Consider the following 72089-nt stretch of genomic DNA (forward strand, 5'->3'; position numbering starts at 1 on the left):
ATTGGCTCATCTCGTTTTATATCTTATAACCCAATTGCTGTATAAAATTACTTAAGAACACAAAAGCATCCTCTCAGCATTTTATATATCTAAAACCTTAGAAACTTTACATGTCAATCACTGTAGCTCAGCTGAGTCACACCGCAAAATCCATTCCTGACGGAGCTCAGATTCGTAGTATTGGATGGATGTAATTTCCACATTAACATTTAACAGTTCAGGTCAATATATTTATTGAATTGAAGAGCAACAATTGTACAGGATTTCCAATTCTCCTGTGTGAAATAAATGAGTCTTAGAACTGAGGTTGGTGAATTGAGTGACGAGTATGGATTCAAATCCCAGCAGGGAATACGGGTTTAATGCTTTTCACCCTGAGCTCTCATACTAGCTACTGCAGTGAAATACAACGGCGCATAGCTCCGAAGCCTGTAAAATATTGGCTTAATCAGTCGTTTATTTTACAATCTAAATTAATTTCTTAAGGCCCTTAATATTAGAGAGAGACATTTGCAAAGGATTTAATTAACAAAAAACTGTGGATTTTTGATTTGGATACGATGGTGAAAATAAAGAACATATCCTAATTCAGCTACAAGTTCTTACATTTGTAGATGTATACTTATGCGGTGTCATGAAACTATACTATTACTTTAATAATAATAATAATAAAAAACAGCGACATACATGGTACCTTGTAGTGGCATTCTGGGGTCCTTTCTCTGCAATTGCTACACCAAATTGCAGAGAAAGGATAACATTTTTAAATATCAATCTGTTTGCTTTTTTGTGTTAACATTGATTTTTTTTCAAAATTCGCTTGGCAGGCCTTTCAAAATAGCCTTTTTTTTTGTTTTTCTATTAAACAGCCACCAAAAGAGCCATAGCTGTTATTGCAACCAAAATTTCATAACCGTGAAATAACAGACAATGGATGTAGGTCAAGTGACTCTTACCTGCTGTCAGTTTGTATAAGTCGTGTATCCATAAAAACATAGCCCACCGCTCATTCAACCCACACATGAGGCAGGAAACAATAAGAAGATTTCTGTCAAAATGTTTGTGTTCCGCTAATGATGTCAGAAGAAAGCCAGTTACCGCATAGGATTTGACAGTTTTCAGCGGACCAATTTATTTATGACATTTTGCTAACGATGTTGGGGCCACGTATTTTTTTTCCATATTGTAAATTGTTCTTGAGAAAAGGGGGTTATAGGTATTTGTTACAGAAATGGGGTGATTTCTAGTTATGGCTACGCCCCAAAACAAAATGTGCAAGGCAGTCGCTGTCTAATGTAAATAGTCGAGGTAAAGGGACAGTTTCACGGGGCCAAAAGATGACTTATTGTGCCTTTCTTGTAAGTATGCCTGGTTTGTCATCCATGTCTACATATGGGTCATATTCACTAAAAAATAGTTTGTTTGTAAATGTTATTCTTTAAATAATTTGCTTTTAAAGTAACAGTAGGTGCTGCAGCCCCACAGCTGGCCTCCTCCTCCAACAATCAGTGTCGGGAAAGTGCGCCCGTCGAATGGGATCGATTTCCATGCATGCACACGCAAGTCTGAAAAGACCCCTGCCTGCTGAACCAATGTAGGTATATCATGTAAATGGAGATGTGTTCGGCTGAACAGGACACAGAACATAGCGGGGGGGGGGGTCATAAGGAAGATTCTTTAAAATCCACACCACAAAAATGTAATGGGACCACACAGCTGTCATATACATTAAAATGCATAGGATGGCTGGAATGTCCCTTTAATGCCAAATGCAGTTGTTTAAGTGGAGCTGAACGCTGAATTACATTAAACCTGCCCTTGCTCTCCTTTCCCCTTTGCAATGGAGTGTTGGTCCCCATGGCAACATGCGAGCAGAGACAAAGCAACAATCACACTACCAAGATTGCTGGCTACATGTTACAGTCTTTAGGAATAATTACCTTCCGCTGTTCCGTTTGCCTATGACAGACGCACAGCGATTGGAAAAGGCGTAACAGTAGGTCAGAGGTCAATCTCTGAGCGAGGTCTAATTTTGGTTAGTCAATTATGTTGCATTCTTGGTAATAGATTCTTGAAACCCATTCAATAAAGGTTGTCAGAGCAACACGTTTGCCTACGGATGATTAAAAGTGTCACATATCATTTGATTCCTTGAGAGACAATCTATTTTCTGCTTTAACGATCTTTAAGAGCAACAAGGCGAGGGTAAGAATATCTGGGTGGGCTGTACATATTCTTCACTGCGTATGTTTTATAACGTAGATAGGATTGGATTACGCTGGTCTTGAACTGTGATATTTGTTTGAGGTTTAGTTAAAAATAGGAGGATCTTTTGCGTATGGGAGAATAATGCAAAGCAAATATCAGACGAGTCTCTATAAATATGCACAGTGAATCTTTGCATCCTGCAATGTTTTTATGAAACGCCGAACTGAAATCAAAATAAATTGGGAGAAATGCTAACCCGTACTTCACATTTTTGGGAACTTTTCCGGGAAGCTGCCTTGCTTTAGCGGGCAGTGGGGGGATTGTGGCTTTATTGGGGAAAATCGTCTGTAATGGTGGCTGTTTAAATAAGCTGTCCAAGTGGCCACAGACCGATAAATCATTTGCATGCCTTCTGGTTAAGCACTAGGGAATATATGTGGGAAATGTAGTTGGGCACACAATGCGACATTGGGGGATTCTGCTCAACCCCTGCGTGTGGGGACCTCTTTATCCCTACTCATGGACCAAGCCTCAGTCTATCTGGGGGGGGGGGGGGCGGTGCAATCCTGATCGATCTAAAGAAATATATAAGTAAATTTGGAACACAAATGCTTGTTTGCATTAAAAATTAAGAAAAAAATGAAAAATATGAAAAAACGCAAAGCAATTGACTAGCCTTTTCGGGCAGACACAACCTGCAAGCGCTTTTGCCGGACAGTTATGTATTTAAGGAATTCGACAAACGCACCAGCATGAGTGATAATTCTAAAGAGTGCTTTTTATGTGAATCATAGTTTTGGATTTGCATCTTCAGGTTTTTTAAACCATCATCACATGAACACGCATGCTGTTAGATTCTGAACGGTCGTCAAGGGTTGCTAAGCAACTGATAACCGGGGTATGGCGTATATTGTGAATGAGAGCTAATAATAATATCTTTAAGGTCACAATCTTATTTTATATTTTTGTAAGGATTTTCTATCCATCATAAATATTTTCAGAACAGCATTTACCTTTTCACTATTGCAGAACAGCGTAGCCGGTATTCACACAAATAATGAGATGTCTGCAATATATTTAACTCATTCATTTACAGCAAATAGCAAAGGTTTTAATTTTTGGAGTAGCGTTAGGTCAAACAGCACACAGACCACTCGGACTGGGATTAAAATGTTACATTTAGATACAGATCTTGGAAATGTTTACTTATGGACAAGGTGGGTTTTGGCACATAGTCTATTGATGAGAAATCTCATTAATTTAATTGGGTGAAATGTTCACCACAAAGCCTGCTGTTGCCTACCCCTGGGACAAGTTTCATATACTGCGCTCTAGAGTACCCTGTCCTGTTTCTAATATCTAGTAATCAAAAGGTGAGCTTTCTGTTACGCACCACGTTTCTTGTCAATGGATTGTAAAGTTATGAAAAGATAAGCCGTGTAAAGTATTGTTGAGTTCTATTGGTATTACTTATTGTCGAGCAACAGCCTTGGTGACACAAACAGAAATAATATCGTAATATGGATCTGTCGCCATTTTTTTCCCCACAGCCAGTTCAAAGGTTTTTAGGTTTCTTCTTTTGTAAAACGTTTTGGCGTCTCCTCAGATTTAAAGACACTCTGGGCACACCTCTAGATAATACTTTACAGATATTACAACCAAAGCTCATACCACAAAATATTTGGAAACGAGTCTATCCTTTAAAACGATTATCCCTGGTAACTTTTTGTGATAAGATACACTTTGACAAACTGAAAACCGCGGGAAAACATATTGTCTAATGTAAACATTAACCCAAGGAACAACATTGTTTTCTAATTTCAGAATGATTTATATTAACATGATTTTATATTGAATTCATGGAGGTAAAATAATATTACATGGAAGAAAAAAAAAACACAGTAATCAACTAAACTAAAAAAATGTCTTTATTTTTTGCATCTAATAAGAACAGTTTACCTCAAGATTAACAATTAGTTTTTTATTCAATCGTTACACGGCTTCTGAATTGATTCTACGGACAGTAAAATAGCACATCATGTATTGTATAACTTCTCCATGTATACAAATGCAGTATTTAGCTAGAAGCCCCGAATACTGCAAGCCAAACATTACATTAAACATATTACAATTTGATATGCACGGTACGATCTACTTTGTAGGCCAAACCAAGAGCTACATGCACCTGACAATATTAAGTGGTGGTACTAAAAATCATATTTCTCACTGTCACTTTTCTGAACAAAATTGTAAATCATCCATGCTTTTTAACGTTAGTAACAGCTGGTCATTGGGCTACATGTATATTGTACTTTTTTTTTTTCTTTCTTCGATTTTCATTGTTAAAAATCTTAAATCAAACATAACGGAACAGATTAAGGCTACTGGAAATATTTAAAACACAATATTTGGTAGAAAAAAAAAAGAAAAGCTCTATGCATAAAGCGATAAAATACAATTATTTATCTTTGGATCAATGGCTTAAAAAAAAAAAATAACAAAGCAAAATGTATGTTTTTAAAATGGTTTCCGATACGTAATGTGGCTGTTTTCAAGTTTGATTTAACATTTAACCCCTGAGAGGTGGAATTTGGTAATGAACATTATTAAAGAAACAATTTCTGTAGTAAAAAGAATGGTACGTTTGTTAGAAATCTGGTCCGTTTCAGTGATTTAAAATGAAGAGTACTGGTTTTTAGTCAAATAATACATGATATATTCCTTAATTTGAAACACATGGATTGGATTTTACATAACATACATAATTACAAACTTTATTTGTTCCATAGAATATATACAATACAGTTACTATCCATTCCACACAATCTCACTGTGATGAGTATACAGAGGTGGAATACACCGCGGTAGACAAGACCGTTTAATAAGGCAGTTAAATAATAACATAATTAGAAGGTACCCAGAGACGCACAAATCACAACAGATGCCGTTGGCACAAAAGATGTCAAAAATTCAACTTAAAGCAGTTCAAGGTCTTCTCATGAAAATATTCAGGTACATCGGGGGGTTACGTGAAAAGATAATTCTGTGCAAAGTTTTAAAACTCAGCTTCATAGCAACCAATAAATTGTTCTAGTCAAGCAACATTCCATAGGTTTCTATTGCTTTTATATAAAACCTCATCGCTTTTCATACATAACTCCCACCGATTTTCATTTAATTGTAACATGTTGCTCACTCTTTCCAGCAAAGTAAAGGATAGATGCTAGGTTTTTCCATGAACACAGTTCAAACGTTTCATCGCTGTGTCCTGCTATTTCTGCAAAAGTACCAAACAAACCCCGTAGAAAATAAAGGCAGTTTATAATCGCCTATAATCATAGTGTGGTTTTTGTTTCTATATATGCTACTTCTTCAAAGATCACCATAAGTGGGCCTTTATTTAGCACAGGTCTGAAAGGGACACACAAAATGATCCAACGATTACTCAGTAAAAATGACAATGCCTTTAGTGTGTTATGGTCGTGATATGGTCAGTGTGATACAAGCGTCCCATTTAAAAACCAAAATGGATTCCTAGCGCTTGAAACCCTTGCCCATAGAATAGTTGGGTGACTTGCTGTATTCTAGATGTCTTACACCTAAACATAACACATTTATCATGGTTTTCTCCAGTTTATTTAAATAGTAATATAAAAAATAATCGGTGATTTCTGTTGGGCTGGATGTAAGAGCAGACATTTCTTAGAGTGATACAATGTGACCACAGTATACTGTACTGAATAAAAACATTACTTCTACAGAGCAGTTTTCCTGGGGATTTATAGTCTGCTTTTCTTGTAATAGTTTAAATTAAGACTACATAAAAACAAAAATATAATAAAATTACCTTTTAGGATTGTTTTTTTAACAAACATACAATTCATTCACATCCAAGGATTCTGTGTGATGTAAACGATATATGACACAATGGGTTTATAAATGTGATCACTAATTAATAGACAGTAATTTTATTACATTGGTGGCATTACAAACAACCCTTATCAATTTAATACAAATAAAACCCTGGTCTATTGTACTCAGTTGTTAATGTTTGGCAAACAGATAGTAAAATATTTAACTCAGTCATTTAAAGGATGGCGATAGCTTAATATAAAAAATTTTCTGTTGACTGTTCCGTAATTCATAAATATAAATTGATACTTGTGTTAAAAGTAGACTGTTGTAGAAGTTGTATATCCGCTGTAGCCTAACAAAGTACAATACTGCCCTATGAAAGCTCCAAGGATATCAATGATTAAGAGGACGCTTTATGTCGACTGACAAAGATCATCAGGGATGAACGGGCAGAATACAAACAAGTCCTGCTTATAAAAACCTGTTTGGGGCTGCCTTGTAACTCGGTTATCACTCTGGTCATTTATGGAGCCATGACATGAATTACAATAAACGGAGTGAAATATGTTAACAGAGCAGCTTGCTTTACTAGATATTCAAAAATATTCGATTCCTTTGAACTAATGTAAAAATAAGGCTATAAGCCATGCTTTTCTTTATGGAACTGTAAAATAATACATTTCTTAAACCGATAGCAGTACAGTTTTCTACAATGTGTGTTGAGGCAGTTCCCTACAGCACATAAACATAATGTGTAATTAATACACATGTGAACACAATATATATATTGCAAATTTAACAAACCATTGAAAAACGATATATAAACAGATACTGCTTCCAAAGCATTTGCCAACGATTTCATACATCCCAATTTGGCACATAATAGGAACAGCACAGAAATAACACCAAATTTAATTTGGAAACGACCACAGGCAAAGAGTAAGCTTCCTTTTCTTATTCAAATTTCCGAAAAAGCAAGGGAACAACAATTGTAACCTCGTCTGAGCCGGGCCCTCCTCACCTGTTGTCTCTGTAAGTCAAATTGTTATTTTACATACTACTTGTTATGTCCTGTCCACCCGTTGTACAGCGCTATGGAACTTGATGGTGCTATATAAAACAATAAATAATAATAATTGCGCTTATATATATATATATATATATATATATATATATATATATATATATTTATGATCAGGAAAATCAAGTGGCTACTTTGTCTTAAACCTATGAATTTGTTTGTAACTTACACATTTCAATATTTACAGATAAAGGGGGTTAGGTTGAAATTCAAGCAGATTTCCACATTTCACCGTTCAGGACTGTTAATAAAACTACATTCTTACAGCTAAAATATGTGTCAGAAATCCACCATACCTGTAGATCACGAGAAAAGCCGTCTTAAGTTCCTGTCCTCTGGATTTTAATGATTTCTCCCAGGCATTAAGTTATTCAATTTGTTCAGACGTCCCTTCCCTTTGGCGAAAGCTGGGTCCGGCAGCTTTTTTAAGGAGCAGAGGTAGGGGTTCTTTATGGCAGGAAATTGGCATACGGATTTCTTCACTTTTTGCCTGACATCTTTGCTTCCCTGAGTTAAAATTGTCCCTTACATACAAATATTCTGAAAATCAAAAGCACACATTATAGGTACTTTTAATAATGGAATTTAATCATGCTAAGTGTTGTAACGGAGGCAGTTTCTGTCTGAGATTAAGAACCATTACGTTCGACAAAGCATTTAAAAGACAAAAAAGAAAAAGTGCTGCTTTACAGCAGTGGCTGCGCTGAACATCCCGAGCATGAAGAAACCTTTTTACTGGACGTTCAGGCTTCATTTGAATGTTCAGGAAATCAGTTGAGGAAATCATTGAAACGTTAAAGTAATGACTACCGAAATCTCCAACTCCCTGTTTCCTATTTTTTTTTTTTTTTTTAACCTAAACAAAGCTTCCGTTTTTTTACTTTCCTATTTGGCTGTATCCCATCCAGGGCTAGCCATGAAGCACCATGGATTAATACTCGGTATACTAGAAGGCCAATGTGACCGCGTAGAACCATTGCACACACGTGCATCCTCATATCAACACACGGTTTGCCTGGGCCGGAACCAAGGATCCATGGTTTGACCCAGCCAGACCATTTCTGACCGTCGCGTATTGGCTTTGATAAACGCATTGGCTTCTTTTCAGCTGAAAAGGTTCAAAAGTCTTTGTAAATTACATAATGACTGAACACGGCTTGCTATCATTTATTGTAATCATTAAGTTCAAGTTGGGATACACCTTTTCTTGTCATCAAACTTAAATGTCTTACCAGAAAAATAAGCACGTAATATTTTAATTAACATATTTCTACTAGGTCCAGATCACGTCTTTTCCAAGAGGGAAATGGCTAATACACACGGTTAACCCTGTGCTGACAGAAACACAGCAGACACTAACCTTACCCGCCGCTATAGACTGCCAGTTTATACGACTAAAGAATCACCACTACGAAATTAGAGACAGAATGTTAAAATAGTAGCAAAAGCATATGGTTTACGGTATTCACAATATAAAAATAAAACCATGTGTAGCTATATTTGGATAAAATACAACACTTCCGTTAGCATTCTGCTTGTAGCCTACACATTTAGAAACTGATGACGTTGTATTAGCAAAATGTATTATTGCTTTTTTATATAAACTGTTTAACCATTTCATCGATGGCAGTAACTGCAGAGTAGCCCAGATGAATGTTAAAATGAATACATCTGTTCACTATATGTTATTATAGAATCGGATGTGTGATAAATGTGTGGCACAAATATGACCGTGGACTAGAAGTTTCATTATAACGTTTTCCTATTAAATGACACTGGGGTTCTAAGTTTAAATGGACAGTCATGCCCCCTCCGCATTTCCTAGAGGCCAGTCTGGGACAGTAGGTTGGTGTAACTGCCCCAGTCATTTGCAATCCAGTTGTTTGGTAATATAACCCCAAACTGCCTCCTGACATTAGTTATTTGGCCAAATTCAGTCACAGGCATATCTAAGAACGGAGTGCACTCACAACGTGAGCTTCCCCCCTTATTCTGGATTAAGGACCACTATAACTACCAACAGAAGGATTGTGAAGGATTTGCACTCATTACACTATGTTTTTGACAAGAGGTTTTCAGTAATTTAAGTAAAAAGGAGATCCGACTTCTCCCTTCCAACAAATAAATACAAGAACAGACAATGTAGCTGCCATATCATATTTCAAGGTTTACAACCAAGCTGAGCGATTAAGCTGAATACGGTCTGATCAACATAATTGCTCAGAGGCCACGCTAACCCTGTGGATGCGTTATACCTTCATCCTTCTACTATTTTAATAATCAACCTTTATCCCAAAAGGTATGCCTACTAACGCTAGATGATTGCTTCATTAAAACTACCACTGGTGATAAATGGGCCACAAGTTGCGAAACACTTATGTATTATGTACCGGTTTCCAACAACCAATTGGTTATCAGGCCCTGTCTGGTTTATATAAAATATAAATATCTAAACAGATTTCTTCATTTAAAAAAAAATAAAAAAAATCACATGTAACTGCACCATAGACGGCAGCGGAAGAGGAGAGAGAATAAAGCATTGACCTCGGCGTGCATTCGGATTAGTTAGCCCTTCAAATTACAATTCCACTTCCAGATTTCTAGGAACTCTATCAAGATTCATTTAGAGAGAAGTGGAAATGCAACGTCAATACAATTAACCAAAAAAGCCGTTTCCATATATCTTATATTTTACCTTCTTCACGTACAAGTAACAAAAAAAAATTCTAATAACTCAGCAAAGCTTTGTATTTTATACACATAGTAAAATCTTACTTGTAGTTAATCTCTAACAATAGTCCCTTATAAAAATCTACTGAGCTGATACCTTGCTATTCCTTACAATAGATAGCTTTCTAAAAGGTCTAAAATTTACATGCAAAATGTTTTAACGGATTAATATGCAATAATTAATAATACTGCAATTATCAGACATACTTTCGTTATCGAGTTGGGTGTCCAATTTATTATACCCCCTACATTTTTAGGCGCGAAACAAGGTATCATCCATGCTTAATAATTAAAAATCAAGAAAACATTAAGTGTCAAGTAAAGAGAAAATTATTTACAAAGAGCGTCCCCTTGTAATAAATATTAATCTGATGTCAGCACTTAATCCTAGCTGGTGGAAAATTGTAAGCTTTCTCAGCTTTGTATCTCTTTCCTTTTAACTTTGTCATGAGTTTTACTGGTGAAATGGCAAAAAGTAACAAGTTACCGCAATCCATGTCCATTTTGGATGAATTTCAGAACTGCATATAGTTACGCGGCCTTTAACGGATTCATGGAATTTCAAAACTCATTGGTAATTCCAGAAATCGGATTTCTAATAGATTGTTTTTGGATGGGACAAAGCCGTAGCCAGTTCAAGTCAGTGTTGTATCTTTAAACTTGGATCAACGTGAACTCATGCTCATGCCGTAGATTATACACATGTGATGTACTCATTTCTAGAAAAAAAAATATGTTTTAGCTACAGGTCATTGCACATTCCCTTTTAAAATGGAATAATATGAAAATACTACAAAGCTCAAACATGCTAGCTTTGTTAATGTAAGATCTACCTGTGAGCATAAATACATAAAACTGATACACAATGATAAATATTTGAAATCATGACACAAACAAGTAATATTTTGTGGAAGGAGAGCTCTGGACTCTACTATCAGGGTTAGAACATGCCAGCGTCTCTGGTCAACGGGTGTTACAGCCGCAAAAGTGACCTTATGCATAACTAATAAACAAACATATATTTAAATAGAATGATATAACATTTTGAAAACTATATACATTAAGTCAATATTTCTTTTACAAGCATGATGTAGAATTTTGGTATTTGGGAATTTAATAAAACAGCAGCAGAACATATTAGACTTTACTATTTATGCAATTTTTTGCTAGTCAAGTCTGGAAGCTTGTGTGAACTACACTATAATACATTTACCCTTTCCATTAAAATATGATTATGTTGATGTAGATAAAAATGCAATTTTATTTGGAAAGCACATTTCTTGTCTTTAATTCTGTTATATTTATTAAGAACATTTTTCTTAAATTTTAATATTTTACTATTGGATTTTCAGAATATTTCAATATTTAGTACTTATTTTTGGCATATCCAATCGAATTCAGAAGTGGCACCAATATCTCTTATGTAAAAAAAAAAAGTGCATTTCTTTATCATTCTAATTTTGCAAATTAGCCAATGGTTTCGCAATATATAACTCAAAATATATGTATTCTAAAATACAAAGATGTGTCGTATAATGCTATAAAGCATGCTTAAAATGCAGATTATTATTAAATTATGTAACATTTCATTAAACTATATGCTGGTATACAATGGCTTAAATTTATATTGGTCAACAGCACTTTAATAAAAGCACTTCCCTGAACAAATTACCGATACTATCTATTTTACTACCCCTACGAATTCAGGTATATATTCCATTCAGGTGATTTCTCAACTGCATTGCCCAAGTGGTAAAGACACTTTCTGGTAGATTGGCACAGTTTTAAAATCAGAAATATAATTTACTGTACAATAAATATTATTCCCAATTAAAGTTCGTCCGTGATAAACATAAACTGAGTTTTCAATAAATAAATTATTATATATATATATATAACTATTGTTTAAATACTGTATTCCGGTCACATCCAATAAACACTTGTAGGCAACAGTAATAGGAAAGTTTAAAAAGTTCTTGATAGAAAGCTATGAAAATACCTTCCTTTACAATGCTGCAACTTGAACAATTCTTAATCTTAGATTCCAGTATAGAGAAGACATCAAACAAAGTGAGATTAGAGGTATTTGTATGATTTTACAATTAGGTCTTAGACTCATGTTAAGAAAACACTCCTTCTCTCAAAAGGTTGTTTGGTTACGTTCAGCTTCCAGAAGTCAAACTGGTCAAACATGCAGGACGTTCAAGCTCAGAAATCCAAACAAAGCCTTTCTAGTGGGAAATCAAAAAGACGACACTGGTCCTATACATCACTATTAGGATCTCTCACAGCAAGGTCCAACAGTGCTTTCCAAAGAAAGCTGTGAAGGCTGACGGAGAAGAGGACCCGTTGATGGATCGACCATCGAAGATGTTGGAAAGAGCTTGTACCATCCAATTACCATGCTCGATAAATCAAGTTCTTCTAGAAGTATTCTTGCTACTCCCATGAAATGTTTCCTTTCCATTCTTCCGTAATTCCCCCACACCATCACCTTCAAAAACATAAGATATGTCATACATGGAAATGCGTGTAAAATATTAAGGAATATGATAACAATTAGAAAGGCGAGTTGGAAAAAACATTCTGGTTTGCAACCAACTGGATCAACACAAATAATTTGCATGCCTGTTTGACATATAAAGTATAGAAAAATAACATTGATAAAAATTAAAGCATTTTGATGCCTTAAATTTTAAATAATATGAACGATGTAACACATTACAACTAAATAAAGACACATTTAAAGAAGAAAATGCACTGTAACATTGTGGCGATGTCTAAATGTAATGTATGCTTGAAAACTTTTTGTTGCTTGATTTAAAAGTAAATCCAGTTAAACCAATCAAGGCTATATTATCTGCAGGGTACGGGCAACACGTGGTTCTTCAAATCACATAAATATTGATTATAATGGGATTATAAACCTGAATAAAAAAAACCAGCAGTTTTAAAAAGTATAAACCAGAAAATCGAGAAAGACTATTATGCTGCCAGCCTCCTAGTTGCTCGTGCTCACGCACACACCGCACGCACACTACGCACACACACCACACACAATCTCAAGTGGCCAAGAAGGGACAATTTTGTTTTTAAGGCATGGGGTTAGAGGCCTGGCTAGGGAGCAGGACCTTACCAATAATTTTTATGTGACTTTTTGAGCTACAGTTGTGTGAAAAAGAAAGTACAACCCTGGTATTACATATAAGGATATACTGGAATAGTAACTTTCCAAATGAATCTGTCTACTGTATGACCCTCTGTACCTTTCATCATTGTTTGACTGCCAAGAGAAGAACCTATTATCCGAAGCACCTATTTATGTATTCAGGAGCGATCCGGCGGTGGAAGGCTGGTTAGGGATACGAGGCCGTGCCAACTCCTGTAGTGATGTTCAGGGAACTTTGAAACGGCTACAATAGATTTTAAGTACTAATTGCTTTCTTGGGGATGTTGTTTTCAAGTAATTTATACAGCTCTTGAAGAGAAAGGACAGGGCAGCATTTTTTGCTGTTAAATGCCTCGGTATAAATATACCTCTAACACGAGGTCAGAACACCGACAAGTTCACTTATATTACAAAACAAAGGCATGTTATCCTTTTTACCGATTCCCCCGAGAGACCGAATATCTTTAAGATTTTTGTGCCAAAAACATTGCAGTTTTATTTTTAATGTTCAACAACTGCAATTAGCACAACCTGTGCATTTTTAAATACAAAAGGACACTACATTTTTAGCCCTAATCTGCCCGAAAACAAGCAAGGTTCCATCCGAAGACTACTTAGCCAAGAAAAGTACAACATAAAATATTGAATGAAAGAGATAATTGAGGTTATTTTTAATGAACAATTCTCAGAATGTGACTTGGTTAATGTAATAAGTCTCTGGGTGCTGCAACATAAAACAGAAAATGGACGGTGGTGCTGGGTTAAAATCAGACTCTGAACCACGAGCACCATGTTTGCCAGGAAACCTCCTCATACGGAGAAGATCCATTAGGTCAGTAAGTAGGTTTCTGGCTCAAGATGCTCTCCTAGGCTGTGGTCCAAAAACTGCAAATTAAAACATCGCACATAGCGTATTCTTAACCAAACCCATTTTATTACACTGTGGCTCAAAGACCTCAACAACAAACAAACTTCCCACAACAATGGAAACTCTGTAATGATACAAAAAATCTAGCAGTGTTGTTACAGCTCAACCCCATAATATCTGCACGGGGGTTTCTACTTTGTGAAAGGATCAAAGACTTATTCCTAGGAAGGGTTCGCGTGATTTAAAATACTAGGAAGGATTTTTCGGAACAGCACCTTTAAAAACGGTGATTTATATCCTATGGGTCCTATCCTATACACACAAATATATACTAATCCATACACAATTATTCATATGCTATATGTGCGATCTAAAATGATGGAATATAAAAAAGTTCCATTTTCACCTGTAATACTTTGCCTTGTGGGCTTTCACTGAACACGAGCACCTGGTTATACAAAGGGTCCAAGGATTTCCGACCAACTTTAGTCTTCTTTTTTGCAATGCAAACTCCATTTTCTAACAGATATACCTTTATGTAAGCAGCTGGAAAACAGAGAGTGGGAATATTAAAACGCTTTATCACATGATCCGATTTACCGACTTCAGGGCAGGCGGCATATGGACAGCGTTAGATGGAAAATAAAAACACAGCAGATAACTTGATTTTACACTATTTCATTGGATTACAAGAAATTGCCTACATAGAAATCTAATGTTTGGTCTCTGATCTACCCAAGAGAGTCACAAAGAACAGTCCTTTGCAAACCAGAAGAAATACCTAAAAATCAAAGAATGCTGGTTTCTGAAGGAATTGCTGACATTTCAGATACTTATTTTGTATTCTATACTAGCGTTGTGGAAGAAAAGAAAAAGCTGTATTATACATTAAATATACATTCATTCTAATCCCCAAATTATATAAATATTGGCCTCCTCCTTTGTCCCATAGTTAGTAGTATTCAATATTCCGGTAGTACCCTCTGTGGAGTAATCAGTGGGAACGCCCCCCCCCCCCCCCATTTTACCCAAGATCCCATATTGTTGCATTGATTAACCGTATGAAATGCTGCTAAAATGTATTTCACTACAATACTTCCCAAATGTCCCTCTTAGGAATGACAGTCCCTCTTTTGGACTATTAAGAGCAAATATAAAGCTAAGCTTAAGGAGGCAAACTGCATTATTAAATATTAAAAGCACACAAAGGATAAAATCACCAGGTTAACAAAAAGGTGATAAAACCCTTCTTAGATATGCAAGGGAAGAAATAAGTAAACAATGAATAATTAGAAGGGACTTATATAAATAATGTCGTATTATCTAACATCTTATTATAAATATAAAAGCCTAAATAAACGTCCGTCCGGTTTTTACAGAAGAAGGGACATCAGTTAGAAAAAAGAGAAAGACGTTTAAAGAGGAAAAAGATCTAACTCTCCAAAGTAAAATTAGACAAATCCATGGGATCTGATAGGATCCAAAGTTATTAAAAGATCTCTCGAGTGTCCTGGCTAAAGCATATGTAGACTTCTCTAACCAGCCGCTATCGACAAGAGGAGTTCCAGAAAGATGGAAATTAGCAATTGCAGGATCTCAAATTCTTATTTTTTTGCCCAAGGCGTTAGCGTTCACATTTACATAGACATTAGATTTTTAATACATTCTTTAAAGTAGCAGAGCAACATTGTGGGGAAAAGCTGAATTCACTGAAGTTATTTGAAGTAAATGAGAAAACGGCTGCAGTCGAGGCCCAATTTCCAATAATAACATAAGGCCCCCCCCCCCCCGAGCTCCATAAGCTAAAGACAGACATTTATTTGGCAAACAACTAATCCCTGATAAATAATTTTTCCAATTAACTTTCCGCTTCATGTTTGATATTGGCTCTAGAAAGACCAAACATTAAACATATAGGGGCTGAGCTCTTTATTTTTACTGAAAAGCAAAAGTAATGGCAAATGTAACGCCTGTGGTAGCCGATATTTTTTTTTATGATTGCTGATTGGTAGAGTGAATTAAGTTTAAGTCAGTGTAACGATATGATATATATCACACATGTAGTGTTCAGATAGACAAAAATGCGTTAATCCGTTAATTGAAGTCCGGCAAGAGCAATATTGCTACTGTGTGCCAAGGTTGTATCAGTAATGTGTGCTTTGCTGAAACATTAATGACCTCCTAATACAACGTTACACGCAAACGGCTAATGAAACCAGGAATACAGAAAGGCTCGAGTTATATACAGAGACAAATCCCCTGGACAGAGAAGATTGTCAACGGGAAAATACTATTTTTTTCTGGTGTTTCTTTGTTAGATTTCAAGTGGAAGGTGATTTATACCTTAATAATCTTATACATTTCACTACAGTTTCTGCCCATCAATATCGGTCTCCATCCCACCCCAGCACTTATATTTGGGGACAATTAAGATTTCCCTTTACGCTCAGAACCGAACGCAACGAGCCATTACCTGAACCTCCCTATCTGCTTATCTTGGGGTCCCCACTCTTTGCAAAGGGTCTCAGGGCTAAGGAACTCCTGCGGTATTTGCTCATTTTGTGATAAATTAAACTAAAACAGGCTTGTCCCAAAAAAGAAAAACTAGCAATTCTATAAACTGGATATCATTTTGTGGGTTTTATATAGATTTTTGCTGAATAAAAACCTTCAGTTTTGTACACACATTTCATTATATTCTGTGTATTGAACAACAGAAACAATCTTAAAGAGATCAAGGGCTGCTACGCCGCACATTCATGCATTTCCTTTATGAAGAGATCTCTCTTCTGATCTCTAGAACAAAGGAAAAATGCCGTTTGGAATTTATTATCAAGTAATTGTGTTGAAAAGCCAAAGGTTGTGTAGGAAAATGACATCATATTATGACCTGAATTTTAAATGAATGCTGGATCAGAAAGAATATACTAGCTTTTCAATAAACCAGACATATTATATTTTTTGTGCTAATTTACCTGGTGGGGTTTTGGAGCCAGCTTTTGCTGTTAAACCTCGAGCTTGAATAATTTCCACTTCAAGTTGCCCATTTCGTTCCAGTAAACCGACTTCAACATCTCCTACAATAAAAGCCAAGAACCAAGATAAATTCATTTGCTGTAATTCAATTCCGTGCTATAAACCTAGGATGATGTCCTTGTAACTTACCCATCGATGTCGTTGCCAGCGTCTGGCGGCCGACAAACTGGGCTGGGCCCATGCCCGATAGGAAGCCACCGAACTGCCCATCGGACGCCAGGCACATTCCACTGTAGTTTAAGCTAGAAATAAAAAAGTCAATTGTTAATAACCGACAAGGAAACTTAACTGAATTCCTTACATGTTAGGCCTCAAACTCGGTAATATTAGCATTTTCCCTTTCTTAATGCAGGATCATAAAACCCCAATTGACCTTACTGACATCAAGTAATATTTCATTTACTATGAGGATGATTACCCATTACTGATATTCGTAGCGATAAATTGCTCCGCATGCACCAATTATTTCATATTCACAAGTTTTCAGCCGCAACTTCGACTTGTAGGATATAATTACCAGGCGGCTGTAGAAACAAATGCTAAAAACGTGCAGTTTGATTTAGGTTTAGGAATCGTGCTGCCAACGCTTTATTTCTTCACTTTTTGAGTTTTAGATTTGTCTTCATTGTGACAGACGTTCTTCCCATATTTAGGGAATCTGATATAAAAAAAGGTACCCAATGCGGTGTCTAACAATAAATACCGAATGAACGTGAACCAATATTTTATGGTACAGCAGGGTAAAACCAGAGGATTATCTTTTTTTTTAAAGTACAAACGATTTAAGGTGAATTCTGTATTTAAGAAAAGATTTCCATTCTTATAGTAAGGAAATGACTCACTGGGACGCTCATATATAACAGATCTGTCATTTTATTCTTACCGCTGAAGGTTTGATTACATAAAAACAGCAGTTTCTATGGTAACAACCTATGCTCTATCACATGGCAAGTCTTTCCGTAAAAAATATGAATGATTCAACATTCTACAGGATTAAAGAATAATACATAGCAAGAGTGTAGTGAGAGAACACCACATGTAACACGCTGGGGTATCCTTCAGTACCATGGACAGCGGCGATGGCGCGCAGGAGTCTTGGAATACTTTTGCTTTAAAACGGCTACAGTTATTATCATTATCTCATTATTACAGAGCACACCAGCTGCTAAGGGCAGATTGAGGTTTGTTGTACAGCGACGTATAAGACAGAAAAGGGCACACCGGGGTAATTGTGTGGTATGGATGAATCAGTATAGTTCCCCGATGTCTACTACATTCAGTTCTTCTGTCCAGCACAACCAGATGGTCTTTCTATATTTTTGCACTCCAGCTTAGACCAGAATCATTGACAAGAAAAAGCAATTTACATAAGAGGGATTTCAAAGAAGTGCAATAAAATTAAGCCTGCCGCACTTGATTGGCAGCTATTAATTAGCAGAATCAATTGGAATCATGCTTAGCAAAACACTTAGCGTTCTTCAATGAGCACACAAGTGTCAAGTGTGTCTTAATCAGCCAGGTCCGCTCGTTGGCATCACCACACGTAAGTCACGATGTGAATCAAGCTGCTAGTAATCACGGTTCAATAGATAAAACCTATTCTGCAAGCGTGTTTACACAAGGCCTAACCGCTACGTGATGTACCACTAGTTATGTCCCGTTTACTCGTTGTACACCAACGCGGAACAGAATGGTGATATATAGATCAATTAACAATTATTTAAAATTACTTGTGTGCCAAGTGCAAAAGTCATGTGCTTTATGATGCAATAGTTCTGTCTTGACAAATTTTTTCCTAAAAGGGACAGGCTGTGCAAAAAAAAAAAGTAAAGACGATTTATCTTTGTCTTCTCTTTGAGTGTTATAGCGGATTTCCTAATAAAAGATTCATCTAACAGGTACCTCTGTCATACGAGTTCTTCTAATATTACACAAACCTCATGCCCATCGCATGCTGAGTTTACAGAATCCGCAGTACTACTACGTTAACAATTTGATCCTTGGGAAACCCTAGCAGTGGAGGCTGAGCCACCAGGTACCACAACTGCTAGGGCGTAGCTGCTCCGCTCCAATGTATTAAAGGACAAAATTAAAAGTCAAAATCCAGACGTCAGATTTTTCTGCCTCATCTGAAGAAGTCATCCTCATCTTGGTGGCATTGGTGGAACGAAGTAATTGTGAGAGGGGCCCCCCCCCCCCCAACGCCAGCACAACCCTGCCAAACTTCTCTCCTCACCCTCAGGCCATACATACTGCTGGGCCAGAGAGCTGCGCTTCTTCAGTCCCCGCACTCAGACTAAGGTAGCAGGTTAGGACTGCGAAGAAGAACAACTTTCAACAGCCAGTGGACAACAAAATGTAGGAGGGCGGGGGTATGTGTGTGTATGTATAAGTATGTTAGCGTGTCTGTGTATGTTACTGTGTGTAAATATATTACTGTGTGTGCATTTAAGTATGTTAGCATGGTTGTAAGTACGTTGCTGTGTGCGTGTGTAAATAGTTTGCTGTGTGTTAGTGTGTGAAAGTATGTTACTGTGTGCATGTATGTTAAGGTGTCTGCATCAGTGTAAATATGTTACTGTTTGTGTGTTTTTGCATAAAGAGGTTAATGTGTGTGTGTGTGTGTGTGTGTGTGTTAGTATGTTACAGTGTTCGCGTGTGCAAAGTATGTTATGGTGTGTGGGAGGAGCTTGGGTCCCTCACCTTATTATGCCACTTTTTGATGCCTTCTTACCGACATTTTTTGACATGTGAAGAGCTTATGCTTATGGTTTCAAGCCTTTGCAATTCAGAGGATAAATCTTTACGCTTCCTTTGATTTTAAAGATTACATCTAAATTTTGTTAAACTGAGTTTCTACTCGCTTCAAACACCAGCAGAAGATCGGTGAATCGTAAAGCTGATGCAACTACCGGTACTTTGTTTGACATTTTGGCTTCTTTGGCAGCAGCAATTTACTTACATGGTTTAAAATTGTGTCGCGTGCCGTTTTGAATAAGTGTTGCCTAATTTACATACTAATTAACATGCAGGCAGTGTCAGCTCACAGATGGCCATTTCTTCAACTATAATTTTTTGCATGGTTCTCATCTGTATCATCTAGCCCAAGACCTCAGCCTGAGAGCTCTTCCGGCCACTCCACCAAAGCAGTTCTTAATTATACAGCATACATAGATTTCACAGGGCCGTATAGTTAGAAGTAATCCATGTAAATGCTATAGCTGTAATAAAACTATTGGTCCAATCTTACACAGGACAGGGGAGGAACATCTGCTTATGTTATACGTTTTCTTTTATTTGATTTTGCACTGTAGTTCTGTAAATAGTAAGTACAAACTAATATATATATATAAATTACTTTGTAACATTACTGCAGATATAACAGGAATAGCAACAATATTATTCCATCTGTTATATCTGCTGGTGAAGGATAATGGGAGTTATATTGAGGACCACTGAGGACTACACCCTGCCCATTCTGCCCTAGACTCATCAATCACAGGGAACGGAGCGCCAATAACACGGCTGACAGATTGATAGTCATGATTGCAGTGAATTATATGACAGAGCTTCATGCAGGGATACTGTACAGACATTTACCAAAGAATCTCCGGTCACTTGTAGCACATTAAAGAGATGATAAAAGAAAATATAGATAAAAAAAGCCATTTAAACACCTGCAACGACCCTGTAATTTACTGAAACGGGGGGGGGGGGAGCTGGCAAGGGAAATGGGAGGCAACAGCCCCCCCCCCCGGCTGCTGCGAGTTATTTTTTAGACACTACCTGAAGATTTTTTTGTTTGTGTTTTGCTTTGCAGTTCGACAGAAGGTCCAAGATTAATAAGTTCTTCAAACACCATTTTCATGATTATTGGATACCCCTTTAATGCATTTCTATGCTCTATTACTGGGCCACTCAGCTAGAATTGTTCCATCCCCAGACAGAAGGTATATCCACTTAGCCTATCAGCCTAATATTATATAATGTATATAATGTATAATATGTATAATATGACCTGTGCCCACTTCTATAGTTAAGATTTTGCTTCTGTAGAGGTTTTTGATAAGGTTCTCATGAACACAATGGTCCATATTTACAAAAGCAATTACTTGCTTGTCCTGAGATAGAGATCGCTCCAAATGTAGCATTTTGTTAATTGCTATACTCTTATTTATAAATATGCCACATTGTATAAAAGAGATGCTTTTGATTAGACAGAGATTGTGTTGTATGCAGCATTGAAGTCGAATGATTTGTTTTGCGTATGGAAAAGGTAAATGGATTTAAACAGACTACATTTTAAACAAAAGGACATAAAGAAGCAGCAGAGCCAACACGGAAACGCGCACACGCACACACGCACACACACACGCACACACGATGCCCTAACCCGCTCTCTAGAGACAAAAGACCACAAGGGCCCACTGTGTCACAAATGCGGGTACAAGATCAGGTTGTAGTCTCGTGCAGGGGCAAGACCAGGCTCACAACTTGGCTGGAGGCAGGCGGTGATGTGCCCAATTGATGATGGCCGTCTGCTGTAGCCTTAGACTTTTACTTGCGTGCCATCTGTAGACACAGCTAGATTAATGGTTGCAAACGCCATTCCACCGATCTAACTGGGCTGAGACACTCAATAGCCACTCAGTCTTTACATTTTGTTACAATTTGATGGAGTGGTACAAAAAGCATTTTGGAATAATAAAGACTGCCATTTTCAGTAAAAGGTTCAGCAGCTGCTCTGCCTACGTCTGGTTGGTTTTTGGGGTTTGGATGACGGTTCAATGGGTTGTGAGATTTTCCAGACTTGTAGAATAATACAACACACCGGACTACAAACTGATATTGGAACACACTGTATAGATATTAGAATATGATAAAGTGGTAATTGTTACCCTGTACTAACCGTAGCCGTTTCTCCCAATAAACTAAAGTAGGGTTAATTATAAAGCGTAATCTCCACTTAAACAGGACATACAGACTGTATAAAAATAACAAAAAAGAAAAAACGATGAATATGCTTGCATTTGCCAGTATTTTTTATAGCTTTATGATTTCTTATCGCCTAGGGGAGAGAACCTGCATCACCCTAAGTCGAGAGCCACTAATTACTTTGTATTGTTAATCGCAAGGGTCTCCGGTAAGCCACGTGTGATACATCGAACATGTAAGAACACAGCTTGCTAACATTTTAATTAGCAGTACCTACGAAGAGAGCCCCCGCCTCTTGGTATATAGCGATAAAGGCTTTGAGAACACGGTTGCCATGGAAATAAAAATGTCCACTTGACTACGACAGCAGGAAATTCAGCAGTTCTGGCTTAAATGCGTGCCACGTACAAAAGAGACGCTGGACGGGGTAAATTTGTTAGAAATGAACCACAGTACCGGGCTTCAGTACTATTGTTTGGGAGATTTATGAGCAATGGGATATTAATAATAAACATTTAAGGAATCATATATTAAATATATATACATACACAAATATATACACACAAACATACACAGTGTATATATGTGCATAAATGAAATCATACATGTTCTGGTCCTAAATAGACATCTCCCGGGTGTTTCCTTCCACCCTTAAGGATTTTTATTTAGGTCTAAATGTGCAAGGACCAGCACAAGAAATAATGAAAAACCCACAAAGTGTAGCACTCGACAAAACAACATCTAAATCATACACACAGAACACTGGGCAAGCGATAGCGATTCATAGTCTTGCAGTAAACATTTGCGCCATGAGATCCACGATTGTTATCGAATCCTGCCATGGAAGCCTCAACTTCTGGTTAAATCAGATTCTTCCCATTTGAACGCAGGGTACACGGCTTATAGATGTTGGTCTTATGTTTATGGGTCTATGGGGTCCACGTGCAACCCAAGTCACAGCGCTATCTTATACCGCATGCGTAATATCCACAAATATATATATAAAATATACAGGGAGGATGCCGTTCCACGATAAATTAACTCTTAGATGAAAAAGTACAGCATAGCAAACATCTTCTTCTGGGATCTGAATCTGAATACTACCCAAACGTCATCGTCACAGCTGTGTGCATGCAGACACATTCTACATTTGGAGATAAATTTGTACATTTGTTGTTGATAATGAGCTTTTAGCGAGCTTGGGAGTCATGTACTTTCAGCCGTTGCAACACGAGGATTTAATTTGATTTCTTGTGGAGATTTGGTTTCAGAATAATCCAGAAGAAGCCATCTTCATTAATTCTCCCGTTCATTACTTTTAGTTAATTCCAGGCACTAAAACAGACGTTAGATTTTCTAAATTCCCCCTACACTTCCTTTATGCGTCTTGTAGCAGAGAAATGAATTATACCGGTAATTATAATAATTCTGCTCCTGTGTAATACTCATGTTGTAGTAGTAGTAGTAGCAGTAGTGGTAGTAGTGGTAGTAGTAGTCGTAGTACTTACTCATACTCAAGTCTGTTTCTGGAATAATAAAAAATGTGAAATTGAATAGAACTAAATATGTTGTGTTTCAATATTCTGTTTTCCGCGATGATAGATTTAGTTTAAAATGATAAAATATGTCTTTTGCTAATTTGTTTGACCACCTTATATACAGTGACCCCAAACATGGATGGCCGGATGCGTCGCCTACCTGACGAACATGCGGCACCAGGATGCATCGATGGAGTCTGCACCTCGCAACTTACAGAACTTAGAAGGATCTGCTGCCAACGTCTTGGTGCCGGGTACCACAGCGCACCTTCAGAGGTCTAGCGGAGTCCATGCCTCGACCGGTCATGGCGGTTTCTGCGGCAAAAGGGGGACCTACATAATATCCGTCAGGTGGTCCTAATGTTATGGCTGATCGGTGTATATTATATATATATATATATATGTATATTATAAAGGTACTGTTTATTGTAACTGCAACTGTAAAGTTAAAAAGGGTCAGCTGGAAGATTTGGATATTTCTTCTTCTTCTTCTAAATAAAATCTGAAACTGTTATATTCATGGATAACTTTACACGTAGGGCGTTCCTTAAAATGAGTACAAAGAGCAAGAGATCATCCATTCAGACTTGAAGAAAAGAAGCTTTATTAAAGCAGAAGATGTGGAACTAAATACAGAGATTGTGCTTTCAAATTCTATAGTAGATTCTATACAACTGGTTATAAAGACGATTGGAAATTCAGGTTGTTTTTTTTTTGCCATCTTCTGGCTCAACAGCAAGTTTAAACTTTATGGACTTGTGTTTTTTGAACCTGAATTACGATGCGTGGAGCGAGGAACGCGTCTGTCCCGTGCCCTTCAGAGTCCGGTTATTGTAGCCACAGGTCGTGCCTTGTTACAGATTCATTAGAACCGTGAATCTAGGGGTACAGCTATCTTTGTATAATGCAAAAAACGGCGCTATTCCAATACCCCATGGAGATAGTATGGCGCTCGTGATAGAGATACGGAATTTAGAAATACAGCTTGGAAGAATAAGGAACGCGCTCGAGCTTTCAGGTCTCTCTGGAGCGCGGAGTTATATGTGACCTATTTAAAGATCTATTTTTACGCTCTGACAAAATTTGATGAATTGTGTCAAGTTATGAGCCTTCAAATACTTGCTAATTTATTTTGCATTTATGTAGGCAGCGTTAGAGAGCAGCTAATATATCACTTCTGTCACATCTGCTGAGTTAACATTTGGGTGCCCTTAAGGCGGCTGTAGTGATCCCTTAGGATAAAATGGTATTCAGGAACGGATCGCTACAGGTAAAAAATACACAGATACCTCGCCAGAAGAGCGTTACATCACCTTGTCTAAAAGTGCTTACCTCTAGTGCTTATTTCCCAGGTGATTCTGGTTTCTCAGGATGTTTTTTGCATTGTGAAGTAGGTCTCGCAATCTGACATTTAACGGCCATCGGAAATTAATGAATTCCGTGGTATTCTGGGTCCTCTTTCAGCAGAATGTATATTAAGCAAATTAACTGTATAGGCGGTAAGAGCTACATCGATTACCACAAAGGTGATTTTAGAGAAATATTACGGTAATTTAACAGAAGAAATTAATTACTATGTTCTATTGATGAGTTTGCTCCAAAATTGCACTTTAAATTCTTACATATTCCCCAAAATATTGTTATTTGAGCTCAGCCTCTTGTTTTTAATAAAGGATTATCATTGGATAGAATTTGTGCTAAAGATTCCTTAATATTACTATTCATCTCTTAAAATGTTTGTTTCTTTATTATTGCCACCAGGGGATCACGCTCTGCTTCAGCGTGTCACGGTACATGTTGGCATTCATGGTTCCTTCAATGAACCGTAGCTCCCCAGTGTCGCCAGCCTTCATGCCGGCCCAGACCATGACGTTCCCACCACCATGCCTGACTGTAGGGAAGACACGCTAGTCTTTGTACTCCTCACCTGGTTGCCGCCGCACACGCTTGGCACCATCTGAACCACATAGGTTTATCTCGGTCTCATCGGACCCCAGGACAGGGTTCCAGTAATCCATGTCCTCAGTCTGCTTGTCTTCAGCAAGCTGCGGGCTTCCTTGTTCATCATCTTTCCTTCTGGGACGACAGCCATGCAGACCAATTTGATGCGGTGTATGGTCTGAGCATTGACAGGCTGACCCCCCCCACCCTCTAATTAAACTACGTCAATAGCATAATAAGCAGGATCTATACATCTCCACAGCCACTCAATCTACTACAGAAATTATGGATTTTTCAACGCTACTCAAACATAATTATCCAACAACAACCTTCATATTAATCTACTTAATACTGTGCTGGTTTTATGAAACAGACCTTAATAACAAACGCTGCCCGAAGAAAGAATTCCGCTCAGACGCATCTCGGGCAAAAGCCAGGACCTAACGCTACAGAACAAGTTGGCGTCTACTACTTATGTACGGTTATAGATATAAATTGTGTACTAAAGTTCTGCCTTCCCCAGAAGGCATTGAAAGCATATTATGTTACTGTAATTTTTTCGTGTAACCGTGTGTAAAAGTCCCTGTTGGCCGGTATTTGCTTACCCAACCCTTCATCAACCCTGAAGACCTTTGTGATCTCAAACAGAGTAGTAACAAGTAAAAAAAAAAAATAATCCTAACCTTTAACTATTTCAAAAACGCAAAAAAACAATTAACACTATGACTACTTGACATTGAAACACATATTAAGTTACTGGAGTATGAGCGACCGTGAAAATCTGCCCATCTGCACATCACTCAAAAACAAACTGCTTGAAATGCAATGAAATCATCAGGAATGTATGAAAGAAAAAGTGCAGCAGCCTAATGAACGCCAGCTACTAAATAATGCACACGTCCAATGTATTCCACCGGCGTCGTACAATGCAGAGATATTAACTCGGCTCATAAACGGTCGTTTGGTTTCCCTCAGCAGTTTATTTATAGAGTGAATATTAAAAGTACGGTATAGGGAAAAAACGAAACATTCAGTACCTACAACTGAATCAAATGCAACAGGGAATAAAGATGTACACGCTTCAAAAGGGTTTACCTACTTAGATGATACCGCAATTTGTTTGCAATACATTTTACATTGTTTGGAATCGGGTTGTATTCCTTACCCATCATAATATGTAAATTAAACAAGAAACTTAAAAGGGGAAACTCCCATCAACCTGCCCATGCTTTTTATACTTCTCTACCCACGATCGTCTGGCACTCCATACGTTACCAGGAACCCCTATGGAACTCGGAACAGCGCAACAATCATTTTGTACGACGGTTGGGTGGGAGAGGCAACGCTGGAGCCCTGTTAAGACTCAAGAGACTGACATGGACACCCAGGTAGAACCACACAACACCAGGTACCGTACGGAATAACAGACAAAAAAACTGTAGGAGTTCCCTTTTAAGGTTATTTCTGTATGCAAATCAATAAAATTACGTTGGCCGATGGCCAAATTACTTGTGAGTAATGTGGAATAACATGAAATTTCATGGGTGTAGCTTATCCTGGTGAAAGATCGGGACAAATATTGATTACCAGGTCTCCAGTAACCCAAGACAGAAAATGGACATTAACCCATTGGGGCTATTAGAGTGCCTGTGCAATTATGTAATACATAACATTGCTTTGGCCGTCATGAGCTAAGTATGAACATGTAGGAAGTAGAATATACTCAGACACTTGAGGGGTACAATCTCAGATGATAATACTAGTTACTGCATTTCATTGCTATTAAGAATCAAGTGTTGGTTGACATACAATTCAAGATAAAGCAATATTAATTCCCAAGCACACACATGGAATTAGATGGATAGATAACTGCGTGCTACACGGCTTCTCACCCCGACGAGGAACGAGATTTAACCCAGAGTTCGATACTCGTGTGGCGCGATAATCTCTCTCATTTCTCACACCACTGATTTTATGGATTTTAATTCTGGCTCAGACACTGAAGTTGCGTTTAAATGTAACCTTTCATTACACAGCTGCTAAATATCATTCACTCGGTTCCCTGACGCCTTTGTTAATTTCTCCGTAATCTAAAAAGATTGCTTCTAAAAACGCGTTCTTACAACAAAAACTTGCTTCACACAATTTATTTTGGTCTCCGTATAGATTAGCTTTCTGCTGAAAACCTCCTCTTATTGGCTTATTTGTTTCCACTATAAAACTTGATTTATTCTTAAAAACCAAATAGTACCCAACGGAAAATGCTTAGACAAGCTGCTAACCTCTACGTTTTCTTCTTCTTAAATACAAATTGTTGGGCTATTTTATGTGCATTATTTTTACATTCGTTTTACTAGATCCAATAGGATAAAACCATTTATGTGGTTCCACCAAAGAAACCTTGAGGTCTTGCTGTATGTAAGAAATCATCGTCATGCTGTTATTCTTTCCTATACACACACACACACACACACACACACACACACGGCCTGAATGCAACTCGAGTGCTAGTAACAAATGTTCTCAAACACGTGATTCCAGTGTGTTATAATTTGTCATCAACCAACTAGAACCAATGTTGCCCCTACACTAAGACCCAATCACTCAGACAGACAGTTTTAAATCAAAACTGTACAAACCATGGAATATGCTGGCACTTATAAAACAAATGACAAGAAAAATTAACTAAAAATTACCCACCCATTTATATTTTCTGCACTCTGTGAATGACAGTTATTTAAACTAATTTGTCCATGGAGTTGCAGCTCACCATCAATATCTGAATAAATTGCTGGAAAAAAAAAAAAAAAAAAAAAAAAAAAAAAAAAAAATCAATGGGAAATGTAATTATGCCTCCAACCAACATTATTTTCTGGATGGTAACACACTAATTGCTAGTTTTTCTTGATTGACTAAATTCTGGCTGTCTAATATGTGGCCGGTGACAGACTGATGTTATATTGCCACAAGCCTGCGCAAGGACATGAGAGGTTGGCACAGAAATGGCATTGCTAGGGCAAGCCGAAGGAACAACTGCCCCAGCAGAGTGGATCCAGTGTGCATGAAGACCAAGAATGACTGAGGAGATCACTTGTGTGGTCTTCGTGACTTCACAAAATCAAGAACGATAAGGCACCAACACAGCTTCCCCTTCTGAAACCCTCCACTGGCTTTAGAATTACATTTAAAATCCTGGTACTAACATAAAAGGCCCTCCATAACACTGCCCCCCCCCCCCCCATAACACTGCCCCCCCCATAACACTGCTCCTCCATACATTTCTGCCGTCATAAACAAATACTCCTCTACTCGATCTTTACGTTCTTCCCATGGGCTCTCCTCCTCACTCCACCTCTTCCTTTCCCATTTACAAGATTTCCTGCTGCCCCAGACCCCTTGAATATATGGATTGTATTAAGTGCGGCGTTAATTGTTGGCGCTATATAAATAAAATATAATACATTTTAAATAAATAGCCACATAAAGTCCACCGTAGAGTAGCCCACTGATATACTGTATGTACATGGATGGAGAGATATGGTGGAATAGCGAATACTCGCCATTAAAATCTAGTCTTGCAGTACACCGGTCACACTTGGAACATGAATAGCAAAGCTCCCATGGATTATCGCCGACACAGCTATCGGGAGAAACTCGTTTCTATCTTTTGTACAAGAAACCTTTCACTTGCCTGAATCAAAAGGTCACTAATGAAAAGGACAACCTCCCAGGTGGGAACTCTGACAATCGGCAGCTCCCGGGCTTAAATCATGAAACATACAGACAAGTGGAAGACTGCAAGTTGTGAGACTCTTGTGCCATCCTTAAAAATGCTTGTATTTGATTTGGAAGTAATCACAACAAGACTTCTCGCCTATCTCAATATCCTACAGTCCCAGGTTATAAACACATGCTTGTCTCTAAAGCGTTAATAAACAAACAATGCCCTTCTCGATATGTGTTTTCATGATTTGTTTGTCCTTGCGTGACTTTTTCTGCGTACTTCAGAATTACTGAAATGTGACTGGTATCAAATGGTCCTAGCCATTTGTTTGTGTTTTTCTTTCTTGATTTATTTTTTTTGTAAATTTATTGGAGTCTTCCAGAGTAAAAATAGGAGGAAACAATCAGGAAAAACAACTCTCGACAAATCTGACCTCCTTGACTTTTTTTTGTTTTATTTTTTTTAAACATTGCCAGGTAAGGAATAATTCAACAAAAACCTAACATTTTATCAATAAAATACAAATTGTAGCATATAATCTTGTTTAATTTATTAAAAGGTTATTAAAGTATGTATTTTTGATTGCGTGATTATTGAGTTCTACAGAATGTGTTACTTTGTGTGCATTAATTACAAAATGATGAACCTCTTCAATACAACCAACATCTGTGAATTGCAATCCCACTGTTCTGGAACGATTACTCACAAAGATGGCAATCCTAAAATTCTAAAGACAAATTCTAAACGCAAAGTAAAAGGCTTCTGTTCCGAGAAGAACAAATTGGTACACCGGTAAAATAGGCCCCAGAATAGATTAACTGCCACAGTTTTGTTCAATTAGCGCCATCAAAAAAAGCCACTAAACCTTACAAAATAACTTAAATCAACTGACCTACACCTCAATTTCTGTAGCTGTCCAACGCAGTTGAGACCGTACATCATGGTTTCGGCTCAAAAAGTTAAGATTCCCTCTACCGATCCAAGTTAAAATTGAGTTGCCTCTCCGTCTCCAAGCAGCGCCGGCTGTCCTGAGAAAGCAGTTTGTAAATTCTAAAGTAAAAGCTGCTTTCTCAATATTTTGAGCCAAAAGTTATTTTTAGTTATTTTACGTATAATGGCTCTTTAAATTGACCTTGCTCGCCAAACCACATAACTGTAAATTTTAAAGTAGTAATACATAGACATGCAAACGCATATTCGTCTACTTGAAAACAAATAAAATGGCAGATTTACATCACCAATGTATTTAGTAAATTCCACCTGCCCTCGGACTGATGGACTAATGATGTCTCCTAGGCCTCCCCCCCCCCCCCCCCATTTTGATTCTGTGCTGGCATGCATTTGGAAATTATATCGAAGCTCAAATTACAAATTTTATTCATATATAGCTTTAATCCTACGGAAATTACAAATATCATGTAAAAACATCCAATTAAATGTAACTTTAAATAATTGCTCTTTGGCAACAACAGATTTTAATTAGACATTTATGTCCACAAATCCTTAATTTCTGCAAGATCCAGGCTTTTGGCACCAAAAGACACGTTTTTTTTTTTCCTTTTAACCGTGACTCATCATATCACACATCTCATCTTGCTAAAGAAACAGATTCTAACCTTGCATGACTCAAATCCCAATTTATGAGTTTGCGGTTTCATTGGTTCAACCAACTGTAAACGTAAATTCCCTTAATTCTGCACCTGCCTGTATGGACCCTGGAATATTTATAAGTTCCACCTTCTCTGATCAGGTTTTGAAAAACAAAGCACACCTGTTGGCTCACCAAGCTTAGACAGCTTGCCCAGTTCAGCTTCTGGACTGTTTGCCAAATGCAGAATATGCAGCAATAAATCAACACATTTGTTTTAGCCGACTACCAATAGGACGGTGCACATGGGCTTTGTGGCAGGATTTGGATGGACGTTGAGTGGGGATGGGTGGAAAAGAGTTCAACATGGATTTCTACACCATTATATCAAATCTTTCTTAAGAAACTGGTGCACATATCCCTCCCTATCACCATACCTGGGAACTTCTGGCCTCCGGCTACCTGGAGCCTTCCCTTGCGGGACGCAGCCAGGACTGCACACTGACGTCAATGGGCATTCCCGCTGAGAGCAGGGGGAAAACACCCCCATTTAAAGGAATACTGGGCGGGGAGCGGGACGTGTCAAGACCCCGCTCCCGCGACCCGGAGGATTCGGGTCTTGACCCGGAGAAGCAGTGCTCACCCGGCAATCTCCGGGACAAACCCAGAGAGTTCCCAGTAATGACTATCACTCTGTAACAGAGAAGTACATCATCCATGGCTGTTTGGTGTACATAAGTAACTGTTTACACCAAAATAAAAAAGTAGGCAAACTAACCTGCACATTGCATCATCAAACTCGCCATGAGGAATCCAGCAAACAAGAACATACAGGTGGTTTTGTTACCAATATTTGGAATACTATATCATAAATTAGCACAACGCGCTCCTCTATCCTAGAATACATTGTATGAAGACTTACTTTCCTTCAGATCCATAGCTGGTCATACTGTCCTCTATCGATTCATGGCTTGCTTGGCGTACCGTTCGGCTTGGCATTTCAACAGCTAATCCAGTCTCTGTGCTGCGTTGTATTGCACCTTTAAGTTTCCGTCCGTCTTCTGAAACAAACGATAAGATACAATTTGAAATTAGGTGTATAAATAAGGCAAGATATTAAGACCTCTACAACAGTATTGAGTAAAAATAATGGTCAACCCCCACAAACTTAGTGTGTGCAAAAGGGCAGAAGGTCTAGATACAACAAAGATCACTAATGAATACAGGATAGTCAAGACAAGGATAACTATAGAAGTTCTGAAGACTTCAAGGTGAGTCAAGATGATCCAAAGCTGACTTAATTATTCTTTATGGTGGTTGAGACTCCTTAAGACAACTATGGATGGAAGTTCCAGATACTTAAGTAGTTATAGACACTATATATCTAGATATTTGGTCATATCCTCCAGGAGTACTTCTGTTATTCACCAGTAATACCCAAAACTTGAACCTAACTTCTATATTCTTAATAACCCGGCTAGCGTTAGTCTTTAAACATACAGGGCTTGCATAGTTTCTGATGGTAAATTGCCAGGGTGTCGATAAATGTCCATGCTGTAGTACCAGACCAACAACCACGCGAGTGATCATGTTAGGTGGACCTTTAATGCTCTTTTCATTGCCTGACATTACCTTTACCAAACGCAATATTCAACAAAATAATTTAGGAAATTCCAATATAAAACAAAATCAGCTGGGTTGGAAGATATAATTTTTATAGGATTTAAAAAGCAAATTTTTTAACAAAATTAGTTCACCGGCATAGAACACAAAAAAAAAAAAAAAAGGGATGCTTGACATGCATTTTAAGGACAGAAGGGAGGCAGCAGCCGAATGCCCCATTTATGTCATTTTGAGTTACTTATAGCTTCCAAGGAAAATAATCATTTCAACTCGGCTTTAAAATATGCAAGAACATCGCTGAAGTTAATATGGATCAGATAGAGACATATTGCATTTATTCTTTTGTGGAGCCTAATTTTATGATAAAGGACATGCAAAAGAGCCATACAATAAAGCATTGCCTGTTCACCGAGACAGATATCGCATGTAGTACGCTAAAGCCCCTGATTTCTTGGAGAATAAAAATAAATATATCAATATTGGAATATTGTAAAGACTTATTCTCATTCAGTATCATTTTTTTTTTTATAATTGTTAGGACCTACTTGTAATTAACAAATAGTGGAGTGAACCATTTAAAAAAAAAAAAAGATTTCCGTTTCTAAGACAAGCCCTTGACTGTAATTTACGATCTTACGAACTAGTACCTCAATACCAGGTGCGTTGGCAGGGGGGCCATGCTCCAATGGGGCCTTCAAAATCAGTGGGAAGCAGCAAAAAATCTTCGACGCCAGCTATTTTCTTGATGAAATCAGCAAGCAGACAAAAAGAAACCGGTTTCTATTCTTATGACTGCTTCTTCCAACGTGCTCCCAAAATAACCCATATCCACACACAATAGATTGTGAAGACAAATTTGGAAATGGCTTTTAATTCTTTCGTTGTTGTTACAACGCGGGAAATAAACACGTTTTCCCAAAAGATTTAACATAGATAAAGGTTTCGAAACCACTGCCAGGAAATATCCAGGGCAAGTACCGGTGCCAGAATGACTACGGTTAGCATATATATATATATGTATATATATATACACACATATATATATAGCCATTCAGAGTACAAATAGATTGCAATTATGCCAGTCTGGGAATAGCGCATGGTTTGGCATTTAAAGAAAGAACATTTAAATGTCTATAGGATCATGGCAAAGACGTCTGGCGTGCTGGGAAAGACGCAGTGAAGCAAACCTCATAGCAATACCTAAGTCTCAATTTACTCGCTGTCCTATGGGTGACACAGATTTACTCAGCATAAACATATCTGGCATTGCAAAAAAACATATTTATATGATGCAGATGGAGTTTAGGAAAATGTGCCTAATTCATCTTATTCTTGGATCGTCTCCATTCCAGTGGTACTGAATTAGAATCTGTCCTGGTAAACTTTTTAATTGGTTTACTCAATAGCAGGCTGCTTACTTAAAAAGCACATTACATTTTTATAGTTTAACTATCATATTTGGGTCTGTAATGTCATTAAAGGATGTTGAGATACTTTATTTCACCATTGGAAATTCAAATGCAGGCAATCCTACAGGAATTAGACTACAGACAATAAGTGTCTTGTTGGGGTGGCATCACTTCCTGGGGCACATTATGGGTCTAAACATTGCACCCCCGGGTGAACTGTGAGCGCCCTGTTGAACGGTCAAATGCGCCATTGTGAGAGATTTTGCCTCTTGCAAGATAGTGCTGCCAATTTAAAATAAACAAGTTTCCAAGAGGGTCTCTCTAGACCCTACTTAGAACTTTGGGTACAGGTATTGCATTCAACCACTCAAGTCAGTGGAGCCCCAGCTTTCTATTCACAATTTGATTAGTAAAATATATTTTAAAAAAAAACAAACATTTTGAAAACCCATCCAGTTGCAATGAAATGTAAAACAAAATATAAAAAAAAAAAAGTTTATTTTTGTTAGCAAGTTCTAAAAATTAGCTCTGTATCTTCCCAAAAATCCTGGCATGAAAAAGAAATGTAAAATACTAGCATTTGAGGAGTCTAGTTTAAAACAAATGTATGGTTTGATTGGGTAAATTGAATTGGCTGGGTTCAAAGATGTCCCAAATGTGACATGGAGGCAGAAGAACCAGGTGTCAAAATTCCAATTGCAGAATCTATTTAACAGTTTTTTTCAAGTAAAATTGTCTTCTTTGTGAAACTTGCATTCCGTTTCTAACTATGAGAAGAGGCAGCCGTTACCCCATACGACCTTCTTTCCATGAGAAAGCAGATACAACTCTGCAGGAGACTAGACTATTCTCAGTTGACCCAGACTTATTTATTTGGTTAATGTATGGTTACAATAAATACTACCGGAAAACATTTTACAGCATTTTATAGCCTAATAATAATGTAACACAATGAATCGGAATTACTGCCTATGAATAATAAGATACTGTAAAAGCAAGCATGATAGATTTGTTTTAATTATGAAAGCACAACCAGTCTACATGTTATGATTTTACATTCCCATAGGGGAATACAATGTACTTTTGTGGTGGGACTTAATGCTCAGTCTTCAGGGTCATTTATATCACCTGGTTATATGGAGAGATTCAAGTAGAGAGATTAAAGAGCTCAATGTATTTTTTCTTTCTTTATTTCTATTTTTAAGCAAGCAATGTGGGCAGTAATTAAACAAAGGGCGCACGGCCTCAGCTTCCCCCTATGTATATCCAATCACAGGGGCCCGGGAAGGCCTGATTCAACAGTACCAGGACAGGAGGGGCATTCACACAACTGGATACGCACATCCAGATACCGGCACGCTCACACATACACAACTAGACATTCAATACTAACACAAATGCAACACTATGCACACACATGCACCCTGACAAAGACACATGTTCACACACAAACATACCCAGACACACACTAACATCCGTGAACAAAGTCATGTTTACACTAAAATACCCACCCTAACATTCCCCAAGATACACGTTCACACACATACCCAGACAAAGACACACGACTAGATGGGCTATTGTCCAATTCTGTTTCTGGCAATCTTTTATATACGTATCAATAAAAAGTCTATTTAAAATGTTCCGATAATTCTAAATACAAAAGCCCCTAGGGAGTAAAGTAGCTGTGCAAAAAATATTAATGTTCCCTAAGCATCTGTCAGGCTGTAAGAAACCGGCGTTAAAAATACACCAGAGGTGTCCTACATTCTGTACAGCCGAGCACCTGAAAGTCTAGCACTTCATAAATAAAAAGGTAAAAATAGAACTGTGAGATTTCAAGTGATCGCTCACATTGTAACCGGATTGTTCTACCTAAAGCTTAATCCAGATATTACTGAATTAAAAAAAGAAGTACAGAATCAGCGCGTGGCGACGATGTTATCGTGTGGGTTGAGGAAACCAATTGGCGATCGCTGATCCATTTCAATAGACCAGTATGTTACTCTCCTGTTCCCTACACAGTGTACTATGCGACCGTGTTGAAAATACCAGAAATATCCAAAATAGCATCGCGCATTCATTAAACTAAACAAAATCAGGATTTCCCGCTGTATGGGATAAAAAAAAAAAAAAAAAAAAATGCAGTAAAAACAAACATTACTAAAGTGCCATAAATTCAAAGCAAATCTATCAATTCTTCCCAAATTACACACTTCACCGCTCTCTACACTAAATGAAACCAAGTAATGCTGTTTGTACAAAATAATAATAATCGATAATATAAATACATATGTATTAAAAACATTACATGTAAAACATGCTGGAAATAAATTGTTTCTTTTCTCAAGATCTGCATGATTATTGTACTTTCCGTTATGCTTAATTTGCTGATTGCTGTCAATTGGTTCAGGTAGACTTTGTAAGGATGGTGAGAAGAGACGGCACCGGAAGCCACAGATAATGCTATAGAAAAATACTCTATACAAAACACGGTATCCAAATGAGGGACTTGCTTCCTGGGCTGCTGTGTTTGAAAGATTACTTCAAGCATTTGGGTTTTTTTCACATATGGCCACCATTAGTTTTGGACCTGACCTGGCATATTGGGTACGCCGTTTGGTAGATGTGTTTTGGGCTGTTTTATTCCCTGGGAGATGCCCCACAAGCCAAACGTTGCCAGCTACCTCCTGACTTTATTGCTGATCTGAAAGGAATAAAAATTCTAACTGGTGATATTTATGTCAAAATTATTTCACACTTCAACGAGTCTTTATTGCCTTAATGTCACTTTGTAGGGATAAGACATGGAGTTTTTTCCTGTTGCAATCAATGCGATGATTATTATTACTATTCAATTACTTATCTCCAGCATTGAATTCAGCCCGTTTTGTCTTCATCTGATCCATAATGTATTACAAATGAAGCCATGACAGAATTATATTTGTTTATCCACAATGGACGATACATCATTAATCAAAAGCAGCTTTAGAAAAGCATGAAGACGGGACGTGCTATGGATATTCCATACCGACAGTAAGAAAAAAAAAAGAATCACGGGTAGAACGCAGACACGTAAGGAATATAAATGATGTGTAATTCCATATCATTTGGGTTTTGTGTGAAAAAAGGCAGATTGTGGTGATTTACATTAAAAGAGGCTTAGTGAACAGATCCTACGCACAACCCCTGAATATAAAAGTGTTTTGAAGATTTAATTTTCAGTGCCTACACTTTCACTTCAACAAAATTAATTAGAGATATCTGAAATCACCGCTCTCAAAACAGAACATTGCATGAACTCAGAAAATCATTATGACTGCTGGTAATGTGTATATCTCTATAGTCTATAGAGGCTCTTTGGTGATGGGGAAAGATGGTCCAAACCATCCCCACCTCCAGCCACATCCTTCAACACAGGTGGCTAGGTTTGGACACCTGAAATGTTGAGGGTATGCCAGTCTGATGAATGGATCAGACATTTTGGACAATGCTATGCTTCCAACTTTCTGGGAACAGTTTGGTGAAGGCCCCTTTTTAGGTGAAGGCTTCAGTGCACAAACCATGGTCCATAAGGGCATGGTTGAAGGACTCGACCGCCCGCACAGAGGCCTGACCTCAATCCCATCGAACACCTTTGGGATGAAATGGAATGGAGATTGTGAGCCGGTCCTTCTCGTCCAACGTCAGTGCCTGACCTCACAAGTGCTCCTGGTGGAGTTCATGCCTTGACGGGTCAGGGCTGTTTTGGTGGCAAAAAGGGGACCGACACAATACTAGGGAGGTGGTCATAGTGTTATGGCTGATCGGTGTATAAAGAGTTACCGATATGATTTTTATTCTCAACAGGGAGTGCTGGATTTCTGATGTGAACACTAGACCATTGCTTGAGCACTTAAAGGTTAGGGGTTTTTGTCCATACTCTAACTAGATCTACTCATGCTTGACCCTCTATGTTATAACAAAGTTATGAAATTTTCAGGTACTGAAGAGAACAATGTTGATTTATTGCAGAAAATGCTGCTATTCCAAACAAATAAACATTAATCCCAATTACAATACAAGCTACAGGCACCAGGCTTTCCTAATACTCCGTTTAACATGATTTATTGGCTACAGGTCAATAGCAGTCATGCTTATTATGGACTAATTGATACTAATTGCTCAAGATGTGTACTTTTTATCTCTGCATTGTGCTGTAATACAAACCACCACTTTGTGTAATTCAGTTATAGGTTTTGGATGTCTCATTCTCCCATGAAAGATCTTAGCAGAATATAAAACATGAACAAAAAAGTGAAATCACTAAAGCACAACAGAGCCATTTATCTCAATTACAATATTTAATCAACACAAGTACCTGTTCTCCAAGATTTCATACAACTGCACTGAATGTACTTATCTGAATGGTTCTTTAGCGGCCTCTTGGACTTTGTAAATAATATCATTACTGTTCTCTCAAACTGGTTGCGATACAAATCAATAAATCCTATAAAATGCAAGCGCGTGTAACAGTGAAGTATTTGTATGTTTTGGTTCATTAAGCTCAGTGAAGACGGCATCATTCAAAACGTTCCCGTGCATAAAACCGTATGTCAGATTGTGTACAGAACGAAAATGGATACACAATGGAAACATTGCTAAAAAAGTTATATAAGAATCCCAGCCCTCCAAACAGCTTCCAATCCTTAGGTTACTTTATTAGAGAAAGCAAAACAAAAAAAACTAATTTTGGCCAAAACGTTGCTTTGTTTTGTTTTGATTTCTCTAATAAAGTAACCTAAGGATTGGAAGCTGTTTGGAGGGCTGGGATTCTTTTCAGTGTGTGAACGCGTGTCTGGGTATTTGCATGTGTGAACATCCGTCTGTCTGGGGGTGTGTGTGTGTGTGTGTGTGTGTGTGTGAACATCCGTCTGTCTGGGGGTGTGTGTGTGTGTGTGTGTGTGTGTGTGTGTGTGTGAACATCCGTCTGTCTGGGGGGGTGTGTGTGTGTGTGTGTGTGTGTGTGTGTGAACATCCGTCTGTCTGGGGGGGTGTGTGTGTGTGTGTGTGTGTGTGTGTGTGAACATCCGTCTGTCTGGGGGGGGTGTGTGTGTGTGTGTGTGTGTGTGTGTGAACATCCGTCTGTCTGGGGGGGGGGGTGTCAGTATGTAAGCGTGTCTGGGCATTTTAGTAAAATTCACGTGTGTAAACATGTGTCTTAGAGTACGTTAGTGTGTGACCAAGTCTTTGTTTGGGTATGTTAGCACACATGGGTATGTTAGTATGTGTGTGTATCTGGTTATGTTTGCGAGTGCGTGAGGGGATATTTCAGTGTGTGAACAGGTGTCTTTGTCTGGATAGATGTGTTGGTGTTGAATGTCTAGTTGTGTGTGTCAGCACTAAGCGTGTGTGTTGTAGCACGCATATCTGGATGTGTGCGTCCGAGCGCGAGTCAGGACGTGTGTCTGTGACCTCCCGAGGTCAGGCAACGGATCCGCCCCTGTTAAGGGTTTTATGAATAAGAAAGTGACCATGCTACTTGTTGCTATAGCGATAAGGCGAATTTTAATATTTGCACCAGAATTATTTTTATACCCAACCCATAGTCTGTTACCTTTTGTGTCGGGTGTCATGCAGTGCTTTAGTGCAAGGTTCCTTTGGATTTGTTTGAATTTAACTTAAATGTTAAACACTTTGTTTTTATTAAAATCAGGATCATTCATAAACCCGGCTGCAATGTACGCCAATTTATATTCTTTTCTCCACTGTAATCTATTTAAATCTCACCCAGTTTTCATCCGACTCCAACAAGTTTAGACAAGCGTAGGTAATTTTCATTTTATTATCTCCTCAGCAGCTGTTACAGCATTTGAACGCAGTTTCCAATCCACTGAGCAGAAAGTGGGTTACGAGCTCATCCGACAGGTACATTTCTCAGTATTTCATACTTAATTGGCTGAATCCTAAGAATTAAGTGTTTGTAAAGCGAATTAAAATTATTTTTAATGGCGTCACACTCGTAACATTGGCATGAACAATTAAAAACAAAAAACGGGTTCACGGTGGCCATTTGGCTAATAATGAAGTTACTACGAGCTTCGACAAAGGCAACTTCGCAAGATCTATAATCAAAATTGTTACTCCTGACAAGTTAGGGTTCAACGTCAATGAGTATTAGCGCCATAGATATAACGGTCAACAGGTCAGGCAGTCTTTCACACCCACATTACAATACCATGAGACCTGATCTCAAGTTACATCATGACAAGCATGGGCTTATATTTTATGGTCTTTTTCACATTTACGATATACGACGGGTGAAAGAAGTGCTGCCCACTTTCATTTTCTTTTACGCAGCTGCCACATGTTCTGTTATTTTGGACACACTCTGAAATAATATTACGCTGCGTTACATTGCTCGATAACCGTGTATTGCTTTAGAATCATGTATATCATCCAACGCTTCGCAAAATTCAGTATTGCATCTCTTACAACGCGTTTCTCTGCCAGCTTGGGTGCGCTGTGGATTGTAACGTGGTGCGGGATGAGTATTTTTATGCCACTTACACACAACTAGACGATTCAGTCGTTCAGATGCGTAGGATGGAATGGATACAATGAATTATTATATGAGTCGGCCATTAAAAAAAATACCATGCATCGCAATAAATGCACTTTAGATGCTATTTTTTCCATCCAGGCAAAACTTAATTTTATTTCTACATCATGAGAAGAATCAAAGGGACAGTTATGCTCATTTTGTCAGTTAACAGGGAAACAATTTACCAAAACACACACACACACTACAGGCCAGTATCACACACACATTTTACACAAACACACTACCTACGTATGTAAATGAACACAAATGTATACACCAATACTAAGTTCACACTCCCTCCAACACAAGTTTATACACACTCATACTAACCCAAGCTTACACATACATACTCATAGTAAGAAACACACATTCACTGTAACATTCATACTCCCGCTATAGCTCTCTTATCATATCTCTCACTCACAATGTGTGCGAGCAGCCATGTATTCACAGTGGGGTCGTTTGAGAGCAACGGAGCACCTATACCTGTGTGTAGTCTCCAGTTACTAAAGCAGCAAATGTTCAATCACTGCATGTTGACAGCCGATATATTGATCAGCTTACCAGCATGCAGGAACAATTGTCTGGTCCCTTCTAAACGCGTCAAATCCTCTCTCCCCATAAATACAAAAAAATAAAAATCACACGTTTTTATAAAAAGAATCCAACATACATTTTAAATAAAAAAATGGCACTGAAATGGTCATTTAAAGTACACGTTCCCTTTGTGATGCTACTTGACATCCAAGACTAAAATATACAACAGCATTTCCTTGACATGGTGTTCTGAACAGCGAAGAAGCAGACCTTACATCTTCTCCGGCAGAATCTGTCCCTCCGGGACTTAAATAGCCTACATTTATAATAAAAAATAGCTCTAGCCCCATAAAACAGCATCAACGAAGGAACAGCGGACACCTCGCTGCTATAAGAAACCTTAAGGCAGAAGACACGAGGATGCTGACCAAATACCGTGGTTACCATAAGTTTCATAGGAGCCTTTTTAAGATGTAAAATATATATAATCTGAAAATATTTGTTCATTGAGATACGGGTGATATACTGTATGATACAGAGACAGATGTCAAGGAGTACAAAAAAAATACCATAAAACTGAAGCAAAATAAAAATTGTTTAAATGTTTATCCTCTAGAAAAATGAATGGCTTTTTTTGTTGAATATTTTGGCAAAGGGGGGGGGGGGGACAAATAAACAAACAGATATCGTTAAGCACATTGGAAATATAAAGGAATGGGGATTGTTAACAAAAAAAAAAAAAACAACGTAGAAGCAAAAAAAAAATAATAAAAAAAAATGTAGTTATTTGCGTTATATTAGCATGTTATATACAAGCATTTACTTTTGATATTTGTTAGTAATATCATTATCCTTCTATGCAGGAATGTCATAAGAATTAAGACTCCTGGACCAGGTTACCCTCAACTGTATTTTGACGTCCCATTCAAAATCCGATTTGGCCCTATGCAAAGAAACACAGAATGTGACAGCAGAACCATTCCACCCGTCCAGTCTGCCCATCGTTCATGGAAAATAAAAAAAAAATAAAAAAATTCATGCCATAAACTCCGAGACCGTAATCAATCCTTGCTCTCGCCATTGGTGGGGGAGGAGATTTTGCCCCCTGGAAAAAAATCTGCAATAAATATCTGTAAATCTGTCCTACATTTTCACCATCCATACTCTATAGACTTTTTTTGATGCGTCCATTGCATATATCAGGCAAATTAAGTATTGCGAGTACCACGCAAAATAAGCTTTAAATGTATATGTATGAGAGCTATAGCTGCGTGGATAATCTTTCCTCATTACCGGCAAATAGAAAACAATGAAAACAACGCTTTTACACTGCAGGACAAAAACTGTTTTTACAGGACAAGTTACAAAGCGGAGACAGAGTGTGGGCAAGGCAGAGCCTATAGATCACGTATAGTGTGATCTGATTATATGAAGATTATATACAGATGACTACAAGGCACCTGCATGCGCTTTGGCAGAGACCATAGGCTGACTAAGACATATTGACCAATGTCGACAAACATATTTGCGATAGTTACAACTACCCTAACTAACTCAACAGCAGTTCATCTCAACTTGCATTAACAAAATATTTAGACAAACATAAAAAAAACTATTAAGTGTATCTTGGAGCCTCTATCATCCAAGGGGGGGGGGGGGGGGGCAGCTAGTACCCTCTAGTCGGTCCTTCAGCCAGCATACATTTTTGTGCTATCCTCCTTCATTGCGTTATGAATTTCATAGGCCAGATACGAAGGACCAAGAACATTGCTCGACAGCGCTTATAAAGCAAATAGTGGCTTCGACAAATGTTTTATTTGTACAGACTGACACTTAATTGGATTTCATTGAAGGTGGCGAGGTTTTCTTTGATTAGGTCTGCAGTGGTTTAGATTTGGAATCAGCACACCGTTAGGAGATATGCTTGCTACAGGGCTTTGAGCACACTGTGCATACACACACACGCACGCACAGACACACACACACCTCCAGTTCTTCTTAGATGTGTAGGGCGCACTATGAGACAAGCACACGCTACCAACATGTTCCTTCTCAAGTCACACCTCTACTAAAACGGTCTCTAAATGTCAAGCATTATATATATATATATATATATATATATATATATATATATATATATATATGTGTATCGTCACAAACCTCAACGCTCCTCTTCACCAGAGTACCCATTTCTAGCAGGTGCCTGCCCATGTTCACTGCCAGCTGCTCAAACCACCTCCGCTGTATCACTACATCTAAACGCACGCGCTCTCTCAGTCACCTTTATTGCATTACCAATGGCTACGACGGCGCGCGCCTCCGTATGACATCACATCTCACCTTTGCTCAGTTTTGATTTTGTTTAGAGCTTCTGTGCCATGTTGTGCTACCTAGTGTTCCCTGTTGTCCTATCTGTTGCCGACTCCGGATTGTCCGACCTTCCTGCTGCTTCCCTGGTATCCTGACCCTGGCTTTGGACCTCGACTTTGCTGGTATCCTGATTTTGGCTCCTCTACTCGCTGACCGGTCTTCCGGAACCCTGACCTCGGCCTCCATTCTGACCACTCTCTATCCTGCAACCCTAGGACACCTCACCAGTAACTCTCCTAACGGATATTTACCTAGAATAGATTCATCAGCAACATCCAAGGGCAATGTACAGAGCCTTACAAGGGCCAGGCCAAGTTTTCTCATTTAAAATGTAGTCTTTAAACGCAGGAAGTAATCCCCGTGCGCTCAGTAACCCTTATGATGTATTTGCTTGTCAGAATACGGCGTATAAATATTAAAAGAGCCTGGTGTTTGGGATATATATTCTTTAAAAACAGAAAACTCATTTGCTACCTAATCAAAGTCTTAGCATTCCTATTTGAAAAATGTCACAAAATATTTATCTGGAAGCGCTCAGGCATTGAATCCGTCCAGCAGCTACGCTTGTTGCAGAGGCCGGACATTTGTTTTAAGGCACTTGGCATTTTGTATAGGTAATTCCAGTACGAGAGAACAATATTCATTCTGTATTCCAAACTTCAGTCATGAGGGGTATAAATCCTGCGCACTCAGGCACAGAGGAGACAAATGAGATTATTAAAACAAAGCACATTATTCCTGTTCAGCAGAAGCCAGAATCAGGGCACATTGGGGTTATATAAATCAATAAATAATAATAATAATAAACTTAATCGAAACCTCAGGTATTTCACCACAGCTGAAGGTCATAGTGGGCTGAGGACATGTATGACACACACAATTACTTTACCTAAGATCAGCAAAGCAAACCATGATTGTATCATTGAACCGTCTCTGTTATATAAAGAGTTGGGGGTTCACAGCACCGATGTTGCGCGCATGCAATTCCATATGTGTGGACAGGCGTAAGGGCATTCATTTAACTTTGCATAGTTAGAAGGGTAAAGTACTTCTTCCGAGCTCCTCTCGGACCACCGTAACAACACACAGCTAACCCACCATTTCTCTTCCCTCGATGTATCTTTTAAAAAGTAGGGTTCTCCCCAGGGCAGTAAAATAAACCCTGCAGAGTGTTTGAGACAGAACGCACATCATATATAGCAGAATAAGGCTTACTATGTACGGTAAATGCTAAAGAAACAAGAAAAATGATATGATTCTGATTTTAAGTACTTCGTTTATTTTGAACATTACACATGCTAGCCCACAATTAAGTGATCAGACGTTCCCACCCTCAAAACCTGGCTGGATACTCGCTAAAAAAAAAAAAAAAAAAAAAAAAAAGACAGGACAGAGAAAGATAGTTAATTGAAGCATAAAATAAGATTACACTTACAATGGATGGTGGAAAACCACTGTTCAAAGGGGCCGATCACAGATTAGAAGCGTGCTACATACTGTAGTGTTAGAACAGAGTTAATACACTAAACCTACTGATTAAGAGATATACTGGGGCCAATCAAAAGATTAGTATTTTCTATATGTCCAGATAACTGAATGTTAAGGACGGAGCAAACCCACGTAGAAATAAGGAGTCAGACTTTTTGGAAGCCAACTTCTTTTTTTATAAGAGCCAGGAAGGGATTCGTCCAAAGACACCAAAACGGCACAACTGGTAAGACATGGGTGGTGATGTTACGGCAGTCATGGGTATTTTTCCAGCCTTATGAATTCGTGTTTTAGTGCCCTTTTCAGGATTCATCTACGTATTATTCAACCCAGCAACACTGAAGATATATGGATACCACAGACGCAGAAATAACCCTCATCAACTACAGAAGAGATCATTTATTAACTACTCCCAGAAATGTCATGTAAATATTACATCATTTATGAGATTAACCAAGAATTTGGTTAATTTCACATAATTATAAGTGGCAGAAATGAGGCTAAGAACAATCACACGGTTTCTCCTAGGTTAATACAAACGTTTATAACATGCTTGGTTACTGTTGCACAAATCTGAAAACACATAATTGTATTGATTGCATTCATTAGGTAGGTCGCAAGCAAGCTCTTGAGGCAGACATAAGGATAGTCTCATTTTAGACGAAGGTTAAAGATTAAGTATATATATATATATATATATTACATCTATCTCATGTTCTATAACAACCCCCCCCCCCCAAAAAAAACCTGGATTCTCAGCTCAGCGACTCAATACCATATTTGCTCTGCGCCGTTACACTGCATTTGCAGTCCTTCTAGTCCCAGGGGAAGGGGGCGTTGTCTCAGTAATTGACATATGTCCACCCTACAGATGACATTATCCGACAGCCAATAGCCATCAAGCTGCAGACACTGTAGCTTCCTGTCGGGCCTATCAGAATAGCAAACATACACATTTTAATCTTATATTAGGTTTTTAAAATTATCTTTTGAGTTGAAAGCAAATCAATTCCTGTGATAACTTTTTCTGCTAATACAGATCAATTTATGAAATGTGCTTAACCCTTTTAAAGCCATTTAACTAGGTGGCCTTTCTAGCATGAACACAAATTGTGTTCTCCTTAAGTGTTAGAATCTATAGGCCATTCTACTGACACAGCGCGTTATAGATATAGATTTTGCAAATGTTAAAAACAAAAAAAAAAAAATTGCCGGAGCAACCTAAAGGTACATTTTCAACCAGAATGTTAGATTATGAGTAATCAGAATAATAAATAATAATAAAGTTATACATGCAAATAAATGTCACTATATCACATGCACACATATATACACATACATCAATACACACTCACTATATGTTGCTATATCCTTTAAGAAGGACTGGTATGTACGTGTAAACATTTGCCCCCCCCCGCATATAGCCATAGGTTTCAAAAAGTTTACTGGACTACAATATACGTTGAAGATTATTCTTCCTTCAACTCAGATTAGCAATTAAAATCATCAGTAACACAATTCACCTATCAGACCGATCTTCCGAAAAATCTTGCCAAATGGGAAGCAACAACAAAAACCCCCATAGTGCCGTATTACAAATTGCATGTTACGTATTCATAGAATTCCACATCGCCAGTTTAATATATCATCGCACAGATGGAAGAAACGGGCGTTAATGCACTGCCAATATATACATTTCTGAAGTGCATTAGTTAACACATTTTTGCCATCATTTCCATTACTGAGCAGCTGCCCTGGACTTATTGTCAGGAGCTGTCACAATATTAGGGGATCTTCATCTTACATCATTGTATAGAAGTATAGCAGCTACTTTGTAGAAAGCAATAACCTATTACAAATATATATATATATTATTGCAGAAGAATTTAAAAAATATATATTGTAGGTTACACTAACAAAATTAATGTGGAAATATATATACACACCCATATTATATGCTTAAACAACAAAACTTGCAACATTTTGGTGTATTAATTTGCAAAAATGTTTACGTTGTGCAACATTTTATTAAACAGGCAATGTGTTTGCTTATTGAATAAAAGTGAATAATATGCATTCCAGATATTATTACATGGTATGAATTATTTTAGAATCAATAATCAAGATGGCATTGAAAGGTGAAATATTAACATTGTTTTTGAGCATTAATATTTCTCAGTATATTATTTTTTGCTGTGTATGAATGTAATATCAGCATAACCGCTTGGGTAAGCAGATCAGATAGACACAGGGGTTATAACAACCTCACAAAGGTTAGCTCAGCAGGGGCTATAAATGTTCTTTAGCTGTTAAAGCAAAATCTTAAATAATTCTGGAACAGCTTTTTAGAAAAGCTCTGTATTTGTACGCTTTTTGGATCGGAGCAAGCATTAAGCCTGGCTCTACTGAGCTCTCCTGTATTTCTATTTAGTAAAGTACTACATTTTCCAATAGGTAAAAACAAACAAAACAAATAATCTTATATTCTCAAAGGACAACCACTTGTCAGAGGCTTAAATGGTTATCTGTGTGGAGATTTTTGGTGGTGATGATGAGGCCATAAACTTCACCCTGGAATTTCTGATTAGATGATCACTTGTGATCTAGTGTGGATAGAACGCACCATAACATTTATATGCGTATGGTTAGACAAAGAAACCAATAGATGATCAACCTTCTTGATAGAAATCAAGTTCTCAATCTCTTGGTGATAATCAGATTATTTTGTCACATAATATATTACGTTATTATTATTAGTAATTATTATAAAATTGAAATAAAAATATTAAAAATCTCAGTTGAAAAAGTCTAAAATCTTTTAATTTAAAAATGAATAAGGAAAGGAGGGTGAAACTTGTAAAGGGGGGGGGGGGTCATAGATGCACACAATCCCTGATGTCCGATAAACCGTTTCCTTACCCCCGTCTTCTTCATCGAAGGAGTTCATGCATGGGAAGTAGATGGCCAGAGCCTCAAATGATGCGGACAGGCTAATCCGGCTCTGTGACCTCTCCATGAACATGCCCGGGGCGCCCCCGGGCTCGGAGTGGGGCTTGGGCAGTTTGGCCGCCCCATTTTTCACTCGGAGCACCGCACGAGGCGTCTTGGCAGCTTATGGGGGTCCCCAAATAGAGAGAAAAGACGCCTATTATATGCTGCACCCCAACAAGTGCCAAACAGTACAGCGGTCCGGAGGATACCCCTTGTAGATGTTGCATTTACAGAAGCAGGAAGTCCAGCTTTGTGCAGGGATGCCCTCCACGTCCCGGACAGCAGGTACGGTGGATGTGATCCCGGGGAGTGGAGCTCTGTTCCGTGGAGCCGCCGTCCTCCTCGCTACCGCTCGCTCTCTACTTGCATAGGAATCGTCGGCTGACTCTTCATTCACAGAGAGCTGTCAGGTGGGGGCTGAATGAAGTCATTATTAGGATGTAATTCAGCCAATGAGCGCGAGCGCAGGGTATAGAGGGGCGTGTCCAATAAGCGGCAAAGCGGAGGATGACACAGAGTGGGTCAGCGGTAAATTTAGAGCATCTTTACCTTTGGGAAGAGCGTTCGTGTAACACCAGATAGCCATTGGCTGCACATTATTTACGGAATATTCTATAATAATAATAGAAGAATCTTACAAAAATATATATTTTTTAGGAAAATCCCTTTTCCCCTGTTATATGTATAATGACCAGTGGCTTCACAGAAATGCTGAAGTATATCAAGGAAACCACAGAATTTATTGCAATTATCTATTTATTGTGTGCGGTCATTCACTATATTCTCTGCCTCATCCCAACATAATCTATTGTCGGTGTACATATACATGTGTCCATTCACTGGCATATTACAGTACATATGTGTCTGCACTATACCCATACATGGTAACGATATCCTCCTTAACTATTAGTTGGCTTTATCAATACACAGGTGGAACTCATCCAAATGTATAATACAACCATGACTTTTTAACATTAATGACTTCAATGCTTTAATCCATTTTGGGCTTGGGACTGCTCATCTTGTAGGAAAACCTCATCTTCTCAGGATGGCTCTTCTTCATCAGCACCTATAGATCCAGTTGTGATGAATAACAGCAAGAGCTCTTAGATAAATGATGTATATTTTAAACATATAATCAGTCCAGAATACAAAAGATTTAGAAAATTCCTACTGAATTCCAGTTTAACTTGTCGTCCTTCATAGAAACCAATACTACTCAATGTTTAGGTTGAGGACATTATAGAATAAGCTATTGGCATCAATTGCCAAACAATAACACAATAATTTAGGAACTGAAACCAATATATAAAAATAATGGCTGTAAAGGATTGTCCTCAAAACCATAACAAGAGTTGTGTAGTTCAGAGCCATATTTGCCCCACCACTGTCCTTTGCATATGTCCATAAAACATTGTATCATATCTACAGTAATTTTCATGAGCACTATACGGAGTAGTGTACCTACAGATTGCACTAATATATTTGTAAGATCCTCAGCCAACAGGACATCTCGAAGCCCCCTCAAACCATGTGGTTTAGAGGTGTATGATAACCTACATATAAAGGGGATAGTAGAGTATGTTTGGAGAGGCGGATATTTTAAGGAAATGCTTTGAGTTTTATATATGCCATGGTTACGTTTTCTTTTTTATGCCATGCAGACACTTTTGTGTGTAAACAGAGGGGACAACATGTTAACCCATTATTTGGGTAGGGTTCTTCACTGTGGCTCAAGGGTCACATGATCAGGACATGGACGAAGATTCTCCGTGTTGTGTGTCTTCGTGTACATTTTGCAGCCGCCATATTCATTTCTTCGGTATTCGGGCTGAACAACGAAAACGCACCCTTCATGTTCCTTTTCATGTTCGCCCGAATACGAATGCACAAGTCTAGTTGTCAGAGAAAGAATCTCCAGATTAACCAACTACAGAACAGAGTGATTGCGGGTAGACATACAGGACATGAATCGGTTCAGTTATTATGTATAGGTGGTCTTGAAGGTAATGCGGACATGTCCCTTCGAAGTGGCCAATAAATTCCAACACGGACAGGTGAGACACGGGGATCAATCATGGATGTGAATGAAGAGACATGCAAGCGGTCAAGTAGGTACAGGAGAATGTACCCCGATGTGTCTTCAGCCTCAGGGGGTTAAGGTGACAGTATTGATTTGTCTTAGTATGTTAATTCTAGTTTTGTCATATATATATATATAATTGCTGGCGCTATATAAATAAAGGATCATAATAACAATGTGCCAAAGCCAGGCTGAAACAAAGCAGCAATTTGCACAAATAAGCTTTCTTTTGACGCATAACAAAAATGAGAGTCCCAAAAGGATGGTTAATTAGAATAAAGCCAAAAACAGGTAAGTGAAAGAATGTAACAGCACAGCAGATTTTCTGCTATAAATATTCAGTTTTACCTACTTTCAGCTGACAGTGGCGTAAAGGAATTCCCATCGGGTAGTAGCCATAAATAATAAGGCAGAACTGTTTAATGTAGGCCTTTTAGTAATCTAATCAAAATTAAAAGTGACTTAATCATCATTACTTCTCAAGTTTTGGATTATGGAGCCCACTACAAATAAAATTACTAAATCTGGCAACATAAATAAGCAGCATTTCAATAACATTTGATATCTTGTGTATCTTGTAAGGAATTCAGCATAGACCTGTGCCAGTAGAATAGTAAAAAGGAAAGAGAAAACTAGAGTAAGAAAATTAGCTGCTATTGTCACCAAAAATGGAAAAGAAAAATGATGGCGCGCTAAGCTAGTCCCAGGCGCAAATAATACAAATGTGTAAAACGAAGCCTACCAAAGGTGTAAGCATGCTGCAAACACAGTGTATAAAAACACAAAAGCTGTCTGCGTTTCTCACCTCCTACATAGCAGGCACACAAAGCATTTTATGCTCTACCCAAACCTTATTAAAATAACTAAAACCTCTCATTTATATTATGTTTATATTTTTGTTGCCAACTTTATTAGCGCGAGAAGCGCAGACAGTTTTTGGTTTTTGTATTGTCACCACAAAGGCAGCTCCTAGTGGCCATAGAAGAGCACAACAATAGAGAAACAAATTGGTGAGAGCACTATTTAAAATGCGGGCTAAAAGACTGGAATCAAATTAATATAACATACAGGCTTAATATAGCATATAAATAAAACAATAGATAAAATATGAAATTGACATCCAGTATAAAATACAGGGTGCGTTTTCTGTGTCAAAATCATAAATACATAAATAACAAATACCGTGGGAGTAATAGTTGTGCTGCTTTTTAAACTGTGATGGAGCGGAAATACCTTAAAATGCAGCCATCACCACTAGGCTTCTTAGGTTTTTCTTAAATTAGGTTTACTTGCTCTTTAAAGAACTACGCATTCCAGGCTGTCTTCAAAAGAAGCCAACTTGTCACCCTGATCAACCTCAGCTGAAAATCAGACCGGGTTTACACTTATTGAGATGAGACGTTTTTTTAAAATATTTTTATAAAAATAAATTGAATGAATTAACATCGCACATAAAGGTATTTTGGGTTCCTAACTTTTTTAAAGTTACCGTATGTTTAAATCTTGTTTTGTACATAATTTCAGTAGCAAACATAAATATACCTTTGTATTGGTATTGTTTGGCCAGCTTGTTCTAAATAAGTTCCAGCACTTGGCTAAAAATAATTTTGTACATGCTCCATGGGAAAGGGATTTATTGCTTTTATTGTTATTTGTGAGGTCCACTTGGTTTTATTGTACAGTATATTCCATGTATTCATATAGAGCCATTATTGTAGCACCGTATGAGATATCTCCCAGCGTTAGTTCATTGTGCTCAAATGTCCTGCTGAGAAACAAGCTGCCGAATAATTTTCGGTAATGAACCATTAAACCCCTTCTACCATTCTCTGCTTTATTAATCAGTTGTTCTACACTGTTTTTGCACGTCCAATATAGACAAAAATCCCTGATTTGTACATTTATTCAGTTCCATTCCTATGAATTTGTACTGCAAGTAAGAATTATTTCACCTATTATTGAATATGTATAGTCTAATAATAGTAAAAAAAACCCTGAAGATAAAAAAGTACATTGAGTATATAACAAAAATGTATGTTAAATGAGGGTATTTTTAGTTTTATTGTTCCATTTCCATAACAAATAACTGTAAGCCAGAAAGTGCTTTTGGTTTTTGATGCCTTGCTTCTGCATACAGTTAAGTACAGAAATATTTGGACACTGACACAAGTTTTGTTATTTAGGCTGTTTACCAAAACAAAGCCACTTTAAAGTTGAATAATTAATATGGGCTTAAAATGCAGTCTCTTAGTTTTGAGTGTATTAGGAAATAAGGAATTACAGTTCATTAATACGTACCCCCCTCTTTTTCCAGGTACAAAAAGTAATTGGAGAATTCACTCAAAAGCTGCTTCATGGACAAGTGCGGAGTTGATTGGAGGTGTGACATTCGCATTTGGAAACTGTTGCTTTGAACCCGCAACATGTAGTCAAAGGAACGCTCAATGCTCGGGAAACAGGCCATCCTTAGGCTGCAAAAAAAGAAACAATCCATCAAAAAGATTAGAGAGAACATTAGGAGTGGCCAAATCAAAAGTTCGGTACATTCTGAGGAAACAAAATCACACTGGCAAGCTGTGCAACACGAAAAGGCCTGGACGTCCACAGAAGACAACAGTGGTGGAAAATTGTAGAATCCTTCTCATGGTAAAGAAAAATCCCTTCACAACATACAGCCACGTGAAGAATATGCCCCAGGAGGTAGGCATATAATTATCCCAGTCTACCATAAAGAGAAGACTTCACAAGAGCAAACACAGAGGGTTCACCACTGAACCACAAAACCATTCATAAGCCTCAATAATAGAAAGGCCAGATTAGATGTTGCCAAAAAACATCTGAAAAAGCCGCTCTTGTTCTGGAAGAGCATTCTTTGGCCAAATGAAACGAGGATCAACCTGCAGCAGAGCGATGGGAAGAAAAACGTATGGAGAAGGCTTGCAACTGCTCATGATCTGAACCATGCCACATCATCTGGAGGCAGTGTGATGGCATGGACATGCATGGCTGCCAATGGACTGAGTGCTAGATTAATTCTCAAGTGTATAGGGATATATTGTCTGCTCAGATTCAGCCTCAGTGAAGTTGATTGGATGGCACCTGACTTGGATAGCACCTGGATGGCAATAGGCACCTGGATGGCAATAGGCACCTGGATGGCACCTGACAGCCAACGCTTGGCATTTGCAGAGTGATCTTCAACTTGCCTGCAGCTGCTCAGCCATGGAACCTCTTTTCATCAAGCTCCCAATGCACAATGATTGTGCTAACCGTGCTTCCAGAGGCAGTTTGTGTGCAAAGTCTACCACTTCGAGGCTGAATTATCGCTACGCATAGACACTTTACAATATGAGAACATACAGTCAACAAGGGCATATCTATAAGATAGAAATTTCACAAACTGACTTGTGGCAAAGATGGCATTCTTTGACAGTGCCACATTTAAAGCCACCAAGCTCTCCAGTTCAACCCATTCTACTGCCAATGCTTGTCTATGGAGATGACTGCCTATATGCTTTATTTTATACAACTGTTTGCAATGGGCGTGGTGGAAATAAATAAGAGGGTCTCTTTTATGTTTCCAACTGACATTTGGACCTCTTAAGCTACAATCCTGTTGGTATTAACACTTTATTATTATTTGTTTTATTTGTTAACACTTTATATTATTTGTTTTACACTGACTTGGTGTGAAGGGCGCCGTCACCTTTGTATGTTTTATTGTAATTCTAGAGCTTCTGGGACATAAGAGGTCTCCCAGGTATGATTATGTATGAAAAACATAGTAAAATGTGTGGCCCTAGAATGGGTTCTACTGAGCAATTGCACCGGCTACACAATTATGTACTGTATAATAGTGTAAACTGCAACTCATACCATTATTACACTATTTGTAGTTAATGTTATTTTTACTGCAACTTAACCCCTTAATGACAATTGCCGGTCCTGGCACGGCACGGAAAAGCATGTGCTTTACGACAATTGACGTGCCAGGACCGGCACGTCTTTAAACGGGTGCAGAAAGCGATCTACTATCGCTTTCTGCACCCAAAAAGCTGTAATATTTATATTATAGTCACAAGATAAAGCTCTCCTTGACCGTTAAAAGTACGTATATGTGCGGTTACCTTAAATATCGGGAACAAAATAGCACATAACGAAACCAAATCTGACAGCAGCTAACAGCCATTCTCATCTGCATGATCTCTTCAGTACCTCGAGGCATTCAGCAACGCCGCGATCGGCATGAAGGGGCCATCTCTGGCCCCTCCACGGGGCGTCAACATCCGCCATACTTTGTATGGCGGCGGACGCCCGTTTTAAAAGCGTTTAGGAGGCGATCGACGATCGCCTCCTAAACTTAAATGGTGTCGCTGGAATGCCTCGATCAGGAGGCATCCAGCGACACCAAACACTAACCTTTTGATGGGCTGTGACCGCTCCGGAGAGCGGTCACAGCCGCAGCTGCCGGCAATCTTCGCCATCAAGGAAGATGGCCGCCGTCCTGTAACAGGAACCACAAATTTTAAAAGTTCGCTAGATAGTCCAGACCATCTAGAGAACTTTGGCTCCACTTGCAGGTTGAATACAGGTACTGCATTCACCATGCAAGTCAATGGAGCCCAGCTTTCTAATCACAGTGTGATTAGTAAAAATAAATTAAAAAATAAAATAAAATTAATAATAATTAGAAAAAAATAGTAAAAAAACAGTAAAATGTAAAAATCATTTCCCACTGATGTCACTATCAGGGGAACCTCCAAGTTGAAAAAAAATGTTAAATTTTTTTTTAAAAAAAATAATAAAAAAAAAATATATATATATATAAAAAATATATTTTTGTGAGCAAGTCCTAAAATTAGCATATTAGCTTAAAACAATTCTCGCATGGAAAGAGTTAAAATACTGGCATATTAAATGCCCGTGGGGTGTCTACTTTTAAAAAATGTATGATTTGATGGGGTAAATTGAATGGGCCAGGTTCAACAACGTCCCAATTAACACGGGGGGAAGGATGGCCACACATCTAATTTCCAATTAGAAAAATGCACACGTACCAAATGTGGCCTTTTAGTTCCCCCAAAAAATGACACACCCATGCATGTGGGGTATCACTGCACTCAGGAGATGTTGCTGAACACATTATGGGGTGTCGTGTGACAGCGGCATATACCAGGAGCTGTAAATTCATACATAAAGTAGGTGTGTGTGGGAAAAATACACACACAAAAATATTACTGCAAACTTTGAAAAAATGCTGGTGGTAAAATATGTGCATGCAAAGAGTTAAAATACCAGCATTTAAAATACCCTGTGGTGTCTAGTTTTGAAAAATATATGGTTTTGTTGGGCACACTGAAATGGCCTGGCTCAAAGATGTACCAAATAGGGCATGGGCAGTGGATCCCAAATGCCAAAGTTCAACATTGAAAAAAGCGCATGCCCCAAATGTGGCCCTTTTGCCCAGAAACAGCCAGGCAAAATCATTCATGTGAGGTATCGCTGTACTCAGGAGATGTTGCTGAACACATATTGGGGTGTTTTGTGATTGACATATACGAGAACATTTTAATTCATACCTGAATTAAAATGTGTGTGGAAAACCAAATGCAAAAAAATGACTACCACAAAGTTTGACAAAGACTGGTGGTAGATATGGTGCATGGAAAGAGTTAAAATACTAGCATTTGAAATACCCTGGGGTGTCTAGTTTTCAAAAATATATGGGTTTATTGGGCACACTGAAATGGCCCGGCTCAAAGATGTACCAAATAGGGCATGGGCAGTGGATCCCCAAATGCCAAAGTTCAACATTGAAAAATGCGCATGCCCCAAATGTGGCCCTTTTGCCCCCAAACAGCCAGGCAAAATCATTCATGTGGGGTATCGCTGCGCTCAGGAGATGTTGCTGAACACATATTGGGGTGTTTTGTGATAGTGACATAAACTAGAACATTTTAATTCATACCTGAAGTAAAATGTGTATGACAAAACAAATGCAAAAAAATGACTACCATAAAGTTTGACAAAGACTGGTGGTAGATATGGTGCATGGAAAGAGTTAAAATACTAGCATTTGGAATACCCTGGGCTGTCTAGTTTTCAAAAATATATGACTTGATGGGGTAAATTGCATTGGCCGGGTTCAAAGATACCCGAAATGGCACATGGGGGGAAGAATTACCAGATTTGGAAAAAATGGCTTTGAAATAGCAAAACGCTACCTGTACTTATTGCCCCATAATGGGTAGAAAAAAGCAAAAAAACATAAAAAACATTGGGTATTTCTAAACTCAGGACAAATAGTAGAATCTATTTAGCAGGTTTTTTCATTACCTTTTATAGATGAGTAAAAGATTTTTCAACTAAAAGTTAGAAACAGTCATTTTTTTCTAAATTTTTCACCATATTTTATAATTTTTTTAATAGTAAATAATATGATACAATCAAAACAATGTCATCTAAAGAAAGCCCTTCTTGTCCTGAAAAAAACAATATCTAATGTGTGTGGGTTCAGTAAACGGGAAAGAAGAAAATTACAGCTAAACACAAGCAGCGCAGAAATGTTAAAAAGGCCATTGTCACAAAGGGTACAAAAAGTAAAATCAGCCTTTGTCTCGAAGGGGTTAAACAATAACAATGTTTTGTATGGTCAATATATCTGATACATATACCACCTAAGTTACAAATACTATTCTAAAGTGTTATATTGCTACTAGTATTTACAACCATACACACCCTAGGGACAGCGATAGAGGTTGTGGGACAAAGGGCACTTGTCTGACTGCCTCACCAATAGTGACATAATTCTTGAGTAATACTGGGGGCTGGGACCTACCAGTAATAAAAAATGATATACTTTAATTCTTGGTAAAACATCTTGATAAATCCCAGGAAGGGTATGGCTACATAAAACGATGATTTAATGTCACATAAAGCCTCATCAACAAAGAATGCATATTAAAATACTTTGTAAGTACTCTGTTATTCACTGACATGGAGGCTCTCCTATTGAAATCAAAAGCAGCATTTTCTGTGAATGCATGTAAGGGGGTCTCATTAGATCCCCTGAAATTCTCATGGAAGCTAGCTTTGGAGCTGGCTGGTAATGCGTATCCATCTATGCACAGTACCAAACAGGAGATGCATTCTAGTGAACGCAGCCCCTGCAATGCAGACAATTGGTACGAAGGGAAACGGTGCAACTGAAGCCATCAATGCATTTGCAATGGGGGGGTTGAATGAGAAGTGCATATGAAATTTATTACAAACTGTTTTACATTTTGCATATTTCCAATTATTTATTATTAAATAGCTATGTCTTGACCACACAGCGCATCGCAGTTTGTTGTGTGTAGGGCTGCGTAGCCGCAGACCAGTCAGGTGCCCATGCTGACCCCTGTCCACTGCCGAAAGCGGCTACAATGGGCATGTGAGGATAAGAACTGGACCACAGAGCAATGGAAGAAGATGGCCCGGTGTGATGAATCACTTTTCATTTTACTTCAGCTGGATGGCCAGGCGCATGAGCATCGCTTACCCGGAAAACACATGGCACCAGGATGCATCTATGGAGACCCCACCTTGCAACTTACAGGACTTAAAGGATCTGCTGCTAATGTCTGGGTGCCAAATACCACAGCGCACCTTCAGAGGTGTAGCGGAGTCCATGCCTCAAAGATGACCTACACAATATTTGGCAGGTGGTCAAATTGTTATGGCTGATCTGCGTATACATGTATATATAAATCAGACCAAAATAGCCACACACTCACAGGACTTTGCAACTGAATAAAGTTTATTCACGGAACCATCATGATGCCACGTATCTTACAAAATGCCCAGATCATGACATAAAATCATCCCCAAAACATTAAAGAGCCACTGCCATATTTAATTGTGGGCATGAGGTGCTTTTCCATATGGCTACCTCTCTGTGTGCCCAAACCAAAATCTATTTTGGTTTCATATGACCATAGAACCTGATCCCATCACCCTGGAACGTCTTCATTATTGCCCTGCTGGTGGAAATGGACATTTTCAATGCTTTTGCTATTTTCTAATAGCCGCTTCCCATTTTCCAAAGCAACCTTTTGCCCCACATCACAGCTATATTCCTTGATCTTACCCGTAGTGATGAATGACTAGGGAATATGGCCTATGTGTTAACTAATATTCATACCCCTGTGAAACAGGAAATCATGGTTAAGCAATTTCCTAGTCACGCAGGTGTGCTAACAAATATAAAATAACAATGGGAATGTACTTAAGAAAGATTTTTTCCACAGCCTTCTTTGCTCTTATTTACCTAGGGTCACGCTATAAACGGAGGGCGCTGTATATCAGTCACATTTTCAGCTCTTACACAAGGGTTGTATCTGCAGAAGAGGGGGAATTGGGAGGTATGACTAGGATAAGCCGTATTGATCGATTGAGCCAAATAAATGACTTAACTGCACGGTTCTCCCTATTGTTTAAGGGGGTGTACATATAATAGTATATAAGGGCTTACACATAATAGTATATAAGGGCTTACACATATTAGTATATAAGGGCTTACACATATTAGTATATAAGGGCTTACACATATTAGTATATAAGGGCTTATATATAATAGAATATAAGGCTTACATATAATAGCATATAAGGGCTTATATATAATAGAATATAAGGCTTACATATAATAGAATATAAGGCTTACATATAATAGCATATAAGGGCTTATATATAATAGCATATAAGGGCTTTAGGAGCTTCCCCGCTCTATGATTACAGGCTCGGCGGTGGGAGAGATTCACAGCAACAATGCCTGCTATACACAGGCTGACACTTGTCTCTCCTTCCCGCCCAGACACGCTTCCTCCCCCACCTTCCAACGCCGCTCCCCTACTCACTTCGCTGACGTCACCTTTCAGTTACCATGGTTACAATGAGGTCACCGTCGCCCCCCCCCTTCCCCTTTGGGAAAGCCACCAGTCCTGCTCTGCTATGCGGGTGGGGAGAAAGAAGGCGGAGCTTGAAGGAGGCGGAAGTATCGGCTGGAACGGAAGTAGAACGGCAGTGAATCCGCAGGACAGGGGACAGTGAGGAAGGCGAGCTCGCCCGGATTTCATTTGAAGTGTCATCATCCGATCGTGATATTCCAGGTGTGGATGGTCGGGATAAGGGGGAGGGTGTAAATTAGAAAGCAAATGGGGTCCGCCGGGGGCTTCCGGTCCACTAAGGCCACCTGGGGCGTAAGGGCGGGGATCCCGAACGGCGCGGCCTGCTACAATCGGCCCCTTCTTAAGCGTTTAAGCAACAGAATTAGCCCCATAAACTACCGGTTACCGTTTCACTGTCGATTTATCAATTTCATAAATTGTGCCCAACCCCCATCTTCTCGGTGAGGAGGGGTGGCGTTCGTGGGCCCTGCCACGATGGAGGCGAAACGTATTAGATTCGGTTAATTATTATGCATCCAATCGGTATATGTTACGTGTGAGACCGGATCACACGTGGGGCTTAATAAGAATCTCGGTTCCCATTTCTCGAGCTGTGCGCTGATAATTGGGGTTGGTAGGCTGCGGTTTACCTGCTGGGACGGTACATTGCGGTAACGGGGGTTTATACATCACGTCTTATTAGCTGCCGTAACGCTCAACAGGAAAACATGGATTCCTCTGCCTAAGCAGATTACTCTACCCATCCCGATGCACACGGCCCGCTTCAGGCCTGGACACGGAACATGCCGACTCTGGCACGATCTTCCTAATGAATATTTAATGAAGCCATAAACATTGTTATATAATCGTTAGGGGAACGGGTAGTCGTGTGGGGCACTTTGTGTGTAAAGCAGCTGCTACTTCCTCCTTGTGTCATCCACCAGCCGGCCATTTCTGTGTTTTCCTGTTGTGTAATTCTAAAATACCATTCAGGAATTCTGACTCGCAGCACTAGGGAGATAATTCTTGTTTCGCTATAAAAGCACCGTTATCGGTTTTATTTAGCTTTCTTTTCACCATCTTGGTGTTAATTGGGTGCATGTCAGCGTGAGAAATTATTTTTAGAATTGGGGATTCAGCACACCTTTCAGTAGGTTATATATTTACTTTGGCAGAATATAAACTGCAGCGTAGCGGTATAAATGTACTCTTTTTTTTTTGTTTTATTCATGGAGATGCACCTGGCAGTGTGAGCTTTAACCCTCTGACATCATCGTATTTCGGTGTTCATGTTTCTGGTGCTCTTAACAAGCAGCAAACCAGAGAAAAACCTCTGATATAAACCCGTTTCTGTACGAAACGTGAAATTTAACGTAAACCTTCTTTGCACGGCACACAAGGTTGGCAAGACCTTTACTGTATCTGGAGTACGAATATGGGTTCCATCTACAGGAAGTGACATCACTACCTGCTTCCATTATTTGAAGGCTGGAGTTGCACACAGGAAGCACAAACCAATCATGACATCTTGTTTTTGTGATCTGTTGCACAAAATAGCATTCAGCGAATAGAAAATATCCTGTGTGTCCCATCTGGGGACAACACTCCTTATGTTCCAGATCGAGCGGAATGTTTTTAACATTGAAGCAGTATTAGTATTAGCTATTGTTACGTTTCACAAGGCAACAGTGTAAGTAAAGTGTTTTATTTTTACATCGTGGTGGGTTGCAACTATTATCATTTTTGTTTTGCGATATTATGGCGTTGTAAGATAAACAGTTGCAATGAAATCAGCCACCTACTGAACCTGGCATTATGATCGTCCCTATCATCTGCCATTGCCTTCCTCTTTATAGGTAATTGGATTAGGAACGTATCCCCGTTTGTGAGAGTAGTGAATGATCTAGTGGGTCTTTATCATTCTGTGACTCGCTGACCCAGTAGTCACCTGTAAAGCTTGATTGCAAAGTGATGCAGATACCAAAATGTCAAAAATGATGACCTGATTTGCACCTTTTCTGAAATCCAGGCACCGGTTTAATTTAACAGGGTGAGGAGGGATGTGCCAGACCTGACAGTTTGAATTCATGTCTTTCTGTATTTTACTAAGCTCCATAAAATACTTGACCCTGTCACTTCAGTCTCCTTTAACCTCTTAAGGACAATGGGCGGTCCCCCCATTTTGAGCCCGTGCATGTACGGGCTTTGTCATTAAGGGGTTAAATTGTACTCGGGGCACTTGACTGGGGTAAATGAGCCCGTGCCTCGCGTTCACGTTGCTTTCAGGCCCAATTTGCTCTGTCAGCTTATTTTTGAATTTATGTAATTAGGGATCCCCATAACCTCCCATCTTTATGTTGACAGCCTAGCCCAGGGGTTCTCAAACTGCGGCCCTCCAGCTGCTGCAGGACTACATCTCCCATAATGCTCCTTCAGCTAAGGGGCTGGCTGAGGAGTATGGGAGATGTAGTCCTGCAGCAGCTGGAGGGCCGCAGTTTGAGAACCCCTGGCCTAGCCCATATTGCTTATGGTGCTGCTGTATTCCTTAGCGACCACAAAGGGAAACTACTCTGCGTGACAATACCTGCATTGCCCTCATGATGCTATTTGCAGCCTCTGGATAGATAACAGAGGTGTTCCGTAGTTAAGGGCATCAAATCTCAATGGTCCCCTCAATCTGAATTGTTAATAAAATGAGGAGTTTATTGTGAATACTTTTCCTGTTGGGGGGTATTTGGGTAACTCATACTCATAGGAACTACTTTAATATGAATGGTAGGGCTGCACTAACTAATCGATAAAATTGATAATGAAAATCGTTTCCAACAAATTTCATTATCAATTAGTTGAATCAGTTTTATCGAATATAAGATGAGGGTTTTTTCCCCTCATTCTATAATCCGACCTCAAATAGAGATCGGATAATAACACTAAGATCCAGATCCCCTGCAGCGCTGCAGGCGACTTGGATCCTCCTCTTTGGCAGCATTGCACAGACATCCTCCGCTACTGCCCTCCACTTCCGCCGGGGCTTCTATGATGGAGCACCAGTGTGACATGACCTTCTGGTGCTCCACCATAGAAGCCCCAGCGGAAGTACTGGCCAGCAGTGGCTGAGGTTGTGTGCGCGCGTTGCGCGATGTTCACCGGCTGCCAGAGAGTAGTAAGCGCTGGAGGGGACCTAGATTCTCCTCTCTGGCAGCCGATGGGCGTCTGTGCCATGCGCGCAGACAACCTCCGCTACTGCCGGCACTTACACCGGTGGTTCTATAGTGGAGCACCGGCGTAACAGGACCTTCCTCTCCTCAGTCATAGAAGCTCAAGCGGAAGTGCCGGCCAGCAGCAGAGGTTGTCTACGCCCACACGCAGATGTTCACCGGCACATTGGCATCTACCGGGTATAAGGCATATCAGAGGGCACTATGGCATATTTGGGGTATAAGGCATATCAGAGGGCACTATGGCATATTTGGGGTATAAGGCATATCAGAGGGCACTATGGCATATTTGGGGTATAAGGCATATCAGAGGGCACTATGGCATATTTGGGGTGTAAGGCATATCAGAGGGCACTATGGCATATCTGGAGGGGGTCAGAGTAGCATATCAGAGGGCACCTTGGCATATCAGGGAGGGCATAAGGCATATAGGGGATATAATGCATATCTGGAGTGTGGCAAGCCTGGGCTCAAATGTGCGTAACTGGGGGGCAGGTTGGGAAATAAAAACAAGAAAGCATTTTTCTCAAAGCTTTTTTTATTCTGCTGTTTGTTTCTAACATCCAGTTTGTTCATTAAATTATTGTAAATAAGCAAAAAAAATTACATTATTTTTTTATCCGATCAATCGAAAAAATAATCGGCTAACTAATTATGAAAATAATAGTTGCAGCCCAAACGAATGGACTTAGCTTGTGACACTCGATAGCACGCCGCACATCATTCAACAATGTGGGCGAAACAAGTTACTTCGGTTTGCAGACGTTTTTTTGGGGGGGGGGCTTTGGCAGGTGTTAAGGGGTGCACATTTTATGTCACAGTGTCCATTGTGTGTAAACATGGATCTGACAACTGCTCGCTCCTGCTGACGAGAAGGTATAACGCTAGATCAGCGGTCGGCATGCAGCAACTATCGCTTTTTCCTGTTACTGTAAAAGCCAGCAGTTACACCGAAAAAACATAAAACTTCATCCTGTAAGGGACTTTTGGGAGGGGGGGGTTTAGAGTGCTTCCATTTATGAGGTAATATGCAGGAACAATGTGACGGATAACTTGATAGATAAGATGGCTACGCCCAATGGTATGTAGTTTTAAGTTCAGTAACTAATCTTACGTTTACTTTGTTGGGTTTTTTTTAAGAATCTACCATGGACAAGGCTGAACTAGTACAGAAGGCCAAACTCGCAGAACAGGCTGAGCGCTATGATGACATGGCTGCTGCAATGAAGGCAGTGACTGAGCAGGGAAGCGAACTGAGTAATGAAGAAAGGAACCTGCTGTCTGTTGCCTACAAAAATGTGGTCGGGGCTCGCCGTTCCTCCTGGCGTGTGATCTCCAGCATCGAGCAAAAAACTGAGGGTAACGAGAAGAAGCAACAGATGGCGAAAGAATACCGTGAGAAGATCGAGGCAGAGCTGCAGGATATTTGCAAGGATGTTCTGGTACTGCAGTTGCTACAAATACAATGCTTTTTGTCTGCTGCCTTCTTTATACCATATTTGCATGATTATGTGATGAGGTTTTATTCAGAAAAAGTCTGAAAAAACAACCTTGTCTTATAATAAAGGTCATCTTTTATTCAGACTTCAGACCTGCCGCACAGCCGACGAAGCCTATGGGCTTGTCCCTCGCTCACTCACTCGGTCATGCCGTCACTCGCTCTCTGTGTCCTACTTTTTTCTCCGACTGCTTCCATGTCCATGCCTCCGCTTCCCCTGCCTCCCTTTTTTTTTTTTTTTCTTTCTTCCTCTGCTTTTCTATGACCCAGGCCTCCCAAAGCGCTTCCGCAAAAGGTAGGTGGGAAACGAATCGCGAGAGGCCAGAATGATCCAGACAGATTGGCGGAGAAAGAGAGGTGCAGAAACACTTTTATTTCTCAGCAAATCGGTCTTCATTATTCTGGCCTCTGTGAGTGCTTCTGCAAAAGCGTGGACCCACGTGGGCAGCCTTTTGCCCGTTCCTCAAATCTGGGGAGAGGGTGTGCCCGGAAGTTCAACCCTTTTGTAGAAGAGTTTTGGGAGGCATGGTTCATAGACAAGCAGGCGAAGAGAACAGACCAGAGAAAACGAAGAGCCAAGGAAAAAAAGCGGAGCTGCGGGAAAGAAAGAAGGGACATCAAAACGGTCGGCAGAGAAGGTAGGGAGATTTTGAAAGAGGGCATGAGAGAGCGAATAAGTGCAAGTGAGAGCAACAAAAGCAGTGGTTTTTTACCCCCCCATAAGGTTGTCTTTTATATTCAGGCCTTTTCTTTTTTTTTTTTCTTTCATTAAGGTCCAAGGTTTAGGGGGTACTCTTATAATAAAGCAAATACAGTATATTTGGCAAAACTTGCTTCATAGCTATGCACCAACTATATAAATTGCATTATTGATTTGTTTCCTTTAGGACCTTCTTGATAAATATCTGATTGCATCAGCCACACCAGCAGAAAGTAAGGTTTTCTACTTGAAAATGAAAGGAGATTATTATCGGTACCTTTCCGAAGTAGCCTCTGGTGACAAAAAGCCAGGTGGGTATCGTTGTGCGATACACGTCGTCGTCTTGTGTGATATTTGCATTTCTGTCCTGTTTAAAAGATAAGTCCTAAAGGGATTTTTTTTTTGTTTTGATATTGGCATTAAATCCCATTGGGCTGTATACAATTTTACATAGAAGAAAACAGAATGTTTTACTACACGTCCTTTACCTGCAGACATGGAGCCTGCATTTGTAAGCAGTCATGTGATATTTTGTCTCGATATCCATGCTCAGACCGCACACTAAGGTGGCTCCTTATGGCAATGCTAATGAAGTCCCTTTGTCCAGAGACTTTCATGAGTAAGAGGGTCCCTTTTAGGGGATTAAGACTGAGGCGTTATTTTGTCTACATTAAAGTGGGTGTTTGTCTCCTTTCTGTTGGATATGGTAACAATGATAGAACGACTACTATGCAGCTGTTGAAATATCACAAAAAAAAATAAAAAAAAAATGAAAGAGGAGACCGTTTTTTAGACTGAAATTAAATCATTAATAGTGTCAAGGTGATGGAAGTAAGGTAAAGCTGGTTTTACAAAAACAATAATTCCTGTTTCAGACTTAAGTCATAAATACCTAAGAATGTATAATTTGTTTAATTTATTTTTTTTTACATTTATTTACTAATACAGAAACCGTAGCCAGCTCTCAGCAATCGTACCAAGAGGCATTTGAAATCAGCAAGACTGAGATGCAACCAACACACCCCATTCGACTTGGATTGGCTCTTAACTTCTCTGTGTTTTATTACGAAATTCTCAATTCCCCTGAGAAAGCATGCAGTCTAGCAAAAGCCGTAAGTTGTGTTATGCTCATAGCTGTATTATTACTTTAACCGTCTTTGTGCCAAGGTTTGCACTGCTGATTGTAATACGTGCGATCAGCCAGCAGGGGGAGCAGAAGGGATTCTCGGAAGGGAATGCCTAACCAAGCAATCGGCCTATCCTTCTATAACAGTGCACCGTTGAATGCGATTGTTCAGCCAGAGGCCAGTGATGCTGGCTCCTCCTGACAGGGGGAATCCATGCTGTCAGTAGACGCGTCTAGTGTATTACTCCCCATTTTAAGACACAAAGTTCCTGTGTAAATTAGATATTATTACTCAAGTAGCTATACTAAGACTGTATGGTAAATATGGTTTTGTTTGCCTTTGTAGAGTAATAACGTGTTTGCAATTGCAGGCTTTTGATGAGGCAATAGCTGAGCTGGACACCCTGAACGAGGAGTCTTACAAAGACAGCACTCTTATAATGCAGCTACTAAGGGACAATCTTACAGTAAGTAAAATGGTGCTCACGTTTCTCTAATTGGCTTTTTACAGTAAAATGTCACCTACAACACATGCAGTCATGTAGGTTCAGTTGTCTAGACATTTTTGATATGGTTGCAATAAATTACCTGCACAATGACACCATAATGAATATTGATAAGAAGCAATGCTACTAGAAAGCAAATAGTTGTATCTCCATAGCAACCACTGCAATGGTCCAATAAGCATGGAAATCCCATTGGTTGCTGTGGTTAATCTCTAGGTCTAAATAACAATATTGCAATCAGATTGGTAAGAGTATTTTATGCATGTATTAGCAGAGGACAAAACATATTAAGTAGCCATTTACAATGTTGTATTCTGTAGACTGACGCACAAAGTATGAAGTTTCAGTGTGTCGGCTAGCCTGCATATTGTGGATTAAGGAGAATTTAAAAAGCTTTGTTATCGTAAAGCATATCTGGGAAGCTAAGTGTTCTTTTATGAGAGTTTTATTTACAGTCATTGAGAACGTTAAGCTGTGAAATGTTTCATAATGCTTAGTGGCTTATTAAAGTATCACAGAGAAAAACAGGTTAAACATTAATTCCATATTAATATTATTCTGTGAGTGGTCAACGTTTGTGAATAGAATAAGCCAGGCGTATAGCTGGCATGATACGTGTGCCTGTATCACAAGCAAAGATCTCGTGTGACAATGGCACCAAAAACTTCTAGACCTTAACAGTGATGGACTTCTGCATTGACGTTAACTTAGAATGTTCAGAGAATGTAACGTAAGAGCTTTATATTTCTAAACCGTCCTGTAGGTAAAATGGAATTGATGCATTTGTTTACTAACTTCTGATTGTGTTTTGCAGCTATGGACCTCAGAAAACCAGGGCGAGGAAGCTGATAACGTAGAGGGAGATAACTAATCACTGCCACGCTTCAAGTCTTTATTATTATTATTTTTTTTTTATGTTGTTCAGTCACTCTGTATTGTACACACATAATCCCTTTTTGTGCGACAAGTAAAAAGAATAGTACATCAACTTTCACAACCTCAGTGTAGCAGAACAATGTGGATTAAGGGAAATTGGCTGTTGGTTTTTACTCGATCAAGAGTAATGCTTTCTGCATTCTAAGTCCTCCATTAAAAAAAAACAAAAGGTGTAATTTTTAACTGAACACTGTGATTACTGGATTTTGTTACTAAACTTAATTCTAAATAATTTTCCAAGACTAAAACTATATTAAAAGCATTAAACCGAAGTACAATTCTGTTTAGGATTTAAAGAGCGTTGGTCGCTGTACTGTAAAAACTGGTATCAGTTGGGTTTGTACCACGACATCGGGAACGTTCATGTAACAATGTTATGATTGACTGCTTTGTATTGAAACCTAGATTATAAACACAAATCCAATCAATCAAGTCTTGTGTTTGAGTATTAAGGGGTGATTAAGTTGATGCATTGCTTACCCTTACCATTTGAACTGTAAAACTATACATTTTGTTGTATTCATAAGGAGCTCTGACAGAATACAGATATTGTACAGTGACATAACATCACTTATTAATCTTGCCAGCGTGTAGGGATCATTTGAATGCTTCAAGAGAATGCAGCCCTGAGGAGGAAAGATGCTTCTGGCACTAGAAACGGTTAAAACATAAGACAAATGTGTGTGGTCTTCCCATTTATTAGTCAAATGTCTTGGAAATTTGGATATTTTTTTTTTGTTTGGCCACGGCATTTTAACTGTTTACATTTTTGTTTAATTAAAGCTATCACACATTGTTCTGCTTGCCCTTCCTGATCCGTTATACAAATATTCTGTTGAAACCTGATTCTGTTTGAACAGTCCGGTTTGGTTTAGATTTTCAATAAGACTTCCCGACACTGCATTTTTTTTTTATTTTTTTTTTCTTGTTGCCCCCTATAAATCCATGATAATTATTGGTGATGTTAGAAGATAAGTTATTCAGCAACGTGTTCTAGATAGTCTTTGGCAGTACCTAAATAACAATTGGTAAATTGTATTTAAAAGTGCTGTACTGTATTCAGTTTGTAATCACTGTCTCACGATATCATTCCCTTTTTTATCATTCCACTTTGCTGTAACTTTTCTAGGTGTCTGTCCATCTGTTTGCTTCAAAGCAAGATTCATGCACTGATTTTCAAATTTCCTACGCCGAACAAAACCGTGCAGTTACGACTTGCGCTTGATAAATGCAGTAGTGAATGTGGAACTGAGCCTGTCTGTATATCTGGTAGCTCTATTTTGCTTTGTTTTTAACTGACCAGTATTCTGCCTAAAAGTTTGCTTCTGTGTTGGTTTTATTACCTAGCACACACGTGGTTGTGAAAATAGTCTAGCAAAAAAAAATAAAAATTTATATATATATATATATATATATATATATATATATATATATATATATATATAAAATATATATACAAAAAAAAAAACCTGGTTATTGATGTACTCAAATTTGTGTATGTATTTTCAACAGTTCTAGTTTCACCCTACACAGAATAATCAGGAACATGTTAAGAATTCAAGAGCAAAATAAATAAACAATGTTATCAGTTCAATGTGTTCAGTCTTAATCAATGAAAGTTGTGATCCCCATACTGTTACAGGTGGGCACACTACTGTTTCATATTGGCGTGTGTACTCTGCAACGGCTCCAAGTGCTAAGGGGTCTCGGATACAGATCTTAGATGCAAGTCTTGGTTTTGTATGAACTTTACATACATTTAGGGCAAAAATCTTCCTATCGTCCTGAAATGGGGATTCCTAAGCAGCTGCTAAATGCTAGCTCCATCTATACTTTTTAATACCACAATATGACAAACTCAAGTTTAGAAACCAAAAGATATTTGTAAATTTCAAATATCATCATACTTGTACACTGTAAGAGATTTATGCGATTAGAAATGATACGCCCTACAAAGCATTTGCATAACTCAATTGAAATGGGAAAAATAGCCAGAATAAACGGTTTAAAAGGTTATCTCTTTAGGCAAAACTTTTTGTCTATGCAATTTTTTTCTCTCTCCATTCAGTTTCAGTGAAAACAAAAATCTCATGCGGGCTTTTAGATATTGCTTATACCAGCTAAAATTGAGTGACCATACTTGTATAAAAGTATGCGACAGTAAGGAAAATGTAACTTTTAAAATAAAAATTTATATTTACTATAAAACACTGGACAAAATGCATATGGCAGAAGTGAAGGAGGCGGCTAACCAAGCAACCGACGAGACAGGACAGCAGATCACAGACAGGTGAGAATCTTGTAGATACCAAGAGTTTCACCATTCATGATCCAAAAGTCCTGCTCTGGTGTAACGGCACGAGAACCACACTGGTAAAAACCCGTATTCATGCAGTTTTTGTGGTATCCAGGGCACCGTCCGACATGAGCGAACGCGCTGTTTGCACGGAGCACACAATTACTGGATGGCTGTAATTTGCGTTATCAGCCCAGTGAGTGAAAGGGGTTTAATCAAAATGCTGTTAATGAACTAACGCATGCAAAAAAAAAGTTTTGTTAACCCTTTTATCACTTTAGACTGTACTATTACATTAAAAAAAGGCCTAGGATGTGTTTTTGTGATTCGTAGGGAGATTGCACGGCTGATATGTTGGCGATCCAGCTAATGAGAAATTCAAGGTAAGCTTCTAGAACAAGTAGCGCCGTACTAATATAGCAATACAAAAATGTGTAATATTTTAATTATGTATCCTTTAGCAATCATCTCTCATAGAATACATGCGCTCCTCTGGTGTAGTATAAAACTTCAGAATTCTACCTGCTGAATATCTTTTTTTAATTATTGAAATAGATTTTTTTATACTACAATTGGCATTTTAAAACTATCACAATGTGAATATAATTATTGGAAGAAAGGACTTTGATCTGCTTCCAACTGTGCTACTGTACTATAGTTGCATACCTTGAATTTGATATTACTGCTCAAGTAGGAGTGAGTGGCTATAAAGTATAAAGATTTCAGGGGACTGGACTACTCCTGTCAGCGGGACCCAGCATTGGTGGCTCTCAAATGCCAGATTATGTTGCACTGACAAAGTTTTAAAAGAAATTGAAAGGGCATACAAGTGCCCAAACACATTGTACCCCAACAACTAGAAATATATATTTATAAAAAAAAAACAAAAAAAACTTTAAACTGCTCCTTAACGTAAGGTAATGCTTTGCCAATGTATGTGGTGTGTTGCTGTATTCCAGGTGAATGCCTCGATGTCCAGGAGTTCAGCAGCATCGTGATCCGCATCGTGGGCCATGTCTGATCCCTTCCCGTGGGCGTCAACATCCGCCATACACTGTACACCCGTCTAAAAGATTTGGGAGGCGATCAACGATCACCTCCTAAACTTCAATAGTGTTGCTGACATGCCTCGCTCCAGAGAGCGGTCACAGCCGCCACTGCGAGTGATTTTGGTCCTGTAAAACAAATAACAAAGTTGGCAAAGTTCGCCAGAGGGTCTCCAGACCCTCTACGGAACTCTGGCTCCACTTGCAGGTTGAATACAGGTGCTGCATTCAACCATGCAAGTCAATGGAGCCCAGCTTTCTAATAACTATGTGATTAGTAAAATATTTTAAAAAAAATATGGGAAAAAAAAGCTTTAAAAAAATGGTAAGATTTAAAAATTATTATGCATCAGAGGAAACATCCAGTCCCAGCAAAATGTAAAATTAGCGCTGTATCTTCCCAATAATCTTGACATGGAAAGAGTTAAAGTAAAAGCATTTCAACTACCCAAGGGGTGTCTACCGTATTTCCCCATGTATAAGACGCACCTTTTTTGGAAAAATTTGTGGTCTAAAAACCGGGTGCGTCTTATACGGTGTAGATTGCAGTTACTCCGGTACTTCCCGGCACCTCCCTGCAGTCACACTGCCAATGCTAGTTTTTATTAAATTTCTCATCCTAAATTTTCAGCTAATCATCCAACTATGGTAATAAAAGAAAGCTCTAGCTCTCCTTGAAAAAACAACGTATAGTTTCCATGGGTACCCTATTCACAGAAAAAGAGAATAATCGCTGAACCGACATAGCGCAAAAATGGCAAAATTGCTCCAGGACTTCAGGTACCAAAAAGTACTCCTGGGACTGAAGGGGTTAAGTTACTACTTCACCTCCAAGTTACAACTTCCGTTTTTTTTAAATTATTTTTTAGTGGCTTTCACTATAGTTTGACTGTATTTAAGAATTGGTATCCTCCGGTGCCTTTGTACTGCAACCTGTCTTTGCTCTTTTTGTATTCTTTATATATTCTTGAAAATCCGAAGTCAATTAAGAAACACCAATTTCCACCCTCACAATATTTAATTTTTCTGACATTATATGGATTGATTTTTTTTTTTTTTATAATATTTTATTCTTAACGTTATTCCAACTCTTTGAGGAGCAAACGCTCGCTACCACACGTCACCTCCACGAGTCATAAAAAATAAACATGGCGCCGGCGGATCCCGCAATCTTTATAACTTTCTGGCTCCGCCCACTGTTTCTCATCCCGCTTCCTTGGCGGTGTTATGGCTGCCCCGCTCCTGCGTAACTGAGATTGGTGTAGGCGGCCCTTGGAGAGGTCGGTGGCGGGAGTGTGTGAGTGTATCCCGCCGCTGCACGGCTGTTAGAGCGGTATAGGCGTTGTGCTGCGGCTCGGCACGGTATTATTAGGTTAGACGCCGTTTTCCCGGTGGTGGTGGTGGTATGAAGTTAGGTTCCTCTTCTCATTTCTCGGTTTGTTGAGGTGTGGTCATTGCCTATAGAGTTCAAACGATTTTAACCCCTCCGCTGCCCCTCAGCCTTTAACTTCTAGATTGTGCCTGTTTTCGGGTGACTGAATGGTTACTTTTATTACATTAAAGTCCCTTCTGGGAAATGATTCCTGTTTCTAAAAGAATATACATTGTACCCTTGTATTTTTATATTCCAGTCTGAGAATTAAATGCCCTTTCTGTGCATTACTTTTAATAACAAAAAATGTATTCACTTTATGTTTATTTTTTTTTAAGTAAATATATTTGCTGTTTTGTAACCCCATGATTTATATTAATTCCCCTTAAATATGTTATGTTGGGTGGTGCTTTTGCCTCTTCCTACCAGTAGAACTTTCTTACGAGTATTCCAGCAATGATGTGCTAACTTTTGAGAGTTACCCCAAACCTTTGGAAATCAATGAATTTCGGGCAACTGAAATTGGGGTGGGTTGCTTTAGGTTGGCGTTTGCTCTCAGCTCTAAAGTCTCTTATGGGCCGTGGCACATGGGGCATCTTCTGGTGGCTCCAGCCTACCCCTCCACCTTGGTGTGTAAGGGGCTGTTGCCCTTCTTGTCCTGGGGCAGCTATGACCCTGGTGGTAGTTATGCTTCTTGGGATGTAGATGTTTAT

At 38.8% G+C, this 72089-nt stretch overlaps 2 protein-coding genes across 3 annotated transcripts; one reads left to right on the top strand and one right to left on the bottom strand.

The window, feature by feature from the left end:
• Positions 1–12149: 12149 nt before the first annotated feature.
• Positions 12150–47696, bottom strand: LOC149273556 (regulating synaptic membrane exocytosis protein 4-like). Its single transcript, XM_089506175.1, has 6 exons — positions 47600–47696; positions 31596–31734; positions 17077–17189; positions 16887–16988; positions 14318–14457; positions 12150–12368 (listed from the first exon to the last, which is right to left on the bottom strand). Exons 1-6 carry the CDS (start codon positions 47694–47696, stop codon positions 12150–12152), a joined length of 810 nt encoding a protein of 269 aa, XP_089362301.1.
• A 15348-nt stretch (positions 47697–63044) lies between these two features.
• Positions 63045–66597, top strand: LOC149273557 (14-3-3 protein beta/alpha-A). 2 transcript variants are annotated; one of them, XM_089506167.1, is made up of 5 exons: positions 63045–63338; positions 64282–64414; positions 65052–65206; positions 65592–65687; positions 66541–66597. In XM_089506167.1, the coding sequence occupies exons 1-5, from the start codon at positions 63045–63047 to the stop codon at positions 66595–66597; spliced, it is 735 nt and encodes a 244-aa protein (XP_089362293.1). The 2 variants fall into 2 exon arrangements, with proteins under 2 accessions (XP_089362293.1, XP_089362292.1); XM_089506166.1 differs by having other exon boundaries at positions 64282–64405; positions 65043–65206.
• Positions 66598–72089: the final 5492 nt, after the last annotated feature.

The sequence above is a fragment of the Sceloporus occidentalis genome, unplaced genomic scaffold (genome assembly GCF_023333645.1).
Source record: "Sceloporus occidentalis isolate IW3139 unplaced genomic scaffold, rSceOcc1.0.p SCAF_368, whole genome shotgun sequence".
Lineage (NCBI taxonomy): Eukaryota > Metazoa > Chordata > Lepidosauria > Squamata > Phrynosomatidae > Sceloporus > Sceloporus occidentalis.

Coding starts and splice junctions, on each gene's coding strand:
- LOC149273556 (XM_089506175.1), bottom strand. CDS start 47,696: ATGGAGAGGTCACAGAGCCGGATTAGCCTGTCCGCATCATTTGAGGCT. Junction 16,989..17,076: donor GCTGGCAACGACATCGATGG/GTAAGTTACAAG, acceptor CTTTTATTGTAG/GAGATGTTGAAGTCGGTTTA. Junction 14,458..16,886: donor TGGCTCCAAAACCCCACCAG/GTAAATTAGCAC, acceptor TCTGTTTTCCAG/CTGCTTACATAAAGGTATAT.
- LOC149273557 (XM_089506167.1), top strand. CDS start 63,045: ATGGACAAGGCTGAACTAGTACAGAAGGCCAAACTCGCAGAACAGGCT. Junction 64,415..65,051: donor CAAAAAGCCAGGTGGGTATC/GTTGTGCGATAC, acceptor CAGAAACCGTAG/CCAGCTCTCAGCAATCGTAC. Junction 65,688..66,540: donor TACTAAGGGACAATCTTACA/GTAAGTAAAATG, acceptor TGTGTTTTGCAG/CTATGGACCTCAGAAAACCA.